The 72,089-nt window shown below is 33.7% G+C and overlaps 3 protein-coding genes across 11 annotated transcripts; all 3 read right to left on the reverse strand.

Annotated features, from left to right (window-relative positions):
• Positions 1-11,102: 11,102 nt before the first annotated feature.
• Positions 11,103-21,926, reverse strand: LOC129315037 (mitogen-activated protein kinase homolog D5). Of its 4 annotated transcripts, none has more exons than XM_054958542.1 (6): positions 21,587-21,920; positions 21,379-21,508; positions 19,787-19,924; positions 18,365-18,697; positions 17,509-17,689; positions 11,103-11,538 (listed from the first exon to the last, which is right to left on the reverse strand). In XM_054958542.1, exons 1-6 carry the CDS (start codon positions 21,817-21,819, stop codon positions 11,363-11,365), a joined length of 1,191 nt encoding a protein of 396 aa, XP_054814517.1. In that variant the 5' UTR covers positions 21,820-21,920; the 3' UTR covers positions 11,103-11,362. The 4 variants fall into 4 exon arrangements, with proteins under 4 accessions (XP_054814517.1, XP_054814518.1, XP_054814521.1 ...); XM_054958543.1 differs by having other exon boundaries at positions 11,529-11,668; positions 21,587-21,926; XM_054958546.1 differs by lacking the exon at positions 11,103-11,538 and adding an exon at positions 11,627-11,755 and having other exon boundaries at positions 21,587-21,925.
• A 14,678-nt stretch (positions 21,927-36,604) lies between these two features.
• Positions 36,605-37,484, reverse strand: LOC129316082 (uncharacterized). The gene is made up of 2 exons (XM_054960340.1): positions 37,117-37,484; positions 36,605-37,032 (listed from the first exon to the last, which is right to left on the reverse strand). The coding sequence occupies exons 1-2, from the start codon at positions 37,326-37,328 to the stop codon at positions 36,810-36,812; spliced, it is 435 nt and encodes a 144-aa protein (XP_054816315.1). The 5' UTR covers positions 37,329-37,484; the 3' UTR covers positions 36,605-36,809.
• A 309-nt stretch (positions 37,485-37,793) lies between these two features.
• Positions 37,794-59,092, reverse strand: LOC129316081 (ion channel CASTOR). 6 transcript variants are annotated; one of them, XM_054960334.1, is made up of 12 exons: positions 58,671-59,091; positions 58,468-58,542; positions 57,461-58,072; positions 57,087-57,269; positions 55,904-55,963; positions 55,626-55,829; positions 55,207-55,455; positions 48,268-48,366; positions 47,376-47,570; positions 46,387-46,479; positions 38,537-38,800; positions 37,794-38,093 (listed from the first exon to the last, which is right to left on the reverse strand). In XM_054960334.1, the coding sequence occupies exons 1-12, from the start codon at positions 59,079-59,081 to the stop codon at positions 37,875-37,877; spliced, it is 2,664 nt and encodes an 887-aa protein (XP_054816309.1). In that variant the 5' UTR covers positions 59,082-59,091; the 3' UTR covers positions 37,794-37,874. The 6 variants fall into 6 exon arrangements, with proteins under 6 accessions (XP_054816309.1, XP_054816310.1, XP_054816314.1 ...); XM_054960335.1 differs by having other exon boundaries at positions 58,800-59,090; XM_054960339.1 differs by having other exon boundaries at positions 57,461-58,218; positions 58,800-58,817.
• Between the last annotated feature and the right edge of the window lie 12,997 nt (positions 59,093-72,089).

Raw genomic sequence — 72,089 nt, forward strand, 5'->3', positions numbered from 1 at the left:
CCACATAGATTTGCCAACTACTTCTCTCCCTAAGCGAACTCCCACCAATGATTATGCTATGCATGTACATCACATATTTATGCATTCTAATTCACAATGTATCTCACATGATATAACATATCTAAATTCATAAACTCAATATACTCCACAAGTCAAACATCACATTTAGCATCAATTTCACAATAACAAGCCATTAATCAAAATCATTGCTCATAAAATGCAAACCTATATGAGGTTCACCATTTTTCTAAAATTATTTCTCACCAATTCATCAATTCATTACCATTTCAAACATGCCAAATTTGCATAAAAAATTAGAAATATAAATCATATCTCAATTCAATTATTTTAATAAATAAACAATTAATATTCAACAATATAAATTAGGTTTCTCTTGGTTACCTTAATCTTTAAGAGGTTAAAGATTTACTACTCTAAATACTAACTTTCAAAGCTTTTCTCAAGCTTGAATAGTGCCACAATGATTCACACTACAATCATAACCAAGATTACCATCAAAATTCCACTCTTAAGGACTAACCAACATTACTTTCACATTTTCTTTACTCCACCAATCCTATAAATCTTTACCTATCCATACCCAATTAGTTCATTAGGTTCCATTGACTTACATTACTACCATTAAGTCTATAAACCACTATTAATGAGCCTTAACTCTCCCAACAACCTTATTAATGGCAATTTTCACATAAAAAAAAACTCACCTGAACTAACTCTTGACAAAATCATCAATGTCGGGTTTAACTACCTCAAACAACTCCCATTATATTTATTTTAATCAATGGGATCGGACCCATAACTCCCATAAATCAAAAATTACCATTAATGCTTAAACCCTAGCTTAACCTTCATAAATGTAAGGGAGAAAGGAAGAAAAGGGCATATATTACTTACCTTGGGTGTTGGAGAACTTCAATCTATCCTCAAGGCTTCCAATGCTCTTCAAGTTTTCTCCTTCTACTTCTTTGTTTTCTTGCACAAAGCACGAACTAATAAAGTCAAAATTCTAGACGTGCACCGTGACGTATGGCACAAAGAGGCCTATTACATTTAAATTTTCCTTTGTGCACCATGATGGATTGACCACATGTCGTGGCATGTGGCACAGAGGACTTCACCTTACTTTTTCTTTCTCTTTTCTTGCTTAGGTGATTCGCCATCAATTCGAACACATTTTTAGGGCTAAAATTACAATTAATTACGCTAATTAGACTCTTTTGGCCACACATCTCATTAATTCACAAATTATACTCATTAGGTTAACCAATTATACTTATTCTTCCTAGATGTTACATATATCAATTAGATAAATTGAATTTTATTTGGATGATTTGATTCTAAAGTGAGTTAAAATTTTTAATGATAGAAATAAACATAAATTTTTTTGTATATATTTTTAATTAATTAATAAGTAAAAAAAAGAAACTTAAAAATTACAATTAATAAGTAAAAAAATCTTAAATATTCAATTATGAAAAGTTAAAATAAATTCATAAATTACAAAATATAAAAATTGTTGAGAACTTTAATTGCAAGTAGAATTAGACATGGTAGTTAACAATAACCTAATCAAAAATGTCAGCTAGCAAGTTATTCAAAATCTCTCCCAAACTTTCGCAAGCTATTAGAATTAAGGAATGCATAAAATGCCCATAAACTCTTAGTTATCTACTCAAGAAATTGTGGGAGAGCACTCAAAGTTAGTACAGTATTTCATAATGGTTCCCATAGAAATGAAGTCTTTTCCTAACTATATAAAGCATGCATTAACACTTAGTAAAGAAAAGAACATCCAATGCTCATAATTGACTGCCTCTCATTTTACAAGATGATCCATGAAATAATTTAAAACTGAGAATAAGCTTAGTTGCATCAGAAATCAATCTTGATAGAATCATTAAAATAACAACAGTTCATCTATTTCTAACCTCTATCTAAGTTAACAAAGAACTATTGCCCATACTTGAATTATCTCCTTAATCACTTCTGTCACCTCTGTTAAGTCTCTACCGAAGGTGACATTACTTGCTCTCCGAAGTCATTTTGGCCATATTATTGACTAGAGTCATTCACTGTAAAGATTCTCTCTTTTCTATCAACTCTAAGTTACCTACAAGTTCTTGTTGTTGTATGCAAGTTTAGCTTGGGTTTTGAAAATTATAGGTGTTAGAAGAGAAATGATGAAAGAGGGGAGAATGACAGTTCAGAAGAGTAGGGAATTAGATGGCAAAAAAAAAACAAGAGTAGAGAATCAGAGAAAAAGAGAGCTTGACTCGGTAAAAGCCTTGAGTACTAAAATCAGTATGCAAACTTTTTACGCATTTCCTTTTTAAGTTGCACACACAGTTGAGGTTGGGTTTAAGTGTAACATCTTAAAAATTTACCCCCCTAATAATTAAACTAATATATGGGTAATTAATTAGGATTTATGTGGTGTATAGCCAGAAAGGACTAATGAGTGTTTTTAATTAGGATTTCAGGTATAAATTTGGGTTCAAAGTGAAATTAGATCACTCAGGCATCAAAAGTGGAGAAAAATAAGGGAAAAAGCCTCTGTGCCACATGTCATAACGCATGCATGCTATCCCGCGATGCATGATACACTTCCTATGAAATTAAGTCATGAATAAGACTTGAAAAAAGAGGAAAAGAAATAGAAATGAAAAGGAGATGCTTGGGGTCTTCTAGGGCTTCCATTGTGAGAAGATTGGAAACACTTTAAAGCTTCCAAGTCTTAAGAGTAAATCTCCTAACTTCTTCTCCTTCCTTCCTAACCTATTTTCTTAAGTTTTGAGAGTTAGAGTTCGTGATAGAAGTAATTTTAGTCCATATGAGTTATGAGTTTGAACCTATTAACTCAAATGAAGTTAAAGGGAGTTATTTGAGTATTTTAAACTTAAAATTAATGGTTTACACATTTTAGTGGTTATGGGTGCATTAATAGTTAAAAATGCCATTTATTGTGGTTGTTAGATTTAGTTGAGAGGCTATTAATAATAATGTGAGAGTTTAATGAAGCTATTAGAGGCTAAAGAGAGTTAATATAACTAATAGGTAAGTTTAAATGTAAGAAATAAGAGTATTGAGTATTATAGAAATAGAAAATGAGAGTTGAAGGTGTGTATTTGACAATGTTGGTAAGTTTTAATTAATTGTAGATTAATCATCCAGTATCATATTTGGCTAGGAAAGAAAGCTTGGAAACAAATTATTAAGGAGTAAACATTTAACCTCTTAAAGGTTTGACGTAACCGGAGGAATCCTATCTTAGGTAGTTCCTTGTTAATTGTGTTGTAATATGAGAATGAGTTTATTTGTGTGTATAATTGAACTTGTAAATGTGATAGCAATCCATAAACCATATGATGGTCTATTAACCTTGTTTTGACCTAAGATGTAGAGTTGAATCTAAAATGATTTTCAAACTATAAATATGTATTAGGATAAGAAGTATGTTATATGTAATGTAATGATAGTGTGGTTGTATTAGCATGTGAATGATATATGTGTGGCTAAATGAAAATTTAAGCGTGTTGTGAAATGAGAATTGAATTGGAAAATGGTTGTGGGAAATAATATCGATGCTCACTTAGGTAATGAAACATCATAAACCCAATGTGTTGATATTGAGTAAAATTAATTGTGAAATGAGTGGGCATAAAACATTGCATGATTATTTGGCAGGAGTTCACTTAAAGAGAGGAGTATAAAATTTATATAGTATCTATGGCCACCTTCCAGTGCATAAAGGTTAGCATTGTCCTATTGTTTGTTAAGGGACTGTCCTATAGTTTGTTGAAGAACTAAAACCTAGTTGTTTTTACCAGTTTGTCGAGAATAATAGCTTACAGTATATGACACCCCATAGATTTGAGAGTGGGGGAGTCATAGTTTGAGAGTGAGAGCTATGATTTTTAGCTGGGTCATACCTCATAATTAGTAAGCTTGGATAGTCTAGTCACATGGAGGGAGCTCTAATTAATATGATAGCCCACAATTTTAATTGGAAGATATAAGGAGGATATAAAGAGGAATTGATCATACATATATGCATCTGACATGTCACATGATTGTTAAGTTTGTGGAAAGTCATAATAGTTGAGTGTGCCATTATCATATGGTTGTCTGTATTATGATAATGTGCATGACCATGGTTGATTGGACTGTTGTCACATGGTTGTTCGTATTGTGACAATGTGTCTTGTGATGTGAATATGTGAAAAATGAAAAGAGTTAAATTGTGAAATTACAACTTATATTGTATGTAATCTTAAACATTCAACTCCCACTTATGTGTTTTTATCAATGATATACAACTGTATATGGTAGGTGTTCCTTGCTTGTTGAGTGATTATACCCACCTCTCTCTAATATTTTATTGGTTTTAGCTATGGTATGGTAAGGGAAAAAGCTCTAAGGGCTTAGGAATATATAATTCTTATTGTGAAGCCTTTTAACTTTATTTAATTTTGTGTAATAGTTAGAATATTATCAATTAGGGTGCATTTTTATATATACTTGCACTACGCTGATGTTTTGTAACTTGATATGTATTTTAGGGCTTAAGATGTTGTGTATAAATTGTTAAAGTGTTAATAAAGCCAAGATACTAGTACAAGTGTAAGTGTGAAGTCCCCCATTTCGTCCGGACTTTACCAATCCATACACACATTATAATATCAGAGATATAGCCCTTAATTTATATTTAAAATGCAGAATCTTGACTTCTTAAAAATATGTTCAATAAAAAGGGCTAACGAAAGCATAAACACCATTCCCACAACTCAAAGAATCAACAATTATTTTTTGACAAATTTGCTATGGGCCACGCTATGTGATACAGAGCAGCGTGCCTTAGTTTTGTGTCATACGTCGTGGCTTGCACACTATGTGTCGCAGTGCATGTATCAGATTCTACTACCATGACAGATTTCTGATACGAACTTTTATTACACACTATTTTTACACCCGATGTCCGATTGAAGTGATTCAAACACTCATACAAAGCTTATAAGATAATCTATCTAATGATATAAGTTGGACACAATCCAACATTTCGATCTAAAATTAAACACTCAAGTGTTAAAAGCTACTTTTCTTTTAAAATTTGGCACCCTAAGTGTTCAATTCTCATCCTTTATCTTATTATACCATTTTGGGCCTTGAACTAAGTCTAAAAGAATCACATACACCTAATTAGCATGTTATATCACATATATCACATTATATACACAATTTGACCTCTCAATGCTACTCTAGACATTTGTGGTCTTATATGAGGTACAACACATAACCATATAAACAATAACATACTTGTTCCATTTTCAATCATCCAACTTCCATATATGGGGTTAAGCCTCACCATATGGTTAGGAACCATAATTTGATTGACTTATACAAAAATGGGGCTAAACCTTGCCATTTAGTCAAGTTTTACATAAACACTCATTTTTATATATCAAATTCACATTCATTACTGACGGAACAAGTTACACAACATAACATAAACTTGCTTGGATAGCATCTAGGCCTATCCATGTATTCAGCATTGTGATACATTCGGTAAGATGCAACATCATTTACATAAGCAAGCTATTCAATAAGATTACTACATATACACATATTCATACACATATGTATCTTAGTTAGCAACCCAAGCATTTAATAACATTATTATACATTCATTACATAAGGATGGTCATACCATTATCGAAAAGAAGCTAATCCTTCCTTGCTTCCTTTCCCAGCCTTTTCGCATTCTCTTCACTTATATACAAAGGTAACGGAGTGAGACATGCATCCCAGCAACTTGGATAAACTTTAAATATTGATTAGTAAGTAAAATCATAAACAAGAGATAAAGTAACATCATTTTTAATAGAATAGTATAAATAGCGTATACAAAAAATCATACACAACTATCCACTATACTCAGGCATTCTCGATTTCCACTAGTAGAGCAAGCTCAGCACTCAAACTAAGACTTCCAACCTTACATGAAACAAGGCCCACCAAACCATTGTCTTAAACTAGGTATCATCAATATGGGCGGTCTCTTGAGTCCTTACTAGCAGAGCATACTCAATGCTTGGATTGTTAAGACTTCCTATCCTTGCATAGAGTAAGGCCACAATCCCTTACCTTAGTCTAGGATACACTCGTGGATAATTCTCCTAGGTACTTCCTGATGGAGCAAGCTCTATACTTAAGTCCTTCAGGACTTCCTCATCTTACACAGAGTAGGGGTATAACCCCCTACCCTAGTTTAAAGTACACTCACAGATGTAAATGCTTATGCCTCTTCTTATATATTTCAAACATCACTCACACAAATGCATGCATATTTTTTCACAATACTGCTACTCTATCAGTTCATAAAACACAATGTATATAATTCATATAAAATACTTGTAAATCATTTTATAAACTAATAGATAAAATGGTTATTTCAGTTATCTTTTATCCTTACTACCAAGAGTTACCGTTCTTACATTTAACTCTTAAGAGTGCAGATTCTCACGAACAACTTCTTAAATGCTAAATTTACATAAAGAACAACCCTTAATCAATTTCTAGCACTCAACATAGGGTACTAACTTGGCTAAGCCAAATCCTTTAACACATGAAACAGTTCAACTAACACTTTTTGAATTCAGATAATCCATTCTTTATAGTCATTTGCCCCTTAGGCTATCTAAATGACCAAGACATTTTGCTTCCTCATTTGTTTATCAATTTTCCTATTTTCAACCTAATAACTTAGGTTAATTTAAGCCTTTATCCTTAAAGTTTAACCATTAAACTTCTGACCAATCATAAAACCTTAGTTTTTCATTTGAGACCCTTTTTAAAATATTTTCCTTAAATTTTAACTCCTTAAAGCTTCTTGATTCAATTTCTCTACTAACCACACTCAAAGAAATTGAGGTAGAAGTGTAATACAAGGTGGTACAAAACTTACCTGATAAGTCAATGGCTGAAGCAAGCTCTTAAACTCCTGATAAATGATGCCCTAGTAGAGCAACCTTCTTTCTCTTCTCTCCCACACATTTTTCTTCATTTCTCTTTCGATTTCATGAGTTAAGAATGTCATCTTTATTAAAATTTATGTCATGCACTATGGCGCATGGTATCATGATTCAAATCTCACTAGTGCTCGTAAGTTAAGTCCCAAATTTTAGTTTTACCATCCAATCTTGTAGCCATATTAATCAATCAGCATCATACATTAACCCCCAATCCAAAACCATAATCAATCCACTAATTACTAATTTACCCCTAATTAGTAATTAGTTTTCTTGGATTAAAATTTAAAATATTACAATAAGAATGTTGATTTGATCACAATTATGAATATTGATTGAAAAATGCGATGCTAAAACCTCCTCCTTCTATTTTTAGTGTTGGAGGAGTAAAAATGTGATATTATTGAGTTTATGTGCATGTGGTGTGTTATACAAGTAAGCCTAAGTCTTTTGAGTGTGTTCTAGGTGATAGAAATTGCCTTTGACACATCTGAAGGGTTTTGGGCACCATTGAGTTGTAAAAAGTTGTGAAAATGTGTTTGGTTATCCATGTTTTTTGTGTGACATAATTTGAAGGTAAAACTCATTCCCTTAGCTAGTTTATAAAAATAGCTTTTCGCAAACACCTGAATCACCTCATTCAGATGTCGAATGGAGAAATGAGGCATGTTAGAATTTGCCTTAGGTTTCTATCAAATGAAAACAAAATTGCTGTCTGATACGTGCAACACGTCACGGTGCATGGCACAGAGAGAGATAGCTATGGTGTATGTGCACATGCTGCAGCACATTGCCTTGTTTTTCATTCTTTGATATTTTTCAATTGATTTTGAGTCTTTTCATTCCCATAAGGTATCTCATGCTTTTAAATCATTATTTTATTTTAATAAAGGTTTGTTAAATGATATTTAAGTAATACAACCTATGAAAAATTGAGATCCTATTTTTATAAATTTACAAACTTGGCAATCATAATTGGTTTAATCTAAGGATTACCTTGGATTTTGTAGTTAATTGTGATTAAGTAAAAAGATTTTACAACTTGCTATCAGAAATTACACTCGATGGTAGTGATTGTGATCTCTTGTTAGATTTGGTGAACTTAAGAGAGTAAAGGGTGAGTAACGGATGAGCAACCATACATGGGGACAATGGCAATGAAGGGCTTATGACTCATTAGCTCGAGTAGATAGAAGAAAATGAAGAGAGATAGAATTTTAAAAAGCATTAAATGCACCCAACATTCATTTACCTGAAACCACTAATGGAAAAGCTTGGTTATCCAACTTTGTTTAAAATGCTTGTTTAGACATTAAATGTGGTTGAATTTTATTTCTTATCCAAATATGATTAATTAAGCCTTTAACATCCTAACCTAGCTTTGGACCATTTCAACCTATGTTAAAATGTTATCCAAACACTCACGTACAATTCCCTCAGTCAGCCATTTCAACAAGCAGTGCAATGTTCAATTAAAATGTTAAAATAAAGTGGAATACCATAAAAAGGTGGTTTCTTTAGCCATTATTTGATTTGACTAAAGTTGAATAAAAGCAAAAGCAAAAAGCAATAAAGCCACAGAGGCAAAGAGAAGGAGTGAGATAGAGATAGGAAGAGAGGGACTAAGTGATAGTTGTGATGAGGGGTGTTGGAAAGAGATGATGGGAACAGGGCTGACACAGAGAAGAGGTATGGATTTTTTTTTAAATGCCAAGTGACATATAAAGTGTAACAGTCAGCAGAAGATGACATTAAACTCAATGCAAAATTCTCTCTCTCTCTCTCTCTCTAGTTTCAAGACAAAATTGTTAAAATAAAATATGGAGTATTAAGCACTTTTGAAAAAAAAGTTCTAAGGATATTTTTATTTTAATAATTAATCTTCTTTAATATTAAATTATAATATGCTTTTAGATAAAATTTCATATACCAATACATCTTATTAAATATACTTAATAATTTTAGTTTTTTTAAATTTAAAATTCCAAAAATATCTTTAATTTAATATATTAAAAAGGTGATGGATGTAAATTAAATATAGAGAAAAGAGGTAATATTAAAATAAACATATTTGATGAAACCTTAATATTTTTAAAGTATTTTATATTTTAAAATGTCAAATCCCCCTTAAAGGTATCTTATAATTTAGAATATTAAGAATAATTAATAATTTTATAAATTATTAAGAGGAGAATGAGAAATACTCACATAGGCTTCAAAAGACTAATTTATAGCAAGTCTCATGCATTTTAAAATGTCGCACACAATTTGAAGGAGGCTAGGCCATAGAGTGGTCCCATGCAATTTCACAATATCCCCGGAGACTTGAGGGTCTAAATCATTTCATTTTCATTTCCCTCCTTTCCTTCTCCTCATCCCATCCTCACCCTTGATTTGCAAACTGAATGATTAAGATTTAATGTTTGATAAAACTATTATAATAAAAAAAAACAAATAAACAAATAGATCTAAACTGCTAAAATATGATTTGTGCATTTCAAAACTATAAAAAACCATGGACTATAATTAAAATAAATTAATGAATTTTATTAAATCTCAACACTTGAATTTTTAATCCAAAGGTAAGGATGAGATGAAGAAAAGAAAAGGAGATAAATGATGATGAGAGGCTCAAAATCCAAGATTGATGTGATTGTTAATAAAACATGATAATATCAACGGGTAGCCAACCTTATTTAGAGAAATAAGTTTTGTTGTATGATAAAATGGACGATTATATATATAATAATGAATAATGGATATCATTTTCATTTAAAGGTTAAAGTACATTTTACTTTTGTACTTTCTTTCGATGAGTGCTAAACACTTTATACTAATAAGTGTGACATTCTTTCTCTAAACTATTTTTTAAAGGAGCAAAAATCCTCCTCCATTAGTGATATATTAATTTTATTGTTTTTCTATTAAAATATCATTAGGTGTTAGTTTGTCCCAAAATTTAATTTAGAAGCATTGGACATTCTAAAATTACTTTTTTTTTTTAAAGGAGTGTTGGATATCATGTACAAGTAAATGAATCATTTTTCCCTTAAATCATTTTTCAAAAGAGCAAAAATCTATTAATGGTTTAGAAGAAAAAAAATCCCACTTATTAATATAAAATGCCCAACATTCATTGAAGGAAAGTACAAGAGAAAAAAAATATACTTTAACCCTATTGTTTAATATATTAACCGACCATGATAATTGATATCCCTAATTTTTTTTTTTCCCAAGAAAAAGACATCGGAACTTAATCCCTCACAAAGGCAGCCCAAACAAAGGAATAATATATCTGCATCAGCGAGAGATCCCCGGTAGCATTGTAAATAGTTGAATAGATAGATGGAGGGAGTGAACAATGATAATAGGGTTAACATACTTTGATGGAGTCTGTACAGTTTTTTGGGACCTTGTTTTGCATAGTTGAGCTAATGAAATTCCCTTTCAACAAAAAAAGATGGAAAGAAAATTCTAAAAAAAGAACAATGATGGGCATTTTCTATTTCTTTTTTTTTTTTTTAAGAGCGCATTGATGCGTGCCATCCCAGACCAATTTGACATTCCTATTCCCTCTCCCTTTCTACTGCAGACATCCAAAGGCAGCCTCTTGCAACTAGATAGGCCCTTGGTCATTTTGAAGACTGTTTAAATTGCACGGCTCCAAGCTATCTCCAGGTTTTTTTCGTTGCCTGGGTTATTATTTTTAATTCGAACTTCAAACCCTGTTTGTGGATTGCAAGTGTCACTATTCATTGTACCAGGTGGGGCCTTGAGAGTTAATGTTCTAGAATTGGATAAGCCCGCATTTCTGATAAATATTAGCTCCCACTGGCCTTGGGAGGATAAAACAGTTAATCGAAGTGAAAACCTCGGTGATGTGGCGAATCTGGCGATTAAATAAACTTTTGCATGGAAACATCAATAACACAGATAGCCAGCTGAGTAAAACGCAACAGAAGGAAAAAAAAAAAAACTTAGTACAAGTCATCAATGATTCAAGTTTAGCACGGTTATGCTTAAAAGAAAATTTTCGGGGCAATGAGTACACACAAGTTAGAAGTGAAGAAGCAAAATAAGAAGGCTCAAACCAATGTGAATTGGACAACAATATGAAGCAAATAAGCAGATAGAACGCCTTATGACAGTTCCAATCTGTCTCCCAAATCCGCCTGTGATCGAAATAATTCAACTCCAAGGCCATCGGGCATCAGATGATTGAAAAACATATATACACACACACACAAATAAATCACGGAATCTATGGACACAAACATCACAGTATCCAATGTCCAAACCCAATGGCAACATTACTTTCAGTGATGCTGATACTCGGGGTTAAATGCAAGTGCCTCTCGATATATCAACTCCTTCATCTGTTCCTCGGTCAGAGCATGTTGCTCAAAGTCGAAGCTAAAGGGAGTCATGCACACAGGTTCATCACTGATGTCGTGCAAAGATGTCAAGTAGGGATGTGCCAGTGCATCTTCAACTGCAAACCCAAAAATTAGAACAACTTGTTAACCCTTAGGGCAACACCTGCATCTCAGCGTTAGCTCTCAGTGCATGTGTCAAGGGTAAGACCATGAGAGACCACCATGAAGAATATGCTTGTACTGAAACTGCAGAGCTACCCCTTATTCAAGTCAATGACAACAGTATGGGTTGAACATTTTATATTGGCAAGTCAATCCAGAATTCCTGACATTCTGCGTTAATACAGCATAAATTTCAAGTGTACAGGGGCTAACTGGAAAATTTTGGAAATTTCTGGATGACTGTAAATATACATCTGAGTTGCACCTAAGAATCAACAAAGTTTATTTACGATGTCTCTTAATGAAAGTAGAATCATATGTGGTGACTAAAGAAAAATTTAAATAAGCGGTACTAAACTACCAGGATACTCTAAAGTTTATCTTAACAAGAATATACAGCATGCAGTAACAATTGTAAAAATGAACAAGGACAAATAGAAAAAATCCATCTTGTGGATGAAAGAAAGTGACTCCAAATTGAATCTAATCACCAAGAAGATTCAGAGATTAGATGATTACCCTGTATCTAAAGGGGAATTTTGAGATAACAGTTTCATTTGGCAAGAAAAAGATCAGAGATCTTAATGCATTCAATGATTAGAATAAGGATTAAAACAGGATTAAAATAATCATGCAATCCAATAATAAAACACCAAAATATTGCTATAGTTATTATCTCAAAGAAATTATCATCCTAATGTTGACAAGAATATGGACTAGTAAGAACTAAAATAATCAAGCAATCCAATACTAAAACACGAAAATGTTGTTAAAGCGGTTTTCTCAAAGAAATTATCACCCTAACGTTGAGTCCACTTATCAGAGATAAGCAGTGATATTAGGTAGACGTCAGTGCAATGCTGTGTCAATTGGCAAGCAAAAGACATGATTTTCAAAAAGGATCAGGCTGCAGTTTCAGAGGTTGGAAGCTAAGATACTTCACTTTGTTAATTAGATAATATATACGATGTTACAGCCTTACAGGTAAGATTGGGAAAAGATTTAGACACTCAGATATTAGTAAACTTAAAGTGCTTGGATTGCGTGAAAAGTGGATGTCCTTGGGCATTTTCAATGTGAAGTATTGTTTATTTTATATATTGGATGGTGTGATTTTAAATAACTAATACTTACACATAAAGCAAGAGAACATCGGCCCTAGAAAACATATTGAAATGAGGTACTTGTGTGCCAGGGTAGCTACTGGCTGGACAAAGAGCAGGGTAGAAGGAAGTTGTTAAACTCTGTTTTCTTTAATCATGTTCTGGTAATTGTATTGCAGTTTGCGTCAGTTCTTGCACGTCTTTGTCACATTACGTCACATCTGAGGAAGTTATATAGCAAATGTTATCTATAAGATAGTTATGCGTCTCTTGCAGTTCGCTGGTTGTATAATGTAATTCAGTGTCTAACTTGAAAGTTTGTTTTGTACTTGCAGTGATACTCAGTGGCTTTATGAGTTTGGCGAGTTCCAGATTCGGACTCTAATTACTCTTAAAAAGATTTCTACCCTCACCTTAAGCTCTATCACTAACAGTTCCTAACTAAAGAACCCTGGTTCCCACGTTTGGTCCCCAATGAATTTTGGTATCAAAGCCCTGATCCAGACATAGCAACCGCAAGTTCCTCCACTGCACTGTCAGAACCTATAAAACAATGTTATGAAAACCGGAACGGCCCTTGAACCGATCAAGGTACTGGTTCACGGTTCAATGGTCGGACCGTGATTTGAACCGTGGTCCAACCAGTCATAAATAAATTGATATATTTTAAATATTATATATTTAAAATAGAAAGAAATAATCATATATAGTAACAAAAATGAATGTTTAAATTTCAAACAAAATAATATACAATAAAAAATATAGCATCCATCAATATTACATTATTTTCATCCAAAACATGTACAAGTGTTTCATAATTCATAATTTATAACTTTAAAATATATACACATATACATAATCTACATATATTTCATACACTTTTTTATTTCATAATGCTTATTAGGTATAAATATGTATAAATTATAATTTTAAAATATGAATTAAAAATAAAAAATTAAAAAATAATATAGCCGGTTCAACCGGTTCTAGCCTGGTTTTGGCCGGTTTTACCGGTTTGTGGCTGGTTATGCTGGTTCTTGACCAGTTCTTGAAATTTGTGGTTTTTTGTGATGACCGGACCGGACTTGGGACCGGCTCCCGTTTGAACCGGTTAGACCGGCCAGTCCGGTTCGGTTCTGATAACACTGCTATAAACCCACCATCCTCCCAGAATCCATCACCATCTACAAAAAACCTTCTCCAAACAAATTAACCACTTGCAGCCAAACTTAACTCTTTGACAGAGTTTGCTGACCTTAAGGCTCTTCTCATTCTAGGCTGGACAAAGGTAGAGATGTCATACATGGTTCTCAAGAGGATGATAAACCAGATAGTCTAACGGGCCCTAAAACTCTATCAAAATGAGACCATATGAACATGGATCTTCCCAAATGTGAAGGCGGAGATCCCTGTGGATGGATTTTGAAGGAAGAAAAGTACTTTAGGTACTACTAAACACCTGAAATTCTTAAAGTCGAGATTGAGGATGGCCATGTACTTGGAAGGAAATGCTACCCTTGACCTATTTGCTTAGGTTAATGCTAATTGAATAGGTGAAGGTACTTCAAGAACACTATAGGCCTGCTAGTTTCAAAATTGTAACGAGGATTTACGTGTTTAAGGCAAAAAGTTACTTAGTAAGGGTACAGACAAACGTTTGCCAAGAGATATGCACAGGTTTAACATTGGCCAAAGCACTGTCTTCTTGGCATTTTTTCTTTATGGTTTGAACTTTGAAGGATGAGTTGAAGGCTGACTTTCGTATACAAAAGCCTAGCAAAATCTACAAACCAGCTAGTTTAGCATAACGAAGCTCAACTTGCCAAAGGGAGCCAAACACTGTTTTGGGCCCAAGTTGAACTGATAAATCTGCCACTGAAAATGCACGTGAGGTTGAAACTTCAATGACCTAGAGTTTGTCAAACTCAAGATAGCTTAGATCAACACTGAAGACCCAGTCAAGCTCATGATGTAGAGAAACAGGCTTGCAAAGATTAAAGGTTACGTTTCAAGTGCAGTGAACATTCTTACAATTATGGAGAATACCAAGAGGATACTCTCCACATAGAACCACCTATTATGGAACTAAAGTCTAAAACTAAGGTATCCCAAGCCAAGATTTCCGTCTAAAATATTCTTGGAAATACTTTAAACACTGCCATGAAGCTATATGGCACATTGCTCAATTGTCAGCTACTTATCTTGGTGGATATTCATTCCAACCATAACTTCATTGCTGATCACTTGGTGATAGAGCTGAGTTTACTTTCCAACCCACCTTGCAACGAACAAATTAGCAACAAAAATGTAATCCATTGTACCGTTCAGGTCTAGGCTCTCTCCATAACCAAAGACTTCTAAGATTTTTTTACCGGGGTTGTAGAAGCAGTGTTAGGTATCAAGGGGACAACTTTGCTTAATACAGCATAAGCTAATTGGGATAGTTCAAGATTCACTGGGTAAATGGGAGAAGTTACAAATTACAGGGAGTCAAGTTGAGTAAGAAAATGGAAGCAAGTCTTCAGTGCTTGACTAAGTAGGATCATCCTGAGGACATGCTAGGTTTTGCCCAGAGGATCACAGAAGAAATACTCAGGCTATTTTGTTTTTGCTGAACTAGATATCTTGCATCCTTTACATGACCATTCACATGCAACACCTCTTCTTCCCAACTCATCTCCACTCAACATTCGGCCGTACAGGTATGCACATGCTTGAAAAGACGAAATAGAATCTTATGTTGCTGCTCTACTTCAAAAGGTTTCATACGACATTGTCCAAGCCCATTTGCTAGTCTTGTCTTGCTAGTGAAGGAAAACACTTGCTGGTTGTGTATCATCTACAGAGGCCTCGATTAGATAACAGATTTACAGTATCAGACTATCAGATAAATTTCTGATATCAAACATTGATAGGTTAATTCATAAGCTGTATGGTGCTGTGAATTTCTCCAAGATTTGACCTTGGCTAGGGATATCACCAAATTTGAGTGCTTACAAAAGACATACACAAGCCAGCATTTCATACTCACTAGTGCCAATTATGAATTTTTGGTCATGTTGGTTGGATTGACAATGCCATTTGGCCATGCTTATAAGCACTGATTTCAACAAGTTACAAGACATATAAAGCTCATTATCAAGCAACTGTAGCAAGTCTAAGGCAGTGCCACATTATTCTCTCCCCAACAATAGGCTATTCTATAAAAAATGCCTTGTTATTCCAGCCATCGAAGATCTACGCTGCAAACTTCTAGTTGAAGTTCACACATCTTTGCTGGGGGGTCATGGTGGATAACTTAAAACCCTTAAAAGATTAAGCCTTGGGAGTATAGAACTACATCACTTGTCAGAGGAACAAATATCTCACTTTTGCACTAATAGGGTTGCTTTAGCTAGTGCCTACACCTAAACAAATTTGGGAAGATATATCACTTGATCTTATCATTGGGCATCCTAAATCAAGTGGCATCAATAATCCCCAAGGAACAAATATCTCCCTTTCCAGTTCATTGAATTTTGGGAATTCAACCCAAGTACGTTGTGTGGGCAATGAGTATGGTGGTGTTGGCTGCTAATGCTCAGTTACTCAGCAAGATCACAATTATTATTCAATGTTGCCCTAATGGAAATCCTTGTTCCCATTCAACGTGAGGTGGCTTAGCTTTGTTGCTACATTAATCATGAATGCCTTCAATCTCATTATTGTCTACACATACATTCCCCATCTTCGAAGTGTTTGTTTCATTCTTGCCGGGTTTGTTTAATGATGATGGTGGTGTTGTCGAGATGTTATTCAACTTCTCCATACTTGTCCTAAAATCGCATTTTGGATGCCATGTGGCCAAAAAGTAGCTTTTATACTATAATTACTCTAAACAGAAAGTGATTCAATGAATCATAGTTGTAAATTGATATGTTTATAAAATCCTTGAACTATAACACAGTCTTAGGTAGTTATTTTAGACATAGTTGATTACAAGTGTATCTACTCTACTTGAGACATGTATCACTCCCCATTACCAAATTTAAGTGAGTAAACTTTATGAGTATCCATAGGATCTATATGATGGAGACTAAAGTAACATAAGATGCCTAAGTGTTATATTGCACGGCATGGGATGCTCTATAAGGTATCTAATGAGGTTGGTTCTCTCATCTCAATAGTTAGCTTTCAAGGTAAAGTTTCTCATCTGACTTGAGTATCTATTAATTGGTATTAGAGCTAGTGGACAACAATTTCAAATAGGACTTGTCTACTAAGGGATCTTATCGGCTAAGAAGTTGAGTGAAGTGTAGTAGAAAGTACCCATTAGGACATCCACTTTCCAAGAGGGGCCAATTGATGAAAATTATGGTAGTATGGGATGCCCAAGTCCTTCATTGAGTAGTATAAGAAGCTCTACAAAGTATTTAAATGGGCTTGGTTCTCCCATCTTAATATCTAGCTTTTTAGATGAGGGTTCCCCCTCCCAATTAAGTGAGTACCCATTGATATCTTAAAAAGATATTTTTGTACATCCAAGTAGTTGTTAGTGATAGGCAAAGATCAGTGCTGCACCACTTGTTAACAATATTTAATGTGCTGCACCACAGCCTTATATTCTAATTTCTTCTTTGAATTCAATCTTTTTTTTCGATTTTATAGTGAACATTGTACCACATTAATTACACATTCTCATTTCCAAGAATGCTATGCAGCTTTCATCAAATCACCAAAAAAAGGCATTAAAAAAAAAAACACTAATGGCGTTGTCAGAGGAACAGAAACAAGTAGTACATCTCTAATTACCGTAGCCAGACTGCAAGCAATGAAACTCACCAGTAATCCTTTGTCTAGGATCAAATGTTAACATTTTTTCAACAAGATCAATAGCTGCAGGATGGACATGTGGAAACTTTTCTTGGAAAGACTGGCGATGGTAAAGTGGTAGTTGCCTAATGTATCTCTTAGCATTTTCATTCAGAAAGCCCAAATCAGCTTCTGATGGGGTGCCAATCAGCTGCAAGATAAGGTGTAGGTCAGTTATACTGATACATTGATTTCATTAGAAACTGTTTCAAAAGGAAAACTTTATAGATCATAAGGTAGAATACTTTATTAGAAATTATTAAAAAAAAAAAGAAAAGAAAATCCTGATTTTTGCATGAACGCTAAACATTTGGCTGAAGGGTTTGATTGTAATGAAGATTGAACAAAAATATCTAATCAAAGCATGAATATCATCCAGAATGACACTGCGATAGAATTGCAATGGACCTTAGTAATGTGGTGGTTCCACACCAATCAGGCTAGTCATTCCAACCATAAAATCAAATACTTCCTCTAAAACATGATAGAGGGTACTGGTAACTACTACACAATTCTCAAAAAAAGTTAAGTGAAAACCTAATCTCTTAAAAATTTTATATATTTCCAATTATACCCTCATTAAATATCCTATATAAATAACTTAATAATAACAACTGAAATTTCAATGCATCATTTTTTCAAAAAGAGTATTAAATGAAGTAAGGGTATAGGTGAAAAAAAATTATACAAACTACCTAATGCCTGTATTTGAACTAAGTAGGATTCTAAAAGATGCCTTATATCGTTGTATGGAGGGAGGATGTCAGAAATTGTTGAACTTCTTCAAACTTTGTAAAAAATAGCCAGAGACTGCTAAATGAGTTACCTCCATAAGTAGACGTAACTGATGCACATGATCTCGGCCAGGAAACAATGGCTTTCGATCCATCAGTTCCATGAATATACACCCAACAGACCATACATCAATAGCTGCAGTGTAATCAGAAGAGTTTAACAAAAGCTCTGGTGCACGATACCATCTTGTAACAACATATTCAGTCATAAAGTCAGTTTCAGAGGTAACACGAGCCAGTCCAAAATCACAAATTTTTAAGTCACAGTTGGCATTCAGGAGAAGATTGCTAGGCTTTAGGTCCCTATGCAGAACATTTGCCGAATGAATGTACTTCAGCCCACGTAGGATTTGATACAGGAAATACTGCTCCAAAAATACAAGAAGTTTATACCGGTACCAAGGATATCAGTTAATAAATTCTACAAAGGAAAAGTGAATAATGACCACAAAGGAGAATCAAAATTAACTGGAGCAAAAAAAAAAAGTCTATCATGACTGATAAACAAATTGAAATCATTGCTGCCGTAAAACATATTCTCCCACTTATTGAAATGTGCATCCAACTTAACTGAGAAACAGATGTAGAGCCAATGAAACTCAAATTTTATGTCTACAAATAACTCTGACTATGTCAGTAAAAAGCCAAGCTAATTGATAGGAATTTTCATCTAAGCTCTAATAGAGACAATCATTATTCTGCATCAAAAGACAAATTTTACTTGTTGAGCATCAGACATGTAGTTCTAAAATAACCTCCCAAATCCCGAATGACTTTTATGACATGATTGTTTCCTTGCAAGTATATAACTTGTGCCAAAATGTGAAGAATTGATTTGGTTGCTTCAGAGTCCAAAGCTGAGTTCAAATCTTCTTCTAATTCTTACCCTGAAACTTTGAAAGCCCTCCAATGCCAAGGATCTTGAGAAAAAAGTCTGCAGTTTTCTCATACATTGAATGGTGCTAAGTACATGGGTATTTATAAATAAGGAAGGCAACTCTGGGAGAAAAAATATTTTGAAACCAGGTGCCTAAATTCTAAAAATAATGACATTACTTACAAGGATTTCTAACATTTTCCAACAAATCTTAATAGAGCATCAATGGCATGTGAGAAAACTAGTATTGCAAGCTGGTAATGGGACTTAAGAGAGGATGAAGGGAAGGAAAGGAACAAATGAACAGCAAAAATTCTCCTACACAATCAGAATCTATATTTCCGGTTAAGTGTCAATTGTAGAGTAATTACTACCCTTGCCATTGTCAAGGGAGACTTTACACCCAATATAGAGCATATAACAACAAGTCTTATCCCACGAGATGGGATTGGTTATATAGATTGTACAAATATAGTGTGTTCTATTAGCATATGATAACATGAAAATGGAGTGAGACAATAATAGAAATATGGGCAACCAGGCACAGTTTCAAAAGACAACAAATCCATATATGCACCTGACAATGCTCCTCTGATAATGCTTGATTTGACCGAATAATTTGGTGAAGGTCAGTGTCCATTAGCTCATATGCAATGTAAACATCATTAAAGGCTTCCCTCTGTGGTGGTGGTATTATATCCCTGATTGCAACAACCTGCAAAACAAATACAATAGTTAAGTAGAAACGTTCCAAATGCATGACTATAACAGTATTTGACCAAAACGACAACTAAACAGGAAGCTACCGGATCACCAGTAAATGAAATGCGTTAGATTTATATGTTGGTATTCGCAAGAACCAAAAGTCAACTCTGAAATCAATAATGTGTGTGTGAGTGCTCACCAAAGATGCCAAACAATGCATCAAGATTCAAAAGATAACATGTTCATCATTGATTTTCATTTCAATATTTTGTTAATAAAAAGACAGATTTTCCAGCCAAACTTTTGAACCATATAAGAAAGACCTGAACAACTTATTCCACAAGAGAGAAAACACTTGGCAATTTAGAAATAAATAAGCTCCAGCTTCTGTATAACATGTACATCATAAAAATATTAGGAGATGAAGCATTCTTAGGTCTCCATATTTTTTTATTATGATTTGAGTCGATTCTAGGGAATAATGAGTACTGCTGTCCAGATAAAAATCTGAATTTAGCAGGAACTTTAGAGTTTAGATTACCTAATAGGAGATAAAATAAGGAAATGAAAGTTCTGTTTAATTAAAGAAGAAATTTAATCAAGAAGGAAAGAAATCATGTAGTGAAGGTGAAGCAGCCCAATCCTTCAGCATATCTTAGAAAGTAACTCCCTAAGAAAAGATGTAACCCAACCACCAAGGAGAGGCCATGAAAGAGTTATTTTTATCCCATGAAGCATCTGAAGGCTTCAGACAATACACACCAGAAACATATAAATTCCAAACTCTCCTATCCTTGGTCCAGGAAGCTCTATTAGTATCAAGAGAAAAAAGAGTTTCTAATTCATTTAACATAAAATAAATCTCTACAAGTAAGATCCTCCAAAGAGTGAAAATTCCCAGAACACATATTCTCCTTTATTGTGCAAAAATGTTGACCGGGGACATTATCCAGAGAGGAAAGATGATAGATTCAAAACGACCAAAAGAAAGGGTTATTGTAACACGATTAATGCTAAAAATCCTTGCACTACTCATAAACTGTAAATAATCTGACTCGTTCCTAAGCCTCCGTGTGTAAAATGCATGAACCCACATCTAGTTGGTTACTAAAATGTTTCAAAAGATCCACGTTTCCCACATATATATATATTTTTTTCCATAAATCCGGAGATAGTGACAAATACCCGGGCCATCATTGTCACCATCAATACAGAATTATATGTCAATCAACATGACACAAAAGTGCTTTTTTAGCTAAGGTTAAACATATTTGAAGGAGAAAAGGCTGATTGAAGCGGTCAAGCATTGACAAATGATATATCTGGATCTACGGGAGCAAATCGACAATCATTTTAACATCATTCAAACTACTCATCCAGAAGAGATGTCAATGAAGAATAAATGCGACATAACCGCAAGAAGAGGAGGATTTTAAGAAACAAAAACAATTATTACTCACTGACGTTTTCATGATCCATGTGTCGGAGCAGCTTGATTTCGCGGAGGGTCCTCTTGGCATCAATTTTGTTGTCAAATGCATTGGCAATTTTCTTGATGGCTACATGCTCGTTGGTCTCGGAATTGAGAGCCGAACTATAATCAAATTATCAATCAAAGGAGTGGGGAAAGAAGAGAAAAGGAAATGAAGATAGAGAAGGGGTGGGAGAGTACCAGACGATACCGTAAGCGCCTTTACCGATGGGCATGATGGGGGGCTTGTATTTAGCTGTGACTTCGAATATATTGCCGAAGATATTGTATTGGATGAACCTGCCACCATGACTAAGAGTAGCAGGGATATTCTCAATCCCCACAGCCGTTGGCTGCTGCTGTTGCCGGGGATCAGGCTGCGTTGCCTCCGACATGACTGTGTCACCAGGCTGAGCGCCACCTCCTCCTTCCATTTTGTTTTTTCCTACAGCACCAAACAGTGGAATGTAATGAGCCCTAAATCCTAATCTATCATCCTTGATTTGTTTGTTCTGTGATCTGTCCTTTGCCTCCCTGCCTTTGGTCAAACAGATCTAACTTTCTCCCTAACTCCTGCTAAAACGAAACTGTCAAACATCAACCTTCCTTTTTAGTTTCCTTATCTTTATTTTTAGGCCAAAAACTTGTTATAACTATCTGATCTAAATGTTAAAAACATATTTTTTAATCCTTATATTTTATTCATATTTTATTATAAAATTTTATATTTTTAATATTTTGAGTGTCTATATTTTTATTTTTTAATATTTTAAATCCTTAAATAAATAAAGTATAGGAAACTTGAATGGATATAAAACACCGAAAAATAAAAGTATAAAAACTTAAAATACAAAAAAAAAGTATAGAGACTTATAACAAAATACAAGCAAAGTAAAGAGACTAAAGCTATATTTTCTTATTATTTAATCTACAACGAATTCTTTTTATTAATATTATTAACATATTAAAATTCACATAATTTAATTTAATTGGATAAAAATATATTAAGTATATAAGAGTAACTATATAGGTATTCCCTTTTTTTTATTTTTTTGCCATCACTAAAAAAAAGTACAAGAATTTATAGCAAAATGTGAGCAAAGTGTAGAAATTTAAAATTTTATTTTTCCTCAAATAATTTATAAAAGATATACATGTCTTAATTTAATTGAAATATACTCTAGAAAAATAATCTATATAAGATTTAAGTATATAAATTTTTCCTAAAAAAATCTTATTACAGATATCGTTACCATAACAGGAACAACCCTCCGAGTGACTTTTGAATGACTTTTTTTTTTAAAGAGCATTTTTCTCTTTAACTAAGTATCCTGAAATTTTTTTCTGGTTAAATTTTTCCCTTTAACAATTGCAAATAATGTTGCTCCTACTATTAATAAGTATTAACTTTAGCAATTAGTTGACTAAAAAAATTGAAAAAAAGACTCAAAAATTTATAAATAAGTACATCATAAGAAAATTAATAATGATTAAATATCCTAAATTATAAATTAATACCACAAGATAAATGTTATTTCTTGTCATGTAAAAGACCAAAAATACTATTTTGACCAACCTTTTTGACAAGTTACTAGATGATTATAAATTATCATTGTTAGGAAAAACACCTGCAGTTAGTTAAAGAGTTAAAGTCCACTTTTGTCCTTAAACTATACCCTCAAGAGCACCTAATGTCCCATATAATTAAGCTCGAGAATGTGAAATTGTTGGAGAATTTGACTTACCACACCAAACTCGAGAGGATTGTGAATGTGAAGGAGAAATAGTTGAGAAACAAGATGATCCACTTGATAAAAGTTATTTGGAAAGGGATTACTCCAAGTGACACTATTTGGAAGATGGAAGAGAAGATAAAGCAATAGTACCTTCACTTATTTCAATAATGTATGTGACTTATAGTTGTTTAAATCTTGGGGATAAAATTCTTAAAGAACAAGAGAGTTGTAACATGTTGGATTTTTTAATCCTTGGTTTATGAAGATTAAGTAAGATTAATTAAGTAAAATTTAGTATTAAATAGTTTAAAGATGGTTTGGAATGGCTAATGAACATATTAAATTTATTTACAGTCCATGGATCAAACCTTATGGTGTTTTTAGGCCAATTGGGCCTAAATAGGGGAATTAAATTCGGGTTGGCCAAGTTGTGTCATTAACCGTGGTGAGAGGCATAATTCGTCGTAACAAACGAGCAAAATTTTAAGTCAAATTTGTGAATGAGAAAGACAGACCTAAAAGAAAACAAAGAAAAGAGAGGGCAATAGGAGAGGGGAAAGCTCTATAAAGACAACAATTTTGAAGCACTAGGAGGGGGTTTTGAGCTTGATTCTACTTAAGTTTGTCTTTCTCTTCCCTTTTCCTTCCCTTTACACTTTTTAAAATTGAGATTTTTGGTTAAAGCATGATAAATTTGAACCTTAAATCAATGAGTCTAAACCGTTAGTCTAAATAGGTTTAATAAGAGTTATTTTACTTATTTAAACCTAGTTTAAAGGATTTTACAAGGTTATAAGTTTTGGGCTAGGGTTTTGGACAAATCCTAGTCACTTTGAGAAAAAATTTGGATTGTTGGGTATTATAATTGTTGATATTTAAGTTAATAAGAACTAAATGAAATTAATAGGAGGTAATAAACTCATTTGATGAGAGATTTAGGTTGAATTTGAAAATTTGGGTTGTTAAATGTTGAATTTAGAAGTTGAAAGTGTTGTTGTTTTTATTATTAGTGATTGGTGATTGTTATAAATTGTAGACTAACCTTGCGAAACACTGAGGAGCTTGAGTTCAGTTTAAAAGCAAGTCAATTCTTGGGGATTAACCTTTGAGCCTTTAAAGGTTTAAAGTAACCAGAGGATTCTTGCACATTATTGCTTGTTAAATTATATTAGGTGTTTGTAAAATTAAAAATACACCTTCATGTGTGTGTATCTAAATGTATACATGTTGTTTTGATTTTAAATTATGGAAGTAATATTTTAAACCCTCTAAGCTGATAAAAATTGATGAATATAAGCAAGATGATGATGATATTAGTTGTGCTATATGGTTTTGTAACATCTGAGAAAATTTAACCCTAAATTATCTAAGTAATTAAGGAAAATTAAGTAGGATTTATGCAATGTGTGGTTACAGAGAGCTAACAGATGTTTTGTATTGTGATTTCAGCCTTAGGATTGAATTTAGACTGAAGTCAGGCTATTTGGTCTTTAAAAGTAGAGAAAAAAAATAAGAAAAGCCTCTGTGCAACATGCCGTGCTGCACTAGGCCAGAAGACACAAAATAGCCTTCTCTGTACCACATACTATGATGTATGGGGACAGGTGCCGCAACGCATGATATGTTTTATATAGAATTAAGACATGAAGTTGATGTGAAAAATAGAGGGAAGAAAAGAGAAAATGGAGAAGGAGGAAGAGACTTAGAACTTTAATAGGGCTTCAATTTCAAGAATGTTAGAGGCATTTTGAAGCTACCAAACCTCAAAAGCAAGCCTCCTAACCTCTTCTACTTCCTTCCCCGCTTATTTTCTTGAAGTTTTTAGTTAGGTTTTGATAGTAAGAGGCTATTTTTGGTCCATCTAGGTTATGGGTTGGAACCCATTAACTCAAATAGAATTAATGGGGTTTGAATTGAGTATTTAAACCTAGAAACTATGGATTTAGACTTTAATAGTGGTTGGGAGTCATTAATATCTAAAAATGGGTAATAAATTAGATTTATGAGGGTTGTCAGACATTAATGATCATATATGAGTTTGATAATTATTAGTTGGGAGTGATAGAAGCTATTAAACCTAATTAATAAGCTTAAATGTGAGAAATAAAGGTATTGAGTATTTAGAAATGAAAATGTGAGAGTTAGAAATGTGTTTTCAGAAATGGTAATTGAGTTTGAACTTGATTAATTGTAGATTAATCATTCAGGCACTATATTTAGCTTAGAAAGCCAGCTTAGCATCATATATTGAGGGGTAAACCATTGACCTCTTAAAAGTTTGAGGTAACTAAAAGGAAACCTATCTTGGGTAGTTGTTTGTTAGTTGTGTTATAATCTGAAATAGGTTTATTTGCATGTATAATTGTGATTGTGAATGTGAAAACATGTCATGAACTATGGGATAGCATATTAAGCTTGTCTGACTTGAAATATGGAGTTGAATTCAAAGAGATTTTCAAACTATAAATGTGTTAAAATGATACATGTATGTTATGCGATGTGTTAATAGTATGATGCAATAGCATATGAATTTTACATGTGTGGCTAATGAGAATTAGAGATGTGTTATGAAATTGATAATTGAAGTGAAGAGAATTTGTGAAAATAATGATGATGCTTACTTGGGTAACGTAATACTATGAGATCCAATATGTTGTTATTGAGTAAATAAAATTGTGAAATGAGTGAGCATCATATATTGTATGATCATTTGGCGAAAGTTCACTTAGGGAGAGGACTAGATAAAATACATATAGTATTTATAGCTACCTTCTAACGCATAAAGGCTAAGCCTTGTTTCACTATTTGTCAATGAATTGTCTCATAATTTGTCAAGAGACTAGAATCTAGCTATCTCTACCTATTTTTTAAGGAGATTAGCTTAGGATATATGACACTCTAGAGATTAAAGAATAGGGGAAGCCGTGGTTCAAGACTAAGTATTGTAATCTTTGGCTAAGTCACACCTCACAATTGATTAGCTTGGGTATTTCAATCATATGGATGGAGCCTTAATTAATATTATAGCCCATGGTTTCAGTCGAAGGAAATAAGGGAATTATAAAAAGGAATCAATCATGCATATGTGTATATCCAACATATCACATGGTTGTTAATTTTGTAGCAAGTCGTGATAATGAATATATAATTGCCACATGGTTGTGCAGAATGTGGTGATATTCATCGAGTTGTGAATTAGGTCATTGTTACTTGTTTGTAAGTACTATGTCAATGTACCTAGTGATTGGAACTGTGAAATATGAAAATGAACTTAATAAGTGAAAGTTTAACTTACGATATGTTTAAACACATAATTTTGAGTATTCAATTTTTTGTCTTTATTTTTAAATTAATTGATATGGAACTACACAGGGTAGGTATACTTTGGTTGCTGAGTGGCTAGACTCACCCCTCTCTTTCAATATTTTACAAGCTTTAGCTTTGTTGTAGAAAAGGGAAAGACTCTAAAGGTTGAGGATTTCATGGAATTCCTAGTGTAAAATCTCCTCATCTTATTTATTTTATGTAATACATTGAATATTGCCAATTAAGATGCATTTTGTTTGCATTTGCACTATATTATTGTTAATGAATTTAAGATGTATTTTAGGCCTCAGAATGTTATAACTAAGATGTTAAAGTATTGATAGGGTCAAAATACTAGTGCAAATATAAAGATGTTGATTTGATCATAATTGTGAATGTTGATTGTAAAATGTAATACTAAAACCTCCCTCTATTATTTTTGATATTATAGGGGTTGAGGAGTAAAAATTTAGAATGATTAGAACTATATGCATGTGCTATGTTGTATAGGTAGTCTTAAGTCCTTTGAGTGTGTTTTAGGTGTTAGGAATCGCTATTAACACATGTGTGGGATGTTAGACACCCTGGAATTGTGAAAAGTGAGAAAAGTTGTGAAAATATATTTGGGTGTCTAACTTTCTTGTGTGACTTAATTTGAAAGTAAACGCCATGTCATTAGTTAGTTTATGAAAAGAGCTTTCAGTAGACATCTAGATCACCTCATTTGGACGTCGGATGGAGAAATGGGGCACATTGAAAGTTATCTTAGCTTGCTATCAAATGACAGTAGAATTGTTGTTTGATATGTGCAACATGCTGCGGTGTATAGCACAAAGAGGGATAGCCATGGTGCATGTGCACATGCTGTAACACATCCCCCTATTTTTCATGTCTTGAAGTTTTTCAACCATTTTTAAGCTTTTTCACTTCTACGAGGTATCCTATGATTTCAAAATATTATTTTACCCTGATTTGAGGTTTATTAAGTGATGTTTTAGTGAAATTGATTTATAAAAACATGGGATCCCATTTCTATAAAATTCAAACTTAGTAATCCAAAAAGAAGCTTAACTTATGATTACTTTAATTTATGTAATTAATTATGTTTATTAAGGGAGATATTTTAGGTTTAGCATGTGGTTGACCTACATGATCATATTAAAGGTGGGAGTTTGCCTTAGTGGAGTATATTTATGTCCATATGGATCATACCGATACTGCAAGGCCTTAATGCTTAATCTATTGCTTTATCCTTAAAGTCTAGCTAGCGAAATTGGTAACTGGATCATATGATACCTATGTGTTCGAGATGGGGGAATCCATGGTTTAATAATGGGTGTAAAGCCTTAGTTGGGTCACCCATCATGATTAAAGAGCTTGGACTATCCCAATCACATAAGTTTAGCTCCTAATTATCGTGCAGCCATGGATTCGGTCAGTAGAGATGGAGATTTGGAGATATGGATGATCATACATTGCATTGATTTATGTGAAATCTATATTAATTTTTTTATAATTTTCTACGTTTCATGCTTGTGATTATTTGACTTACATAATCATGTTATAGATGATCTTGATTACTGAATAGTTGTACTCATCTCATTATTCAATATTTTACAAGTACTCGCTTTAGTCAAGATAGGGGGAAGGCTCTTAAGGTTTAGGGATTAGCTATTTCCACTTTAATGCCTCATTTTCTTTTGCTTATGTGTAATTTATAATGATAATGCCAATTAAGATGTTTATTTTTGAGTACTTGCACCATTTCATATATTAAGTTATTTATTGGTTGTATTTTATGCCCTAGAGTAAAATGAATGTGTTGATAAGGCTTAATCAGGGCTAAAATACTAGTGCATGTATGTTTAAGGTAATTGGAAGGTTGTAAACAATTATTTTAGTTATTTGAATTGGTAATTATCTCTCCCTTACTTTTTGATGAAATTAAGGTTGATGAGTGAAATTGAGTTATGGTTTGTATTTTTGTGTTGTAGCGTGTCGCACAGATTGTCTTAAGTCTTTTAAGTTTGATCTAGGTGGTTGCATGAGCTTATGGCATTTTGCTTGGGGTTTGGACATCCTTTTGTTGTGTAAATTCTTTAAAAGTGGTTAAAGTGTGTTTGGATGTCCAACTCCTTTGTTTAAATGATCTTGGATATAAAATTAGTGCCATCAAATAGCTCTTTGTATGTGCTTTTCGTGAACATATAGATCACCTCATATGAAAGTTGGATAGAGATTTGGGGTACTCTAAAAGTTGACCCTCGGATTTATCTTTTGTTGTCATATCTGTGTAGCTCACCACAGTGAATGGAACTTTAACTGTGGAAAACTACATAGGGGAGACTTGCCACAGTGTAAGTATGCTTTGGTCATGACGAATGGTCTTAACATGGTGCGTCGTGGTGAGTGCGTAGTTAGCCGCAATAAACAACTTAAAATTTTTGTAAAATGCATTTTTGCCCTTTTTTCAAATTATTTTTCCAAATGAATGATGTCTCATGCTTCTGTGCACTATACAACTATGATTTTGTCTTTTTAAATAGATTGTTTATAAATGGTAAACACTTAGAAAATGAGTTTAATTATTAAATAATTTGATTAACTGGTTAAACTAGGTTAGAAAATGGAGATTTTACAATTGTTCCCCTTGATGTTAACTATGGTTAAGTTTGACTTTCAAATAATTTTTTTACTAAGGGAATACACACTTGGGCAGCCACGTGCCGCATATATCTTCTGCCTCATTGCCATATGGAAGTATGACTTTTCAACTCATCCTTCTGGCCTTTGACCTCATCATACTTTTATTCTTCTCAAAATCTATTCCCGAGCGCCTTAACAACTCAATAGAATTATGGGTGCGGGCATCGCAAGCCACATCAAAATCTCAAATAGATGTACAATTCCTAAATGTACAATTCTCAAACAAAAAAAAATACACAATTCAAAACTAATTTGCTTTGTTGGCATTTGAAAAGCAAAGGGAACCATTAATAGTGAAAGGCATCTACTTCCTTACTATTGGTGACATACCCACCTTTGACTACATCAACTACACGCCACTTTTTATTGTCTTGTAAAGCTCCTCCTTTTACGCCTTCCATGTTACTAAGGTCTCCCTTATTGGCGGCAGTCTTTCTATCTTACTTGTAACATCCTAAAAATTATTCCCTTAATTAAGTTAACAAAGGGTAAATATGTAAATTTAAGTATAAATGGGTTGAGGATAGTTAGAAACAGCTATTGAGTTTGGCTTTAGCCTTTGAATTAGGTTTGAAAGTGAATTGGGTCACTCGAACTCAAATTGAAGAAAAATAAATAAATTTTGGCCTAGTGCATTGTGCTACAGCCTAAAAATTCACGCTGCAGCATAATTTCCAAAATCAATCTTTTTAAAAATGAGAAAACAGATAAAAACACCATAAAATAAAGGGAGGGCAATGAAGAGAGTGGTTGCTTTGCTAGGGCATCAACTTTTGAGTATTTTAGAGGTGATTGGAGCTTTATTTCACCTAGGTATGCCTCCCTTATCTCTTCTTCTCTCTACAGGTTTTGGAAGTGAGATTTGAGGTTAGGAGATGATAATTTTCGAACTTAAAGCTATGGGTCTGAATCCATTAGTCTAAAAGGGACTAATGGGAGCTATTTGAGTTATCTAAGATTAGATATAGTGGTTTCATGTATCTATGAAAGTGGGCTCTCAATTATGGACAAAATTATACCCTAAAGTGCCATAAAATGGTACTGATTGAGATAAGTAGTTGTCATTGATATTGATTAAAGATTTTGTTAGCATTAGTTGGAGTTAATAAGAGTTAATATACCTAATATGATGATTAAACTCAATAATTAAGAGCATTGGGTTATTAAAATGTTGAAATTTGAGTTGAAAATGAGTAATTTGTGACACTGATGATGATTTTGGATTGTTAGATGATACATTAATGGTTATTTAAGTTGTTGAGAGCTAAATGAAGTTAATAGAAGTTAAAAAACTCATTGGATGTGAGGTTGATTTTGAAGTTAAGAATTTTGGTTATTAAAGTATGAAATTAGATGTTGGAAGTAACGATTTTGATGATTATTAGTAATGGGTGTTAATGTTAAATTGTAGACTAACCTCAAAAGGCACTAGTGAGCTTGAACTTAGCTTGAAAAGTAAGTTGTGATTGAGAGCTTTGACTCTCAAAGGTTTGAGGTAATTGGAGGAAAATATCGTTTGTATAATTATTTTTTAATTATTTATTAGTTGAACTAATTCATTTGAAAGTTTATTTGGGTGGTCGAGAACCCATTAATGCAATGTTGGCAACGTGATGAATTATGTGTGTAAGATTGTATAAGATTGTATTGAATTGTTGAGAATATTACATATGTATGTTCATGTAATTATCGATGAATAAAAAAGCATGTAATTGTGAAACCGATGAACATATAATATTTGAGATGTGGAGTATCATAAATATGATTGTGATATGCGGATTATAGTGGAGAAAGAGAATTATGTAAGCATGATATGATGTGATTACTGTTCCTTGAATGGAATATATCTTGTTATTTATGCATGGCATGATCATTACGGTGGGAGTTTGTCTATAGGGAGGAGTATATTGGCAAACCCATATGGTAATAATAGCTTACCATTGGAATCAAAAGTTTGTCTTGACATCGATCATTAAAACTGAGAGATGGCCATTGCCCCATGTTTGATTCAAGATAGTCCTATTTGTTCTTTAAGGGATTCAAACCTAACTAGTCTCCACCAGTTTATCAAGATACTATATTAGGGGTACGACACCCCATGGTTATCAATATTGGGAGAAATTGCGTAACACAAGTGAATGACTTAACCCTAGCCCGATAGCAACTCACAAGTGGAAGGCTAGGTTAGTCTGGGTTTTGGACATAGCCTCTGAATAGCCACCGGTTTCATGTTGAAGATATTAGGAGGTATAAGATTGGTATTAATCATGCATTCTACTTTCGGCCATATGGTTGTTATTGTTATGGTTTGACGTGTTTTCATTAGGAGCACATAATTGTTATTATTATGACATCAAGATATGTATTTTTAAAATAAATATGTCAATACACATTAATATCCGATCACATGGTTGTTAGTTTGCGGATGAGGCTATAATTGTAAAATATGTATGTGATGATTGTGAAATTATTTAATTGCCATTTGTATCTATAATTAATTGATATGTAACTGTATGAGCTTGTTAGGTGGGCAATAAAATTGAATGAACTATCCTAAATGATCAGCTAAGAATGAGGCTGTTACCTTATTATAGTAATCTAAGGGTAAATCATGAACTTGTACCCAAACTGGAAAGGAAGGAAAACAAAAGGAAGATAGAGGCTTAGGTGGGCAATAAAAAAGGAGATAAGGCAGCCTCGCATAAGCCATGGACCATTGCAAATCATAAACCTCAAATCCCCTTTTAATTGAAAATAGAAGAGAAAGTTATTTCCAAACCGTTGAATCACAAATATTTGTCCTTTAGCTTCCAATGACGATAAGCAAAATATTCCAGCTTAAATAGATGCAATTTATGATTGTCTAGAAGACATTCCAATCAGACTCGACACAACCATAAGGCATTGATGCATACGCAACCATGGTAACCAAAAAACCAAAATCACATAAGGAGAAAAAATATACACACTAAGAGAGGCGAGCACAATGATCAGGTGTAATGATTTCGAGAGACAAATAGATTGAGGTGATGCATCAATTATCAGACAGATAAACTCAAAAATTATTCAATATGAATTTAGATGTAAAATTAATTTAAATGAGAAAAGGTAAAAAAAAAATCTTTTATATGAGGGTATAATAGTAAATTATTTATTACCTCTCTTTCCCTCAATTGTTGAACTAAAGAAAAGGACTGTTAAAAACTCCTCTACTCCCTTTTACTCCAAGCAAAATTAAGCAAGATAATATAAAATACTTTCCTCCTCTTCCTTTGCCCAGAAATAGCACAAAACTTATCAAGGCATTTATTAATGGCTTTGACCTATTTTCTTGAAACCTCCCCAAACATAATCAAATCATCTGTATAGAAAAGATGGAAGACTTGGTGGCCCATGCTTGAAGAGTTTAACAAGTTTCCATTTTTCCCTCTCTAATGTCTTCTTCAAATAAGGGTGAGTTTTTGTAGTTAGCTCTATCAATAATTGTGAGATGATGAGACAGAAAATCATATCCCAAGAAGGATTAGAAAGTTGACAAGATCATCGTGAATTGAAAAGATTATACAAGTCTACGGAGAGAGAAATAGTAAGTACAATTGACTAAAAGAGTTGCATTTCTTTTTGGAGAGGCGCTGGGGATATTTACATTCTCCCTCCATTTTTACATATAAAATATTTTTAATTGAATTACATAAATCAATAGAAATTGATTATCCACTTAAAAGCATAACAATATTTTAATTTTGTCCCTAATTATTTTAAATAAAAAATAAATCTCTTTTTTAAAATAAATTTATAAATACTTGTCTTTTTCACCTTCCAATATAGTAAGAGTATAATAGTTCATTTATTAAAAAAATATGTTGATAATCTTTTATATTTAAGAACCAAAAGAGATTCTAAAATTTTTTTTATATATAAGAACAGAGGGAGTATTAATTAGGATATTTCTCCTTGTAGTTGTTCTTATTATTAAGTCCGTGACCCTACAAGCTTACCAACACACACACACACACACACACACACACACACTCTCTCTCTCTCTCTCCCCCCCCTCCCTCTTACATTAACCACCTCACTAAATTTCATAAATAAATAAAATATATTAAAATATAGGGAAAATACAATTTTTGGTCTTTAGAGTTTCATTAGGTTTTATTTTTAGTCCCTATAATTTTTTTAGTGTTTTCAATCTCTATAATTTTAAAAAAAATTGCGTGACCTTTGTTTTTCAGGTCTCTATTGTCTCCATTTTTTTAGTAGTTTTGGTCTTTGACTAAAAATATTGAAAAAAATTATAGAAACTAAAAGCAAAATTTAATGAAATTATATGTATTAAAAATTATATTTTTCCTAAAATATTTTAGTCTTCCCAAATAAGATTTTTATATTTATAATAATATATTTTCCAATTTTATCTTTTCAAAATTTAACATTACTTTCTTGCTTTTGTACTTTCAGAAAAACATAAAATATTTTTTTATAAATAATTTAATTTGATTTTTTTATTTTAAAAAGATATTGTCATGAATTTCAATATCACATAACAGAGTTAAATAAAGGATTAAATAATAATTTGAATCCTAAATTTTACATCCTTTTATATTGATATATTTTAATGTTTGAATAATTAAATTTGTGATAATTTAATGCTTGCCGTTAATTTCAAGGGAAAGTTAGTTAATTGTTGCCCAAGAATTTTCTCTCTCCTCGTCTGCTCTCTCTCTCTCTCTCTCTCTCTGTCTCTCTCTCGCTGCTTCGACCATAATGGCGAGGAGGGTTGTTTTCCGTGAGAACATGCCAGCACCAGCAATGCTACTGCCATGAGGGTGAGCATCAGAGCTAGCTCGCCAAACAGGTACGGAATCAAAGATTTCAAGCCTCGGAAACAGCTGCCTAAGTAGAGACGGCGACGGCAAAGAGTTGAAGTTGGTCGGAGTTGACGGGGAAGGCCTCATTATGCTTAGTGTGGTCTTTAAGCGTGAAGGGCAGAGGGAGGTCGTAAGCTTGGCAACAATGGGGATCGATCTTGAAGCTGGCGGGAAGAGCAAGAAGACTAAGAGAACGGCACCCAAGTATGTGCCTATTCTGTTTCTCCTCTCATTTCAATAATCTCGCCTAACCAATCACTAACCCGCTCTGTTTCTTTTCTTTTTTGCTTCATTCGACAGTTCACTCATCTTCCATTCCTTTTTTATCTGTCATTGCCATGAAAGAGTTTGCGCAAACAAATAATCCTTTTTTTTTTTACTAATGAAGAAAGAGAGAAAGAAGAAGAGCCCTTAGAGCGAACAAGGAGAATAAATTGAGTGAAAGGCAGACGAACAATGTCACGTGGGGCTCACATTGCGGAGAGCTTTATTCCCAATTTATGGCCATTCACGGCTCTCCCAACATGCATCGTTTTCATGCAACACCAATGCAAACACAAGTCCAAATTTATTCTCTAGTTCATAAAGGGGAAGGAAGATAAGATTGCAGTTTCGGTGAGGACCGTGGCTGATGATGTGCAAGTTTATGAAGTTCCTTCTTTGAAAGTTGTTGCACTCCATTTTATTTTCAGATCAGCAGGGGAGGAGGGAGAGAGATGGAGACAGCGAGGAGAGTGGGTACAGGAAGAGAGTGAAAATTCCTGACCCCACAATTAACCGACGTTTATTTAAAATTAAACTTTTATTCTTTTAATTTTATATAAAGGTTTATTTCAATCTTTAATTTTATAAAATATTTTTTTAATTTTTTAATTCTAATATCATCAATTTTAAATAATTATTTTTATATCAATCATCATTATTTTTAAAAAAATTAAATTTAATATATCAACATTGAAATATATCTTGTCAATATTTAAAAATTTAATATAAAAGTTTATCAGGATAAAATTAATAATATTAAGGTTAAATGATTAAAAAAATATTTTATAAAATTAAGAAATTAAAATAAAATATTATATAAAATTCAAGAAATAAATGCATAGTTTAGCTTTGAAATTAATATCATAACTTAAATTACCCTAAATTTAATTGTTTAGGATTTAAAAATATACTAAATATAAGTTTAGGGTTGAAATCTCCATTAGGCATATAGTTTAAGACCTAAATTGTCATTTAACCCTTAAATAAATTGTATTAAGAATAAAAGAGTATGATTCTATAAAGGAATACCCACTGCACATCCAAAAATTGCTTGTATGATGATTTTATTTCTGCTGACCTTATTATTAGTTTGTAAATATTATGTTATATTTATGAAATTTGAGTTTAATAATTTGTCTTGTTATATTAATTGATAAATAATTAAAATTTATTTTTCGAAACATCTTTTTGGTGGGCTCTTAAAAAGGCTTTTTAAAATGTTTTATTTTTACATTAAAAAAATACATTTCACCCCGCTAATAATCCTATTATGTACCTATTCGTAATTTTAGTTTTCAAAAGTTTACTTGATTTATCTAAAAATGGAAATTAAGAAAATGGAATGAGTATGAACAGAATTATACTCAAACACACACATGTCGAGCTCGTGGCTACCCTCATTTCCTAAATAATTTAATGGTGTGTTAAGATTAATCAAGATTTGAATTTGAATCATATCCCTAGTTTGAATACACAAAAAATTATGTATTGATTTGGTTTAAATTTAAATTCATTTCAAATTATAATTCCTTAATAATTTTAAATTCCTTCTATATTCTAATTATTTAAAATTTTAATTATTTCAAATGTTTTATTCTCTTTATATTTTACTATTGATACATTTATAACTCTTATATATTTTTAATCTCCCTTCAATTAAAAAATAAAAATAAACTCGTTATTTTCAATTGTTCATTTTCATTTTGAATTTTAATTTCGCTTTCTTCTTCAATTAAAATTTTTTAAACTATTCAAATAAAAGATTTTAAATACATTAATTTCAAATGTAAGATTTAAAATGCAAGATTTTAAATTTAAAATTAAAATCCAAATCGATCGATCCTAACACTACCTAAATATATTATACTATTTATCTACTAACAAAGTCGGTGATAAAACGCTGTAATTGAAATTTTATGTCCAGGATTCAGATATTGCTGTCATAACATTGGAGATGAATTATAATTACAATACTTATGTTCTTTTAATGAAAGATGTATTCAAAAAAGAAAAAATCCTCCTTGTGTCTAATATGGCAACTTCATTATTTTCTTTCAAAATTTTTAATTTATTATAATTCAAAATTCATCATACTTTTGTATGATGTAACCATAAACTGTGCAATATATGGGATTTAGTCTAGTTATGTTATATTTGACACGATAGTAATGCTGGTAAAAACAAAAAAAAAAGAAAAGATTATGATAGTGACGATGATAAGTTTAAAAACAACGCACCCCACACTGCGTATCGGTTCTTTTTGAGACGGAGGAGGAGGAGAACTACAATAAAGGGGACGTTAATTCAAATGAGGGTCGGTGGAAATGATAGACCGGTTATGATACCAATGCCGAACGTAGTAATATGTAACAAAAATTTATAAAGAAGTTGCACTATTCAGGTAAATAGAACAACTATTTTTTTAGGTTGGCGAAACACGTCTGGTTAATATGAAAGCATGATTGGCTCGTTGGTTGGTTCAAGAAACTCACAATTGGGAAACTGGGGTTTAGGAAACTAGTGCATTAACTATTGAGGCGGTTACTTGACGAGGTTGCCCTTCTCTCTTAGCTTGGCCACGTTTTGTTTCATGGCCTCTTTCCTCTTCTTGCTGGCCACAACTTTAGCTTGAACCCCGCTAACATTTGGATCCTTTTTCTCTTCTGATGGAGGTGGCTGCTGCCTTCTCGCAGCGGCACGTGCATTTTGGCTAAGCTCGCTCGAACTCAAACCCAGCAACGCTGTGCCGCTTATTATCAATGTCCTGGATTAGACTAAGTCAATTGAAAGAATGAGAACATAAATTGTAATATCATAGTAATGAATGGCTGCATGGCCGTATAAGAACCTGCGAGGCAGAGAGGCAGGGTGATGCTGGGGAGAGGCTCGATGATTTTGACAGTAATGACCTGCAGCGGCCCATATGGCTTGAATCGGAAACAATGAGGAACAGTCGAAGCTCGTGCTCTTGCAGTCCCCTCTCCCTGATCTTTCCCTTCTCGGTATAGCTGTAGTGGCGGAGGCAGCAGCTCCCGCTGCCATAGTCAGAGAGTGCGCCATCACTTTGACCTCTGTTGCTCTGGAAATCAAGCAGCACACGCCATTGAATCATTTATATCATCGTTGATATTAACTCCACAAAATGTCTTCCGATTGTGGCTGTGGATGCTGTTTCGAGTTTCTTCCTCATAGTCATTGGTTGGTACCGGATAAGGTTGCATCGCTCAGTGGACCCTCCTTCGAGTTTTAATCATGCACCACTCCAGCTTCCACATCATCGGTTTTATGCCTTTCACTCTTAATTTACACCCACACCCCCAGAATCAAGTTCCATGGCGAGAGCTTTTTTTTTTTTGGTTTTGTTTTGGGCGAGGGGTAATTTTCTAAACATAATAACGCTTCGATTTGCGAGACCGACAATATTTCTATATCCATATATATATATATATATATATATAAAATAAACATCCGAGGTTAATTATCTTAGCATGAAAAAACACAGCAAAAAAAAAAAAACAAAGAAAAGAAAAAGAAAACGCGAGTTCTAATGGCATTAAAGAAAAAAAAGGTTCACGGTCACTACACGATGCATAAAATACAAATGCCTTATTCCTTTTCAGCAATCACAACAAAAACATCCTTCAATGACCACCTGCGTCTGTCGTTTTTAGCTGGGGGATTAATAACCGCTCTCTCAGCATTTGCCAAACGGTAACCAATCACTATGTCCCTTCTCTGCCGGGCTCGCAACATTATCTCGTAAAAACTCAACTCCTCGCCTTCAAACACGTACACATCAGCTTGCGTTATATGCATCTCATTTCCCTGATAAAAATGAAGAAAAACTCATCACTGACTAGATTTGCCATGTTTCCGGAGACAAGGAGATTGGAGAAAACAGAAGGCTGCAGATGGTCAATTCCAATCCTGAAACCAGATTTGCCGCCCCACTTGAAATGAATGATAAATTTGAAGGCAGTTCTCCATTGGTACCAATTACAATAGCACTAAATAAAGAGTTTTATGTTACACAGGTCTCATGACAAGAATGAACAACAGTAGTAACCAACCGGAAATCCTCAATAACACACATTTAAATCCTCTAAAGTTACTGCAAGATCCTACAGAAGAGAGTAAAAAATAAAATATTTCAAATGATGTTTTATTTAATTTTATAAAAAATTTCTCACAGGAGCCTGCACTCACTTCACAACTTAGCAATAGGGAAATTGGGCGGGCTTTTCAAAATACAGGATGTAAAATAGTACCTCTTCTGCAAAGAGCTCCTCCAAGACGTCATTTATCTGTCGATCCTCTGCCACCATAGCCAAAGCCATGCTGACAAGTTCATTTGATAAAACATAATCACTAATCTTTGACACGGATAAAAGATTCTTTGTCCTCGGATCCAAAATTTCACTGATTATAACAGATCTATCTGAAGCCTGCTTCATTTGCCCAATCCAGGAGCCTTTTGAGAAGCTTCCTCCATGAGTTGGACCCACCATAGCTTCATAAGGAAGACGCCTAGCCTGAAAACACAAACAATAAAGCTTCAAAAACAACACAAAGCAAAGAGGCAATATAGTTGTGTTGAAATCCCTAATGATCAGGAAAATCTTGCCATAATTAGGACCATTGCTGATTTAGAATTTAAGATGGGTCATCTAAGCAGAGATTTTAGTATTTTGTTTGCTCATTTTTAGAATCTGCTTTCAATATATATCCCTCACTCCCTTTGTAATTTGTATAGCAAAGTTAAGTAATATACGGACGTCATTTTCTTTAAATGATATCAGAGCAGGGCTCCAAGTAGAGTCTCACGCAAAGATTCATGAAAGATGTCTTTGACTTTGACAGCTGATTGTCTGCAACCAAAGAATTGAGTTTAAATCCAACCAAAACCCTTACCATCCTAGGTTTGAGTTCAGATAGCTCTTCCTATCAACATGCAGCTGAAAAGCTGAATGGAAAAAAATTACATTGGATGGTATCATGTAATCCATGTAGGCAACGTCACATAAAGGGACAAGGCTCCTTCTTCTTGTTAGGCTCATACAATCAAGCTTGCCATTGAAGGAAGAGGTAAAAATACTAAAGACCCTCAAAAAGGCAATTATGCTGCATATGATGAATGACCAAAAACTCTAGCAAACTCTTGGCTAGCAAATTCAATGGTTCCACCAATTCATCAAACTTTCATGTTTCTTAATACAGCTTGTGCGGTGTGGGAAGCAATGAAAGAAGCTTAGTCTCATGGAGAGAATGCTTTATAGGTTTTAGAGATTAAAACAAAGTTGTGGCAGATGGAGCAAGGCAACAGGGATGTCTGATTATTACATGAGTATTAGAAGAACTCAATGCTCACTACGAAGAGGAATGGAAGTGAATGACTGATTGTGTTCTGTTCAAGAGAATGAACGAGAAAGACTGAGTATTTGATATTCTGGCGGGTCTGAACAAAGAACTCAACACGTTCAGAGTCACATCCTCACTTGAAGCCCACTACCATCTCTCCAAGAAGCGTTCATTGAGTTGAGAGGGAAGAGGCTCACCAAAAAACTCAAGTTAAAGGATGAGATAAGATCTTCTCCATAGTGTTTTGCCTTGTTGACCAAAAACAATTGGCCTGACCTGAGCCCAAGACGACAACAAAAACAATGTTTATTTTTTCTACCATTGCAAGAGAACAGGGCATACTAAAGAGATATTGTGGGAATATCTGAATTTATTGTAAATATTCTAGCCTAATTACTAGGGATATTCTAGCTTGATTATTAGAGATTATTATTGATTATTATGAGTTACTAGTATTTATTATTTTGTCTCTCAGCTTTGTGCATATATACTGATTGTAACACATACTTTTGTATCAAGAGAAATATTATTCTCTCCCAAAATTCCACATGGTATCAGAGCAACGACAACAAAATTTCAGAAATAATTTTTTAAGATTGGATCGCTCGTTGCTTTCAATACAATACATTGGGGTTTTCATGCAAGTGCTGCTGGAGGCCTCATTGACCTTCACTACCAGCCCCATGAGGAAGAAGAGGCTTCGATCGGCAAACCCCAAGAATGCCACAACCAACGGTGGCGCGAGTCACAAGTGCCTCCATAGTATTCAATGCTAGAGAAGCTTCAATAGTGCGTGGGAGAGTGTACATGGTCCAATAGGGTTCGACGACTTCCTCTAGCATTGACTTGTAGATTCTGGCTCTGGGCAACTTCCATCTATGGACTTGTGGCTTTCCCTTCACTGTTTTGCACTATTGCTCTACTTTAATAGGTCTATGGTGTCTGATTTGTCTTGAGCATGGGAGTATATTTATGTTTGACATTATACGAGTAATAATACTCCTATGTCTCATACCAAATGTTGCCATAACTACACCTATTGCATCAATGGTCAAAAAGGGTTCCTCCCTTCAAGCTTTAACAACATCATGCAATAAAACAGTGTGAATTATTGACTCCAGAGCCCCTGACCACATGACTAATTGTCAGGAATTGTTTACCACCTACACCCCTGTATTGGGAATATTAAAGTCAAGATTGCATATGGCTCATTAAAACCTGTAGCAGGAAAAGAGAGGATTCAAATTTCAGATTCTATAATGTTAGAATCTATACTTCATGTGTCTAAGCTTGATTGTAATTTACTTTCGGTTAGCCAAATGACCTAGCAGTCAAATTGTTGTGCTAAATTTCTCCAACCCCATTGTGTGTTTCAGGCCTATCATCTAAAGCAACAATCAAAAGTGCTAAGGAGTACGAGGGGCTCTACTATTTTAAAGTCTCCACTCGAAGGGGTAACTCATTGGTTGTTGGTAACTTTGCATCTACCTATAAAGCTAATGATTTTATGCTATGGCATAAGAGGATGGGTCATCCTAATTTTCATTACCTTCAACAATTGTTCCCAACTCTATGTCCCAACTTGAATATTAATGACATTCATTGTGAAGTGTGTTATCTTGCCAAACACCATAGAACATCTTTTCCCAAAGCCAAATATACACCCATTTCACAACCATTCATAGTGACTTGTGAGGACCATCTCGTTCACCTAATCGTACTAAAGCAACATAGTTCATTTCCTTTATTGATAACCACAGTCGTGTCTGTTGGGTTTATCTTTTACGAAACAAGTTTGAGGTTGCATCCATGTTCATGAATTTCTTCAACATGATCAAAACCCAGTTTAATACCACCATCCAAATCTTACACACCAACAATGACATTGAGTACTTGAACCAACCTTTGAGTACCTACCTCTAAGTGCACGATATTGTGCATACCAATTCTTGTGCCCATACGCCCCAACAAAATGGGGTTGCAAAAAGAAAAAATTGACATAACCTTGACATTGCTAGAGCAATCATGTTTACTTGTAATGTACTTAAGTTTTATTGGGGGGATGCCATTTTTCCTGCGACCTACCTTATCAACTCTTTGCCTAGTCGGGTCTTATCTTTTGAAACTCCTCTCTACATACTACAAAGTATTTTCTCCACATCCCATATTGAAACCAATCTTCTACTTCATGTGTTTGGTTGGACAGCCTTTGTCCATAACCACCAAAGCACCAAACTTAAACCTCAAGCCACCAAATGCATATTCCTTGGCTATTCGTCCATTTAGAAAGGATACAAATGGTTTGTCCCTGTCACAAAACACACATTTGTCAGCCTTGATGTCACCTTTTATGAAGTTACTCCATTCTATCCCAATTCTTCAATTCAGGGGGAGTGCACAAGTGAATTTCAAACTTAGGAACAAGAACCTAAGAAGTAGTGCTTCTTGAGCCATGGTTTTCACTAATTGAACCATCACTACCACCAACTCCTGAGCCATTACCTTCATCTACCATTCCAACAATATCCCCTCTTATGCCACAACTTGAGGAACACAGGCAAACAGGAGATGCAAAAAGAACACAAAAGGGAGAACTATCCGTTTACACTTGGCAAAAAGGATCGAAAGATAGTGAGCAACTTGTACCTAAAACACTTGAGAGAGTCAGAACCAAAGATAGCTATTGAAGCAAAAGCTCATGGAGACTTAGGTGATATAGAACAAGGGCTTCGTTTGACAAGTTTTCCAGAGTCCTCAAGTCTGAAGGTTACAAGCAAGCCCTGTTAGATCATACAATGTTTGTTAAGGTCAAAGGAAGCAAGAAATGTATTCTTATCATCTATGTTGATGACATAATACTCAATGGAGATCACCTTGAGGGGATAGAGAGAATGAAGGCTGTACTTGGCAAGGACTTTGAGGTCAAGGATCTTTGGAAGTTAAAATACTTCCTTGGGATGGAAGTTGCTAGGTCAAGAAGAGGAATCTATATTTCTCAAAGAAAATAAATACTTGATCTCTTAAGTGAGACAGGTATGTTGGGCTACAAACCTATTGAAACTCTTACTGAGGTCAAGAAATCAAAGAAGAAGCCTAAGGTAAACAACAAAGATGAAGAAGAGGAGGAGGAAGCTCAAGAAAACCGCTGGCAAAGAGAGATATCAGAAGCTCGCTGGAAAATTGATATATCTCTCTCATACGAGACCAAATATAGCTTTTGTTGTCAATGTAGCCAGTCAATATATGAGCTGTCCAATGAACAGTCATATGAAAGCAGTCTACAAGATTTTGAGATATTTGAAAGGTACACCTAGTAGAGGCTTGTTTTTCAAAAAGCATGAGCAAAGATCTATCGAAGTTTATGCTGACGTAAGTTAGGGTGGACCTATAAAAATCAAAGATCAACCTCTGGTTATCATTCAATTGTGTAGGAGAATTTAGTTACATGGAAAAGCCAAAAGCAATGAGTTGTTTCAAGAAGTAGTGCTAACTCTAAATTGAGAGCTTTGACTCAAGGAAAAGTGGAAGAGTTATGGCTGAAACGAGTCTTAAAGGAAATACAAGTTGAAGCAAGCTTACCATTGAAGCTCCACTATGATAATAAGGCTGCTATATACATAGCCTTAAATCCAATACAACATGATAGATCTAAACATGTTGAGACAGATCGACACTTCATTAAAGAAAAAGTAGGAGAAATTCTATGTTTAACATGTTTGCCCACAAAGTTGCAAGTAGCTAATGTTTTAACTAAAGGGTTACTTAAACCTGAATTTGAGAATTGCATAAGCAAGTTGGACATGATTAGTATCTGTGATCCAACTTGAGGGGAAGTGCGGAAATATATGAATTTATTGTAAATATTCTAGCCGGATTATTAGGGATATTGTAGCCTAATTATAGAGATTATTATCGATTATTAAGAGTTATTAGTATTTATTATTTTGTCTCTCAGCTTTGTGTATATACACTGATTGTAACACATACTTTTGTATAAAGAGAAATATAATTCTCTCCTAAAATTCCACAAATATGTTGGGACTTGCTTGGAAAGATAACTAACCAGGAGCCAGGAAAGAATACTATGGTTTGTGGATACCAAGCTACTGTCTAGCATCCTCCTAAAAAATCTCAAGATGGTAATAGGGTTAATAATTTTTCCAATAATGATCAGCTAGTAAAACTTTTAGAATGTTGTTCACTTTATAGTCAGCTGGTCAATCATAAAAAAAAAAAAAAAAAACTCCTATTGCATCTTTGGCCCATAAGGCTAATTTTCTTCATGCTCTTTAAACTTGAATTGATACCCCATAGATCATTGATTCTGGGATATCAAATATTTACCTCTTATACTCCTAGGGATGGTAGTTGAAAATTAAATTGCAAACTCTGATTCTGTAATGTTAAAATTTGTCCTTCATGTTCCTAAGCTTGCTTGTAATTTTTTTGTTGGTAAGTTATTAAAAATTCCTATTCTGCCAAATTTCTATTCATTCATTGTGTTTTTTTTTTTTTCCACTTTAGGATCTATCATGAGTAATGATAAATGTCAGTGCTAAAATGCATGAGGGACTCTGCTACCTTGAAACTTTGAAGTACTTGAATGGAGAGTATAAGTGGCGGAGGAGGTGAGAGCTTTTATTTAGAAGGGGTTAAAAAAAAAACTGAGGTTGTGAATCTACCAAAAGGCAAAAGCCAAGCTGATTACAAATGGGTATTTACAGTCAGATATGAAGCTTGTGGAATAGTTGAAAGATAAAAAGCTTGAATAGTTGCAAAAGGGTTCAAACAAACACATTGCTTTATAGAGACCTTTGCACCACTGACAAAATTGAACCTTATTTATGTGTGAACTTTAGCTTCCCATCTTAAGTGGCAAGTTTAGCAACTAGATATTAATAATGCATTTTCAAATAGTGGCCTAAATGTATCTACTCTTTCTCCCAGCTCCAGTAACGATGGGGGTGTCAATAAAGTTTGTAAACTCATGAAGTCTTTACATGGTCTCAAGCAATGTCCTAGAACATGGTTTGAGAGATTTACACAAGTTTTAGAAAAAGAATACAAGCAGTGTCACTCAAATCACACATTGTTCTTGAATCACATGAAGGAAAAAGGAAAATTGTCATTGTTCATGTGGATGATATTACACTCAATTCATAGGAGATGACATCACAGAGATGGGAAGAAGTAATAGACTTGTCTCAACTTATGTACTTTCCAGGAATGGAGATTGCTAAATCTAAAGGGGGAATCAGTGTATCTCAATGAAAATAGACGCTACATGACTACATCTCATCACTAAAACAGGGTGCAAACCTAATATTGGGTACAGCACATTTGTATGGGGAAGCCTGATAGCATGGAGGAGCAAGAAGCAAAATGTCATGGCAAGAAGTAGAGCAGAGGTACAACTTAGGGTTGTGGCTCAATGAATATTTGAAGGACTGTGGCTCAAGATGTTGCTGGAAGAACCACCAGTCAGCATAGAGCTCCCCATTATTGTGACAATAAAGCTACAATCAATACATCACTCATTAAAGAAAAGGTAGAAGAAGGAATTATTTGTACAACATACACTCCTACCAAATAACAAGATGCAGGCATTCTGATGAAGGGCTTGCCACATCATACCTTTGGAAGACTCAGCAACTTGGACACGAAAGGGGCATCAAAATCCCTAATGACTAGGAATTTATTGTAAATAGTCTCCTTTGCCATGATTGGGGACCATCACTAATCTAGAATTTATGAGAGGAATAGTGTCAATTATTTACAAAGATTTTAGTAATTTGTTTGCTGATTTTGTGCATCTGTTTTCTGTACATATCCCTTCGTCCCTTTGTATAATTTGCATGCAAAATTGAGAAATACTACCTCTGTCCTAAATCATAAAACACTTTTGAAAGAGATTTAGTGTCCCAAAATATAAGACATTTTGACAAAAATAAGGTTTCATTAATTATGCTTTTTCAATATAACCCTTCCCATTATATTATCTCCCTTTAACATTCTTTCACAAATAGAGTATTAAATAAAGTGCATTTTTAGAAGTTTATATTTTTGTTTTGAAAAAATAAGATTGTAAAGTGTATTTAATCAACTTGGTGTGTGTAATTTTGTATCAGTGTCTTATAAATAGAAGGGAATATAGACATCATGTTTCCACAAGTTGAACATCCCTGAAAAGTACTAAAAATTACTATTCAGCAAGCTGCCAAGGAAACCATTATCAATTAATAAGGCTTAAAAAAATGAAGAGACAAGTCCATCAGTGATTGCTCGTAAAAACTAATAGGAAGCTTGATGGGTACCTAAGTCGGAATGGAGAACCCTACTCCAAAAGCTAGCTGTTGAAGTGGGAGAGCCACTTATATACCTTATTAAGCATCCCATACTACTCAATGTGAGACTTGAGATCCATACTACCAAGTCTCCATCAAAGCCACAAAAGGTCATTCAGTTAGATTAACTGACTGAACTAGCCCAGCATTATTACAGCCGACAGCATTAGCATGCAAGTTAAAAGGGCATGCTAATAGAAGTTACATAGAATTATTAAAAGAATTATACCAAAATATAGTCATTTTGCTAAGCATATATTCATCTCAGATGTCTACGTATTATTTCTTTACCATAATGACCCGCTGTAATAAATGGGATACAGGAAAAGGAAAAGTATTTTTCGGATGACAAAAGAACGCAACTTCATGGAAGTGCCCATGTGAGATAATCAAGGTTAAATTCAGAAGAAACTCACCTGTATGTCACGAATCAGAAGTAGGGTGGCCAGAGATCTAGAATCTGCTTGAATTGCAGAATCCTCCACTGATTCATCAGCTAAAATCAATATCTGCAAAGATCAGAAGCAAGATCAAATATATTCTTGATGATAAATAACATATTATAGTTGCATTTGCAAGTGTATTAAGGACATCCCATAACAATCTATTAATCTACTTTTTTGCAGTTGTCAAAAGGATACTATACTCCAACAAGACTAAGGTAGTGCTCGAAAGTTTGTCTTTCCAGAATAGATGGAATGAAGTGAGATGACTAAAAGGTTCTAGCCATCTTTTAATGGAATTTTTTAAAAGGGAATGAAATGGTCAAGGACAGCCAACCAAACCATCCTTAAACATCCTAAATCCTTAAAAATTAAAACGTTATGCATAAATTTTATATAAAGTAGATCATCTGTATCATAATTATTATTTTTTGAAAATGTTCGAACAAGTTATTACGTTGGACAAGAAGTTAAAGCAAAATGAATTTATTCATAAGATTTCATATAAATTAATTCATAAAATTTCAGGGGAATTTATCCATAAGATTTCACACTGGAAAAAAAGTTATGATCCATTCCATTAATTTTATAATAATTCCCAAATGATAGTCAAACAAGACCATTCCTTCTGCCCATAAAACTTCCAAACAACGGAACCTTCTGTTTTATTCCACTATTTCTCTTCATTCTATTTCATTAATGACTATTCCTTTCCATTCCATCATGAATTCCTAAACACAACCTAAGAAGTAACAAAAAACACCGACCATTGTTTTAGCCTCAACATATATCAGATTAAGTACATTGTGGAACCAATAGGTGGTCACATCCCATGCATAAGCATCACAATTCCTCTTTATTGAGATTATTGTTATTTGACCTGGTTGTATGAATGAAGAATTTCCTCCACAGATATGCAACAATAAAACTTGCAGAGGACAGAACAAATAAGTGCCACTTACAGAATCAAATGATTCCAAGGGAAGGCTTTCCAAGTGTCGCCGTATAACAGCATTCCCTTCACGATTAACCAATGATATATTTACCAATCGAATTATGTCAAGGCCACCATCAGTTAGCTTCTTTTCCCTCTCCTTTTCTGGAACATCATTAAACATCCAGAGTTCTGAATTAGGTGCTAGAGATGCCTCCAAAACCTAGAGATACAATGAGAAGTAGGATTGGTCAACACATATATTAACACCCATAAAGAGAACGGAGCAATAGTTGTAGCGTATACACTTTAATTTCATATATCTCATGGTCTATGATAATATAAGTGTATTCTTTATTCAAATGAAATGGAAAGCCCAGGTGCATTCAAATTATTACACTTCGTGGCATTTGGTTTGCAGAACCTTTTAGGATTCATGGAAATGATATTCCTACTTCGGTATGGATTTCAGAAAAATATTCAGGGTAAGAATGTTCAGTTCCCATGAGAGAATTTTTTAAAATGTTAGAAAAGAATGACTGCCCTTATCCAAATACACTCTTAATAATAAATAAACTATAAATAAAACAAAAATGGACAAAAATTAACATAGAAAATATACTATTTAATACGTAAAATGTATAAATAAGTTAGAACAAACAATAATATTAACATTAATAATTATCATTAATTATTTAAAAGCAATATAAATATGTTAAACACTAATGTGGGGGTTTTTCAAGTTTACCAGTGATTATTAAAAAAAGGCGACAAAATATTTTAAGACCAGCCATGATGAGTCAAACACGAAAATGTTATATCCTTGGGAATGTGATTCAATGTGCTGTGGTGTGGGAGTGTTTTGATTATGAAACCAAACACCCCCTGGAACCATAGCAGCAGATTTCTCATAACATTACCATGATCATGTCCTCCATATCCCGTCGCCAACCACAGAAAAGGATTCTTTCTGGAGATTTTGGATAAACAAAGTCCTTGGGTAAGTTTCCCCTCCAAACCTGCAATCAAGAAGGAAACATAAGTCAAAACAAGAAAACCATAAGCAACGTCCCTCACCCATTCACTGTAATTATTTTGGGCTCCTATTGCTGTTTAAGCGATAAAACATTAGCAATGATGAATATTTTCGGACCCACATGAACAAATTCATTTTTCAATCAGTTTTATCGTACTTAAAAGTCTACAGAAACCATCATACAATAAAAATAATTTATCAAAGATTATTTACCATTAATAAAATTAAGAAACAAACATAGAGAAAAATTTTATGCTTTTTCCTTTCATCCTCCCCTAGCACAAACTACAAAGTTACCCAAAACACAACTACAACCCTCCTATTGGCCAATATCAGACCTAAAAAACCCCTATGGATATAGGGAACTGACACAACTACTTGAGGAACCCCCAACAACTACCTTACTAATATCATAATATTTGATTTAATATTGATAAGATACAAGATAGATAGATAGAAAGAAAGAAGGAAGAAAACTCTTTATTAAAAAATGAAATTGGAATTCTAAATTCGTAAAAGTATAAAAATAAAGAAAAATCTCTATTAAGATATATGCAAAAATCTTAGACTCATACAACTAATGAGTCTCCAAATCTACTCTGCTTATCCCTATTAGCTACTATCACATTTATAATATAAAAATAGGCATTAAATAACAATAAAATCATAAAATAACTAGCTAAATCCTAACTAACTTTGACTCAATAATAAACAAATGACTAATCCTACTTGATGTATTTATAAATATCTCTTTATTATTTGTAATAGAAAATAATGGGTTAAAAGGCAAAAATATCCATGAATTTTTCCTCCACAAGCACCCAACATCCTTAAGTGAAAGGTGGTGCAAAATTACCTATAATGTTAATTAAATGAGTGCAAGAGTGTCCCAAACCATTAAAGAAGCCAAATGTTCATTATATTCCTTTACAGTCATCGCTACGCGTTGCCAAATTAGTCATTGACTTTTCTTTCCCCTCCATGAGTACACCAGATAATGCCTTCTCTCTCAGAAAATTCCTCCCTTGAATCTCAAGCCATCAAAATGGTGACTGAGATTGATCCTTACTTTGAAGATTTCCAAATCCTTCTATTTTTGCCAAATGATGGCTTCTTTACTTTGAATCAAACCCCTTTTCAGTATACTCTCTTTCATCATAGGCTTTTGAAGTTCAAGTGTGCCATAGGCTTCTTACAAAGATGCAATCTAGTAGGTTTGAACTTGTGAGCCCAATTAACCATCGGATTCAGTTTTTGTCATCCATGAATACCAAAAGGAAGCATAGAGTACGAGCGGAATCAAAATGGTTGGAGCAAGAAGCAAGGTTCTTATACTTCACCGTCCAATTCTAGAGTTCTATCAATCGATGTGATTGTTGTTCTTTAGTACATATCTATGTGATTTTGTCGATGAGGGTGATGATACCCCAACTATCTAGTTGCCACATGTCGACATCAAGTGCTATCGATCCTCATGCTTGAACTGATCTTCGTCCAGGTTTGACCATCTCCCCTTTATTGTTATCTCTAGGGTAGATCATGCTTGGCCCCAAAACCTAGTTGCTTTGGATCTTATCATCTTTCACACTCAGGTTTCACCCATTCACAATCCTTTCAAATTTTTCCATCTTCCAAATAACTCATCTCTACTTCACTGTGTCTCTACTTCAATCGCTCATCTATTCTTGCCCTGTTTGCCGGCTTGAGGTGCCGACGCTAATGTCTACCAACTTTGATGAGCCTAGTGACCAAGAAGGAAGGATGTGAAGGTGCTTGAGATGGGATCAAATTCAACTGGCTTCTTTTTGACCTTTCCACGGGAGGCGTCGATGAATTTGTCTAAAAAGAGTGAGTCGACAAGCAAGGACAACTTATGCACTCCACATCAGCAAAATTAGTCAACCATTTGCTTACATGTCAATTAAACGGTCAACATCTGAACTATTTAATGATTTGGGCACTACTGCACCCACTTACTTAACGTTATGGGGCACTCTTGCACCATTCTTCACTTAAGAATGCTGGGTGCCCCTGGAGGAAAAGTTCATAGGCATTTTTGCCCTTTAACCCAAAATAAGTTAACAACTCCAAAAAACTTGATCTACTATTTCATCCAATTTCACCCACAATCCCATGATATATAGTACTCTTATCAAAATTTTGATGTTTCCTTGTTTCGTTTGGTTGGAGAGGTAGGAGATTTAAGGACTTTAATATTTCCTAGTTTGGTTTAAAAGGGAGGACAGGGGAAATAATAATAAATTGACTATTATACCCCTATCAAATTTCTTTTATTCTCTTTTCAAAAAAAATGATTATACTACAATTCATCATTCCTTTGTTTTAGAAATGTTAACAGCTTTCACCTTATTTATTAACAAATCTCATATTATTTATCATAAATCTTTATTAAATATTTTTAAATATTATTTGATTTATTTTATATCATTATGTCATTGTAAAGGCTAGTATCAGCTAAGGAAGTGAAGATAGGGTGGGAAAAAAATATTGGAGAGAAGCATGGCAAGAGATGGGTGATTTTTGGCATATCACAAGGGTAATTTTAGAATCAATCATCATATATTTGTTTTTAGGAAGTTATGAGTACAGAGTTAAATAACGTTGCAATTTCATTGACTAAAGAGCATACAATATATACAACATATGCTCTTAATTAGATCACACACATATGCCTACAAATCTGGGTAATAGAATAAAATCAAATCGCAACAATCATGGGGAAAGAAATTAGGAAATAAAATCAATCTAATTTTGCTCATTTACAATCAGGATTTTCACACTAATATTGCTATCGAGACTTCCACACTTCCCCTCAAGTTGAACTACCATATCCAACTTTGAACAAATTTTCCAACTGCTTCTTTGTATAGGCACTTGGTAAAGATATCTGCTATTTGATTCCAAGTGGGCACATGTATAAGTGAAACAATACCCCCTTCAATCTTCTCTCTGATAAAGTGCCTATCCATTTCTACATGTTTGGTCTCATCATGCTGAACAAGGTTGTGTGAGAGGTTTATAACAGCTTTGCTATCAATGTACAGCTTCATTGGGAATTTTAATATAATCTTCAACTCCTCTAATACTCTCTTCACCCAAATTACTTCACATATACCATATGCTACAGCTTTAAATTAAGTTTTAGCACTACTTCTTGCTACCATATCTTGCTTTTTAGTCCTCCATGTTTACTAGATTACCCCACACATGTAATATCCTGACAAAGATTTGCTATCACCATCAATACCAACCCAGCCCGCATCAATAAATATTTACATTTTTCTTCTATCTTCTGGTAAAGCATACCTTTGCTAGGTGTGCCCATTCAAGTATCGTCTAATCTTATAGACTGCTTTAAGATATTTCCCCTTTGGAGTATGAGTGTTGACTTGCTACACTTACTCAGAAGGCAACGTCTAGGCTAGGATGGGAAAGGACAATGAGCTTCCCAACTAGTCTTTGGTACCGCCCTTTATCAACATCTTTACCTTCATTTTCTTCCACTTCTTCTGCACCATCATCATGTCTTTCCTCATTCTTGTCATCTCTCTTCTTCTTTTTCTTCTTTTTTGTTGTTACTTCAATAGGGGTTGTGTTAGGCTTGCACTCCAACATTCATGTTTCCTTTAGTAAGTATAGGATGTATTTTCTTTAGGATATATAAATCCCGTTCATGGACCATGACATCTCCTTGCCTAAGAAGTATTTCATTTCTCCCATATCCTTCACTTGAAATGCTTACAAACCTATGTATATATATCACCAAATATTATAAGAAAACCTATGCTTACAGACAACCTTGAACTAGGTAATAGTAACAACTGAGATTGGCCTATTAGTATGGTCCACTGTGTAAATACCTATTCCCTCTTTCTCCTCATTTTTTCCTCTCCTTCCTAAAGCAACTATGATTGGACCTATGCGCTTGATTAACAACATAAATGTGACTTCGGCCTTCCCTTTATTACTTATCAAAGAAGCCTCATTCCTTTCTTTCTCGATTCTTCATTATGTGCCTTAGATGTCCTGATGTCCTACTATCTTTCCCACTTCTAGACCAAACTTGAGGAACCATTAAATGCAATTTGCAAACGACCTACTCTTCTTAAATGGTGGTCCATCCTCACCAACTCGCAAGACACATGCTCAAGGGAAGAAGACAATGTTCTCAACTCCAATTCCAACCTCATGTTCCCCTCACGCACCCTAGCAAGCTTAGGTATTGAAGTTTAAGAACCGCGATATCTGTAAACTTTCCATACCACATTCCCTAGTTCAAGCCCTTTCATTTGGGTGCAAGACTCCTATTAATAGCTAATAACAAAAGTACTACCATAATGTTACGATTTTATAGTGTTGACATTAGTTAGTTAAGGTGATTTAGACGTTAGGTTAGCTATTGGGTTCCTATGAGTCCTTATATAAAATCCCTGACATCTAAATGTAAAGGCATGACAGATTAATAAACTTAAGTCTCAGTATCTCTTTTCTCTCTAATATCTCTTAATCTCTTCTCTTTCAACCCTTATGTTCCTCTCTCTACCTACCTTCTTCTATATTCATCTACTCTAAAATTACAAATATCTATCAGTGGTATTAGAGCCAATCATCCTCGGCCATGGCACACCATTCATTCCAAGAATATGAGGATGACCACTAGATGTGGCTTCATCAGTAGGGGAATGTGAATGAATTCTTTGATAGCCACACCAGCAAATTAAAATTACAAGAAAAATATTTGGTTTCTATGTATGTGGCTGGACTTAATCCAGAACTTGTAGAACCAGTGTGTCTCTTCAAACCAAGAACGATGCAAGAAGCTAGAAGTCTGGCAAGAATGCAAGATATCATGCTAATACGTCAGATAGAAAATAAGGCACAAGCACTTCAAGATAACTATAGGTCACAAGAGTTTAAAATTGAGCAAGAAACCTCTGTTTATAAAAAAGATAAAGGGGTCTTATTCATTCATGTCGCAAGAAATATGTGACAAGGTTCAACAATCCTTAGTGCATGATGCTAACATCGCGAAAGGGCTCTAGTACATTCTTGACGTCAAGCAAGGTAATTTCAAGGAGACTTGAGGTAGGCCGAAGTCATCTGTTTCAAACAGAGGGGTCATCGTTGTCACTCCGCCTTTACATCTTGAAGCTGATATGAGTCGAGCTGTTCAGGAAGTTTTGAAACAGCGGTTCAATCAAGTTACAGAGTTTTTCTCATCCTGGGTCCCTTATGATCATAGGCTTTTAACCTTATCTACTCTTGGTTTTCCAAAGTCACTGCAGCTGTCTTCTTGGTTTCATTTATCATGACCTCTGCATACTTCCTTAGCATTGTCTGTCTTCATTTCTTCATCATTATCTCTATTTCATTTGCATACCTAGAAGTCTTTGCGAAGTGAGGCTGTGTTCGAGCTTGAAGAAAAAGAGAAAAGTTTACAAGAATGAGAAATACAGAAGTTTTCAAGAAAGAAAAAAAGTTTCTCCTTTTTTCTGCTCAGAGAATCACATGGGTACATGTTTTAGGTGTTGAAAAGTCAAACACTTACCTAGCTCACGTGGGTTGGTTAATATGGTGGTGGTATGATATTCTCAAGTCTAGAAAAAAAAAGAGAGAGAGGAAGGAATAGTCAAAATCTGTACTGGGTTAAACCTAAAAGGCCCAATACCTACTGTCTAGTGGATTCACATGCCTATGGACCTATCTCCTATGCTTTCACTTTAAACAAGGCCAAAAACACCTTTAGTCAATTTACTTGTCTTCTTCAAGATTAAAAATGAGTTTTTTAGGGATTTTTAAATTTTTGTACTTGACCCTTGAGGGCAAGGGTCTTCTGGGGAGGGAGTATTGTTATGTAATACAACAACAACAAGCCTTTATCCCACTAGGTGGGGTCGGCTACATAGATTGCAAGACGCCATTGTGCTCAAGTATTGTTATGTAATAAATAAATAAATAATATTAGTTAAAACGTTAACAGGTTGTTATGATAGTTACTTAAAGGTGTCAAGTATGGGCTATAAAAAGGCACCAAAAAGACCGTTGTAATCAGTTCAGGAAATAATAGACTTGAGTTCCCTGTTTCTATCTTCCTCTCTAGTCTGTTTCTCTCTGTTTCCTCTATTTCCTCTCTTTCCTTCCCTTTTCTCTAATTGTTATGCATCACATAACTACCAAGGGAACTACCACAACTACCTTGGGAGCTACCATAATGGTGAGAAGCCACCATTAACTTATAGTAGGTGCGGGATTAAAAGAAAGTTGAAGGATGGAGGTCAACTAATGAGTAATGGGCTGGAAGATGTGAGGTGGTGAGCAAGAGAAAATGACATGTGACATCAAGGGAGGAAGCATTAACAGACAATAAAGTGACTAAACTCATGCTTTACCGCTTTCCAGAAGTTATGCATCATTTAATACATTATCAATTAATTGTTATTTCGTTTTTAGCATTATAAATAGGAGCCTGTAGATCTAGTAAAGGGTAGGTTAGAATTTAATTGGAGATCCTCCTTGGCTATTGGGATTAGAGACAGCGAGATTCTTGGTCCTCAAGTTCTAGTAGATTTTATTTTTCAAAATATGTATATATATATATATATATATATTCTATTAATATCATAACGTCCCCTATCTGTGGCTATCTAATGAGCATATCAGCCGATGTCAAGAAAGATATTTGTCCATGCATTTACCACCAAAAAAAAAAAAATCATAGAACAAATAATAGATTGGAAAAAATTAAACACCAACTATTCATCCGAGACCCTAATGTTTTCAGGTCAAAGGAGAATGAAAGCACCATAGGCAATGAGGCTGGGGCATAGGTATCATCATCCTCAGCTATGACCAGAACTTCATCTCCTTCTTGTAGAATGTAGGAGTCATCTGGATTCAAAATAATTCTACCTCCACGTGATGCAACCTTGATTCCACAAGGAATTGCATCAGGAAAGCTGATCAATACATCCTCAAATAGCATGCCATCCAATTGTGGCCATCTTTTAATGTAGAATTCACAATTTTCAAATCCAAGTATGTCTTCCCAAATCTGCCAAATCAAACCCACCGAATATTTAAATAAATTACATTATACATATGAAATGTCTATTGTCAACCATATAGATTAATTAACAATTGATAATAAAGTCCAGAAAAGTTGCACTTAATTAACATCATGAATAGTGCATTAAAATTGCAGAATATAAAACACATTTCAACCTGTGCAAGCCCAGGCTGCCGAGCACATTGAATCATCAATCGACCAATAACATCATGAGCAACAACAGTTTCAACAAGATCACCACCAACAAGTTTAACAAGGACCTCATTATCAAGATCACTTAATTCAACAACTATGTGTCCTCTTAATCCTTCTTTGACTCCAGTTAGACTTAAGACTGTTCTGAGTGCACGGGCATCACTCTGTATCCAAACAAAAGTAAGTTAATGGTTATTCACCCCTACCAAATCTGGAGCAGATTATCACTGAATTAGACCTGATCAGCATTCCCATCTTCAGCAAGGACAATTATTGCACGTGCCTTTGAAACAGAAACCTGAAAATCACATTGGTTGAGTACATAAATTAACAAACATTTTGGAGAAAATAAAATGATCGTTGGAAACAGAGACCCAAGAAAATGCAAGTAGCAGTAATTGAAAAAGCTCCAGCCTTGACACTAAATTCACGCAAAGCATCGTTCTCAAATCTAGTTGGAGAATCTTATAGTAACATCATGCATAATGTAAAATCAAATCCAACCCTGTGCTAGCCAAAACCACTGCCACCAGACCCCAAACAGAGAAAAATAAAGAAGCAATCACCAACTTAAGAGAATGTCTTAAACATAATAAAACATAAATAATGGTCAACAAAGTTATTCTATTCTATCAATTTTCCTTTTTTCCCCTTCATGTGTAATTAATGTAGCAGGGTTCTAACAGACTTGTATTAAAACAACAAAGCAAATTGGAATGTTAATTTGAACTTTATGTTCAGGGATTTTGTTCATAGTTTTGATAGGTTAACTACGTTTTCTCAGAATATGACTGACCAAAGCTGCGTCTATAACCATCCTCCACCTTGGCTTACAAAGATGGAGGAGGGTGAAAGAAGCTTGCATTTTGATGTACCCTCTATGTAATTTCTGTTGAATTAACTTTGTATCTTTATTCCAAAAAAAAAAAAATACAAAGCAAATCTATTTATTTAAAACTTATCAAAATAACCCAAACAGCCTCTCTTGAAGGTAGAGACCTCAAGGAAAATAAAAATTCCCCTTTTTTGGTCAGGGGACAGGAGGGGCAGAGGACCCAGATCAACATATGCACTATACATGTTACTATTGAGAAATGACACCAATTTTTTTTTTTTTGTACAAGAAATGACACCACTTTGATGCATAGGTGAATATCATCATAAGGCTGTATTGAACAGTTATGTCCAGAGATAAGGCAAACGTTATTTTGTTGTTTAATTTTCCTACTTGAGAGGGATTTGAGTGGCTGGTTTGTAGCTAACATACCCTATTAATTCCATTATATGTATCCGATCTATATTTATATAAAAGGGCATAAAAAGATAAAAACCTTTTTCTGGCATTCCTTCATCGTTTTCCTTTGATTCCTAAACCTGGCTTGTCATAATATCAAACAAAAGGATAAAGTCAGATATACTACCTTTTTAAGATCAGCCAATATTAGGGGGCTGCCACTTCTGCATATGACCGATGTTCCTTTAAAATCAAATTCCATTTTTGCAATGTCAAGCTCCATTTCTTCCTTGTCTCGCTCAGCCATCACTACAACAGTTCCTCCACCCAGACTCTCATTGGCTATAGAAAGTTGATTTAGTAATGAACCCTGCAAATCCAGTTAGGGTATAATGGCGAGATACAGGAACATTTCAAAAAGTCAAAGCCCACTAACTAGGTAGATTAATTTGGCACATTTATGGCTAATTAAAATAGTTTTAGCGAATAATTAATTAGTTTGGCAAAACCAGCGGCAATCTAACTAATGATGTCTAACAGATGCTAGAATCAGAATTTTACCAATTTATCACTCCAGCCAAGAATCAAAGTGTGATTTTGCTCAACCACCTCACTTTTTCCTTTTCTTAGTGAGTCAAACTTCTCAGAAATCGTGTCAGAAACAAGCCCAAGCATCATTGCAAATATAAGCATCCCGCCAAAGCTAATAGAAACTGCAACTAACCTCGGACCAATACCTTCAGAGCTGGCGTGGTTGCCAGAATCAGCAACATAGGTCCAAGATAGCCAAAGGCAATGTGCTAAATCCTCAGTTGTTACACCAAAAAGGGCCAATCCTCCAAGAAAAATAAGTAACAGTGTTGCAACTAACAACACTAGTGGCTTAGCATATGGATGGACTGATAAAAACACATCAACACGATATGCTACTCGCTTGTTTAGAGATACTTCTTCTGATGTATTATCAGAAAACCTTGATTTTGATACATAATCTATGTACTTGAAAATAACAAGTGGGATATATAGAAGTGTGAGTAAGAAGAACAGGGCAACATTTCTTTTGAAGTTTCCACTAGGACAAGGAACGCCATCCTGAGCTGGTGAATCCATAATATCTGGCGCGTCCAACTTGTTGCACGCATTAAATCTATGATTAAGGTTGAGAATCTCAGTCTGCGAAGAAAATATTTTGTTTAGCTCAGTCCTTGAAAACACCAAGCAAAGAAAAATGCCACCGGCAAGTTTAAGGTAAGCTTAAATCATCAAATGGAATCCTCAAAACCATAGTCTTCTACCATCCGATTCGTCATGGAATGCACCTGAAATTTTGTTGATATCAAGATATGACCCCTAAATTGTAATTAAGTACCGATTAATTTCCGCACATGAAGCATGTATGTTAGATTCATGATTGAAAGAAATGAAGGTGTAAGCAGCAGAAAGAAAGAGTACGATACTTAGTGGAGTGCTAAAAATCTTGCCTTGACGCATATAGTGGCTAAGTTGTGCAAAAACTCAATTATTCTTAGCATTGCAAAAGCTTACCAACAAATCAATCAGCAAGTTACCTGCAACTGATTGACTTGGCTCTGTAGATCAATGTTTCTGAACAGCAATAGCAAGGAGAAAACAATGGCCACCATCTGCGCCCATATCCACGTTTTAGTAAAAAAAAAAAGAAAGAAAGAAAGGAAAATAAAAATGAGAGTGGCATAATTTGCAAGTCATCAACTCAGAGAGAGAAATTGACAGAAGGACAGAGAGTCGCCACCAAAATGGCTATCTGCCAACGACTTGAAAAGCCGATAAGTTTCGTCTCATCAGATTCTTTATCAGTGGGGAGGGCCTTCGAAAGGCCGTCCAAAGTCTCAGGTTTCTCATTGCTGAGAGGAAACTCAACTCTGCGACGAATTTCTGAATTATTGAATTCATTGCGTATGGTGGGGGTCGGGGGTAACGACGGATTAAGTGGCCAAGGGCGAGAGAGTCTATGCTTTGAGAAGAATCGACGGGGGTTTCGTGCAGAGACTGAAGAGTGAGAAGCGGAGCGGATGAACGACGGTGAGGGAAAGAACCAATCTCTACTGGTGGAAGACCACTCCTGGGACATTACGGGAATTACAAGCGGAATTTTGGGTTGCTCTGACAATCTGGTGAGGTTTTCGGTGCCCCTATGAAACATTAATGGCCCCCTTCTGCTGCCTCACTTGTCAGTTAATTGTTAATTAGTTAATATAATTCCACCCCTCATCCACTGATATCATTAATTATTAATGAAAATTTTATTATTAATTTACGAGTTAACCCGATGCCGGCCTGTATTTTATTATAAGTTTTTCTTCGTTAAATTAATTGTCAGCCGTGGAATCGTACAATTGTCAATTTGCATAGGTGGGCCGGTAGAAATTCTTATTTAATTAAAGTTGGCAAGTTTATTTTGACCAATTTTATAAATTTATAATTTAAAATTTTAATATTCATGACCACAAATTCATTTATTCACAAATTACCTCCACTTGGATGGGAAGAAAAATTGAGAAGAAAAAAAATGAAGAGAAAACATTAAAAAAAATGCTATTACTCTTCCTGTTTGGATCAAGATATTAAAAATTAGACCAGTCATTGAACGATTAAGATACTGGGTCACAGGTTAGTGGTTTAAGCAGGAGTTAAGTTGGTCATGATTAAAATAATATAATTTAAATAAAAAATATTAATAACAAAAACATTCAATCAAATCCAAAATTAAACTTTAATACAATAATAATTATAGAAACCACTCATTCTAAAGTAAAAAATGCAGAGGAGGAAGAGCAATTACAAAACGAACGAGCAGGCGATGAGGAGATACACTGGGAGAAAGAGAGAGAGAGGAGAGCAACATCACAACGAGTCATACTTCACAATGAGTTTTGCTTTATAATAGGAGAGAGGAGTGCCAAAAGTGACACGAGTTTTGCATCACAATATCATAGTGAGTTTTGCACTTCTACTACACAGCGAGAGGGATAGAGTTGAGCAAGGATCCCAGGAGAGCAACGACAATAAAGCAGGCAACGATGATGGCCAACAATCGATGGGTGGGGTTTGACTTGAGCTTGAGCTAAGGATGGGTTTGCTGTAGTTATTTTTTGTGTGCATGTGTGTGTGTATGTCAAAAGAAGAAGTCACACATTACCCATATGAAGAAAGCTCCTTGTGTATATATACTAAGGAATGAAATGGGCTAGTAAAATAGGCTTGAAGAAAAAGTAGGCTCACGCGCATGAAACAGGCTAACTTAATAGTAATCGCAGTTGAAAACAGCAAATTCACCCCCTATGCGAAAGTTAAAGAAATAGTAGGTTCCTTTTATTAGATTATTTTAGCAAAAAATAAATAAATATTTATTTATTTATTTAAATTAGCTTACCAAAGAAACTTATTTTTTATCTGTTTGAAGTTTGAATTCAAACCCTAACTATTTCTGGGCCTTGAGCCATTTCTTAAACAGATTTTACTAATCAATTTTCATTAGCGTCCTGTCCCCCAACATCTCTAAAAATAATATGCGTGTTGTCACACCCAGTAAAATGCGACGCGAACGATGCGTAAGCAGAGGTCCCGGCCTTCGCGGTGGGAACCTCACGGAACGAAGAGTCGCCACCAAGATTTTAAGGTAAATCTTGGGAAACTGATTAATGGAAGGATAAGGGTGGTCTGTGAAATCAAAGAATAGGTTCGGGAGTCGATTGAGTGTGGGGAAGGTGTTAGGCATCCCACAACACCCGTTCGACAGAACAGTTACCTGAAGTTTGCTGTGCTATATTAATATGGTTTTTTAATTATTTTAATTATCCCTTTTATATTCATGTATTTGGTAAAAATGATAAGAATTAGGTGAGAAATATTTATTTATTTATGAGGGAGGACGAACTTGACTCAGAATCTGACTCTAAGGCCTACGTATCCTGTGATGGGGATCAAAGTCCACGTAGTTCGGGCTCAAAAGTTTGTTGGTAAAAATATTTTTTGAAGAGAAATTAATTGAAAATAATTCACTATTTTGCAAATGAAACAATTTCTGAAATTTTGATATGTGTGTTTTAAATTGCAAAAAGTAATTTAATTTTAATTATTTTCTCAATTTTTGAATTTTGAGTTAAAGAAAAGAAAATGGTTTAAAATTATTTTTTTATATTTTGATAGGGAATTTAATTGCAGTACCTGCAGAACCTTATTGATTCATACAGTAATGCAATTACTCTAAATATCTGCGGAGATTCCGAAATCCCACACAATAGAAGAGTTTGGCAATTTAATTTATTTATTTATTCTTATGTATATTTTAAGTGTTAAAAATATATTTTAAGTGTGTATATACATGTTTTAAAGAATTTTAATCATCATACCTGCATAGCCTTATTGGCTTATACGGTAATATGATTATCCTAAATATCTACAGAGATTCTAAAATCTCACACGATAAAGGGATTAAATTTAAATACATTTTTAATGTGATTATATTAATATAATTTATACATATTTTAAAAAACTTAATCGTTATATCTGCAGAGTCTTATTGACTCATGCGATAACATGATTATCTTATAAGTCTATAGAGATTCAAAAATCTCACATGACTAAAAGATATAATTGGTAAATATGATTACCATTTAAATATATTAATTTGGTTAATTAATTTTCTGAATTGTGTATTATATGATTGTTTACAAAAATCATTTATTTATTATAAAGATTAAAAATCACTATATCTGCGAGGACTTATTATCCCACACGATAATGTGATTAATTTAAGTCCTTATGAAAATTCTTAAAATCTCATATGAAACTTAAATAAATTACTTAGATTAAAATAAATTTAATTAAAACTATTGATTATATGTATAAATTGGATCTCTATTCCTGCGAAATCTTATTAATTTACACGAAATGAGACCACTTTAAATGTCTGTGGAAATTCTTAAAATCTCACACGACAAGTAAATGATTAGAGATAAATTTTCTCTTATTCATTTCATTTTTTTTAATTGGGTAAGAATCGAATTCTATCTTCTCTGCCTTTTATAAAATAGGCTTGTCATAACAAATAAAATCGTACATGGAATCATGATGGAGAGTGCTATACGATATGAGTGTAGCAATATTATTGACAAGTAAAGGACCTTAGGATAAATGAAGATAAAAAATTATGCCCATACATATTAATATGCCCTTTCATGTTAAAAACACATTTAAAGACCTTGCTTAATAGTTACACTAATTCTTCATTTGAAATGAGGTTATGCCTAAAATCAAATTAAGCTTAATTATGATAGCAAGTAAAAATTATTATTTGCAATCTCTTTATCCTTTTTTTTCTCTTCAATCTCTCTTTTGTTTTAAAAATGATAATTATGTTGATTTTCATTTGAAAATTGAAAAATGTGGGACAAATATTTAAACATGAAATTTATTTATATAAAAAAAATCTAAATCAAACATGTGTATTTCAAATTCAGAACCAAGAAAACAAGGCAAATTATGTGCATAATATCCTGTTCATTCAACAATACTAGCAGTGATTATTGAGAGAAAGAAAAATAACTATACCGGATGACATTTCTCCTCCTTCAAACTTCAACTTGATCAGGCTTGGGTTGCTTCTTTTGCTTCTGGCCGGATCACGCTCCACCTCAAAGAAAAACCTTTTTCCTCATCTCTTTCTTTCTATCTTCTTCTCCCCGCTCTGATCAGTCTCCTCTGTCTCTCCTTGTCTCTCATGATGCTCTCCTCTTCCTCTCTTCTCAGTTTTTCAGCAAACACGTTCAAGAAGGAAAAGCTTTCTCTCTCGGTTTACTTAGCCTCTGTTTTTCTAGAAAAAGGCTCTCACTCTTTTTTATCTTCCTTGCTGCGTCTGTTCTTCGTCTAGTTTCCTTTTATCGGTCTCTGTTTTTATTCATTCAGTCTTGCTCTTCTCTCACACTAAAACGTTCCTGTTTTCTTCACTCCGCTCATTCTCGGCCTCCTTCCTCCAGTTTTCCTCTCTCTTCATCTCTATCTCTTCCTCTCTCGGCCTCTCTTTCAGCTTCTAATCTCTGTCTCTGTTTTGCTGCGTTTTTTCATCGTCCCTTCTTGCTCTGTTTTTCAGCTCCTTCGGTCTCTTTCTCCTCTGTCCAAGTTCTCTCTTCCCTGTCACCGTGTTCTCTTCCTCTCCAGACTCCTCTTTCTTCATCTTTGTCTGAGCTTTCTCCCCTTCTCGTCTTAGCTCTCTGTTTCACGTCCTTCGGTCATTTCTTCATTGTCACTGCCTTCAGTTTTTTTTCTTTCTTGCTATATTTTTCCAGCCCCCTTCCATCTTCTTTCTCCTCTGTCCGGTATGAAAATCCTTTTATACTCTCAGTCTTTCCCTCTCGGCTTCCTCTTTCTCTCCTTTTTTGCTGCTCTTTCTCTGCTCTGTTTCTCTCACGTCTTTCCCATGCATGCGTGACTGCATGTTGCTTTTTTTTTCTGCTATTGTCTTTGTGTGTGCTCGCTGCTCTGTCTCCCTTTGTGTTTGCGTGCACTTTTTCTGTTTTCTTTTCGTGTGCTGTAACGTGCATGTCCAGTTTTGCGTCTCTGGCTTTGTTTTTTCTTTCTGCTAGCAGAGAAGTGTATGTATATGTATTCTAGTTGCTTGCTGCGTTTTTTTTCTGTGAAGCTCTTTTCTGCAACCTATGTTTTCGTGTTTCTGCTTCTTCTGTATTTTGCTCGTGTGTGCCTTTCTTTTTCTGTGTGTGTTTCGTGTGTTGGTGCTGTGTTTTTTCCTTCTGCTCTCACGTGTACGTGCATGTTTCTATTTCTTTTTCATTCTGCATGTATGACCGGTCATCTTGGTTCTGCTATTCTACCATGTCTGTGTGCCCTTTTGACCGAGTGAGTGAAAAACTGATGGGTTAAGGTTTAAACCCATCGGTTATTATTTGTTTTATTTATACATATATATATATATATTTAAAAAATGATTTAATTAATTTTTTTAATCATGTTTATTATTTTTAAAATTAGAAAACAAATCTAAGTTTGAATTAAGCAGATATAACTTTTTTTTTTGGAATGTAACAAAATTTAAAGGAAGAAATTCAAAAAGAGTTGATTCTTAAAAGTTATCTCTTAATATTTTGAATGGAGAAGATAATTTTGGAGAGATTTTCAAAGATTTAAATAAAATTTTGGTTTTGTTAAAATATAATCCTAAAAAAGATTAAATTTTATTTTTTCATTTGTATATTTTTTTTGGTTACTTATTAAAAAAATGCCCGGGCAAAATACGGTGTTCACACGTGTAATTGAGGTTTAATAGTGGTTTATTTCGGTGGTTGAATGCCCAATGTTTATGTCCAAGACCTTGGCTTATATATAGGCATGCATACAAATGGAACATTTCACTTGCTTCTTCAACTTTCAAGCCTTTCTTTCTTCTTCCATGCATACTGTGTCATCTGAGTAATTTTCTTATTGGTCTCTTTTGTTCTGTTGCCTTGCTTTCTTGCAGGACGAGGTTGTTTAATCCTGGAGAGCTGCCAGTTCACCATACTAGTGTGTCAGAATAGTTCTTAAGGATAGTGTCCTTCGCACGACTCAAGTAGCTTTTACTTTCCTACCTGCCACTAATAATCTTAAGAACTAATATGGCGTCTAATGCTGAGAGCATTGTCCCCAAGGATGTGCCTAGTGGTTCTGGTAGAGATCAATTCATCCCCGTGGCTGTTACTGTTCCCCTACCAAGGCCATTACCAAACATTTCAAAGATATAAGTGTTTAATGGCAAGAACTTCAAATGCTGACAGGAACAAGTCTTCACCATCCTTGATCTACATGGTATGGCTATTGCTCTTGCTCAACCTGAGCCTACTGCTAATGCTGACCAAACTCATAGAGTTGTATGGACTCATGCAAATAAGGTATGCCGACACATTATCATTAGCACTTTATCTAATGATTCGTTTGATGTCCTATACATCTATAAGGAAGCCTGTAAGATATAGGAGTCCCTAATGACAAAATAAATTGCTGAGGATGTTGGCAAGCAAAAATTCATTATGGGAAACTACTATAAATGGGAGATGACCGAGAATAAAGATGTGAAGGAGTAGATAAATGAGTATTATAAGTTGCTGAAGGAGCTTCGTGCTGAGAATATCAACACACCAAATGAGTTTGTTGCTGGAATTCTTACTGGGAAATTGCCAGAATCATGGAATGACTATAAGCAATAGTTGAAACACAAATAAAAGTAGCTATCCTTAATTGACTTGATCAGTTGCATCATAATCGAAGATACCAATTGAAAGGCAGTGCATGCAGCTAAAAGCAGAGAAATGATGTCCAAAACCAATCTGGTGAAGACAAAGCCTCACAACAATAGGTATGACCTTAAAACTAAAGATAACAAAAAGAATAAGAAATCTGATTACAAACCCAGTGCTTCTAACCTCTCTTTTAAGAAAAAAGGAGACTGCTTTGTTTGTGGTAAACCAGGACACTATGCAGCAAAATATAGGAAGAGAGCAAATCGTGATAAACCTCCAAAGCTAAATGTGAATTTGGTTTTAAAAGATGATGATGATAATGATGACGTCATTGCTGTGGTAGCGTCTCAAGCTCTCTTAATTTTTGATGTGAAGAAATGGGTGGTAGACTCTGGGTCTATCAGGCACATATGCACTAATCAGGAGATGTTTACCTCTTATGATCCTGTAAAGGAAGGGAAAGACCATATTCACCTTGTTGATTCCCAAACTGCTAAAGTTCAAGAAAAAGGGAAAGTAGTCTAAAAGCTCAAATCAGGAAAACCTTTGGCTTTGAATGATGTTCTGCATGTACCTTACATTAAGAGAAAATTTAGTTTCAGTTGCCCTGTTAGGAAAAGCTGGAGTTAAAATATGATTTGAATTTGACAAGATTATAATAATAAAGAATAATATATTTATGAGAAAAGGGTATTGTAATAAGAGACTATTTGTTTTGAATGTTAATGAAATGAATAATATTGCATCTTTTGAGTATGTGCCTGTTTATATGATTGATTCTTTTGATTTGTGGTATGCTAGACTAGGTCATACTAGTAAAGGTTATATAAATAGGATGCGACAACTTGGACTTTATTCTGAAATTAAAAATAATGATTTTGGAAAACGTGAAGTATGTGCAGAAACCAAACAAAGTAAAAAAAAATTCATTTTTCTAGTTAAAGAGAATTTAAGTTATTGTCTTTAATTCATATTAATTTAGGTGATTTGAAACAAACCATGACTAGAGGTGATAAAAAATATTATATCACTTTTATTAATAATTTTTCAAGATATACTAAGGTATACTTATTAAGAAATAAATATAAGGCTTTTGAAAAAAAATTATATAAAGTAGAAGTTGAAAATTAGTTAAATAAAAAGATTAAGGGAGTCAGATTTGATAGAAATGGAGAATATGTTTTATTAAATGATTTTTGTGAAAAAGAAGGTATTATTCATAAAAAAACACCTCCTTGTTCTCCCGAATCTAACGTTGTTGCATAAAGGAAAAATAAAAAATTAAAAGAAATGATGAATGATTTGCTTGTAAGTTCTTCTGTTCTTGATAACTTATAGGGTAAAGGTATTTTTTCTGCATGTTTTTTACAAAATAGGATACATCATAAGAAAACACCTTATGAATTGTGGAAAGAATTTACCCTAAATTTAAAATATTTGAGAGTGTAGGGGTGTCTTGTAAAAGTTTTATTGCCTGATCCTAAAAAGAGAAAAATTGATTCTAAAGTGTAGCTTATCGTTTTTGATTTTGAAAAGTGAGGTTTTAGACCAAAACACAATTGTCGAGATGAAAGATACTAAATTTTTTGAACATATTTTTTTCCTTAAAAATTGAGCATGTTTTCAAACTAGTTAAAAATGCTGAGTTTGAACAAAATTCAAATGAAGATTTAGTTTTAAAAAAAGTAAAAGGTAAAGAAAAGAAATGAGTTTTGGAGAAAATTTTTATACTTATTTTGTGCAAGATGAACCATTGAATTTTTATGAATCTATTTCTTCTCCTGATGCTAAGTCATGGAAAAAAGCCAATGATATTAAAATTGATTCCCTAAAAAAAAACTTGAGTTTTAGTAGATTTACCTCAAGGAGCAAAGGCTATTGGATGTAAATAAATTTTTAAGAAAAAATATTTTCTAGATGGCTTAATCGGTAAATATAAAGCTACACTTGTGGCCAAAGGTTTTACACAAAAGGAAAATATTGATTATTTTTACACCTTTTCTTTTATAACTAGAATTTTTTTTATAAGAATTATTAATGCTTTGGTTTCAATTTACAAGCTTTTATTCACTAAATAGATGTTAAAACAACATTTTTGAATGGTGATTTAGAATAAGAGATTTATATGGTGTAGCCTAAGGGATGCATGATTCCTAGGTAAGAAAATAAAATTTGTAAACTTATCATATCTTTATATGGCTTAAAACAAACACATAAGCAATGACATGAAAAACTTGATCAATTTTTGACAAATGATGGATTTTCTACTGTTGAAATAGAAAGATGCGTTCATATAAAGCATGCAAATAATGATTGTATGATTATATGCTTATATGTGGATGACATGTTAATCTTTGGCTTCAGTATGTATGTTGTTAATGATGCTAAAAATTTTCTTTCTTCAAATTTTGATATGAAAGGTATAGGTGAAGTCAAGGTGATCCTAGGTGTGAAAATCATAAGAAATGATAATCAGATTTTACTTTTCAAAGAACATTATATTGAGAAAATTCTTAAAAATTTTAGACAGCTTGCAAATGCTCATTTAAATACTCCTTATGATTTGAGTGTGCAATTAAAAAAGCACAAGGGTGACCCAATTGCTCAATTTAAGTATGCACAGATTATTTGAAGTCTGTTGCATTTGATGAATTTTAGCAGGCTTGTATAGCTTATACTATAGGTAGATTGAATAAATATACCCACTATTCATGCAGTTAACACTAAGAGGCTCTGGTAAAAGTTTTGAGATATCTAAGAGGTATCATAAATTATGATATATTGTATAGCGGATTTCCCACTATATTGAAAGAATACAGTGATGCTAACTGGATCTCAAATTCAGAAGAGACAAAATCTATTGGTGGTTATATATTCACTCTTGGTAGTGGTGTAATAACTTAAAAGTTTGCAAAACAGACAATCAATACAAAATCCTCAAATTCAGAACTGAGGCTGAGTGGTTGAAAAACTTCTTAGTGAGTATTCTAATAGGTGAAAAGCCCACACCATCAGTGTCTTTACGTTGTGATAGCTAGTTTGTAATGGCAATGGTTAAAAATAAGACCTTTAATGATAAAAGTAGACATATTCAATTAAGACATAATATTGCATGGCAGCTGCTCAAAGATGGAGTCATCTCAATTGATTATGTAAGATCAAAGTTAAATTTAGTGAATTTGTTAACCAAGCCGTTGGAGAAAAAATTTATTATTGAAATGTTGAGGGGAATGGGACTTAAGCCTATTTGAAATTAACAGTGATGGCAACCCAACCTTTGTGATTGGAGATCCCATTAAGAAGGTTCAATGGGTAAGAACAAGTTATTTGTTAGTTCTGCTAGCATTAAATTTTTTGTTCCTTCTTATATCTTGAAAAAGTGTTAAAATGCATTGAATGGAGGTTAAGCGAAAGCTCTTAATGTTTTCATAGTCCTAGTGGATGGTGTATTCATTACAGATATATTTGATGAAAACACCTATATAAATATGGAGTGGGGCCACTCCTATGAGATCATGGAAAAATCTCTAGAGCAAAAACCATGCACATGGTCGATAATGTTCAAAATCGTTGTTAATAGCAAAGACTGTGGGGGTATAATCTAATTAATAAGATTTTTAGTACACACTCAAGATTTGTTGGTTTAATAACAAAGTTACACTAATTTTTTCATGTATTAAGGTTTATTGGTCTAAGTTTGACTCAAGTCAAAAGATACCAAATTCAAAGTAATTATCTTTTATGTAAATAACTCAGATGATAGTGATCCTTTTGACATATGTGGGCAATTGTTGTAGTTATTGTGTGTGTGTGTGTCAAAAGAAGAAGTCTCACATTGCCCACATAAGGAAAGCTCGCGCGCGCACACACACACAAAAGGAATGAAATGGGCTAGTAAAATGGGCTTGAAGGAAAAGTGAGCTTGTGCGTATGAAACAGGCTAACTCAAGGCAATCATAATTGAAAACAACCGATTCACCCCCTGCGTGTGAGTTAAAGAGGTACTGGGTTCCTTTTACCAGATTATTTTTACAAAAAATAAATAATTATTTATTTAAATTAACTTACCAAAAAAACTTATTTTTTTGGCTATTTAAAGTTTTAATTCGAACCCTAATAGTTTTTGGGCTTTAAGCCATTTCTTAAATAAATTTTGCTAATCAATTTTCATTAGCGTCTTATCCTCTAATGGCTCCAAAAATAATATGTGTGTAATTGAGGTTTAATGGTGGTTTATTCTGGTGATTGAATGCTCAACGTTCATGTCCAAGACCTTGGCCTATATATAGGCATGCATATAGACAGAACATTTTGCCTTCCTCTTCAACTTTTGAAGCTTTTCTTTCTCCTCTATGCATGCTATGTCATCTGTGCAATTTTTCTTATTAGTCTCTTCTGTTCTGTTGCCTTACTTGCTTGTAGGACAAGTTTGTTTAATCTTAAAGAGCTGCCGATCTACCATATCAGTATGTGAAAATAGTTCTTAAGGATAATGTTTTTTGACACAACTCAAGCAGCTTTCACTTCCCTACCTGCTGCCAACAGAGTGTTCAAACTTTGAAGGCTAATCAAGTGGGGTTCAACTTTCAGTCTTAGAATTCATAAACAAAATGTCAAAAACCATCAAAGGCTTTTTGCCTTTTCGCTTTTTCAATTTTTTATTTTTATTTTTTTCTGAAGGGAAGATAAGTGATACAATTAACCCAACTAACTCCTCTAGTTGTTCGGTTTACACCAAGTTGACTCGACCTGTTCGATCTAGTTTTCCATACAATGGTTTGGATGGACAAAAGAAAATAAAAAGAAAGGAAAATGAATAGATATCATAATCACTATAATTCCCCTTATATATCATGTTTCATATCTTTGTAAAAATAAAATGATAGAAAAAATTATATTAAAAAATGTATTTTCATATTATTATATTTTAAAGGTTAAATTACACACAACTCCTATAAACTTTGAACTATATATAAATAACCCCCTTAAATTTTAAAACTTAATAATAAACCTCCTTGAGTATCCAAGTTTATGTAAATAACCCCTACCTATTAATTATATGCCCTTTAAACTTTATTTTTGTGTGCATTTAAACCCCTAAACTTTAATTAATATACAAATAACCCCCTAAATTTTAAGTTATGTGTGGATAATTAATATATAAAATTAATCATATTAGATATTTGCATAAATATAAAAGTTGAGGGAGATTCATTGTAAAGTTTTAAAAGTTAAGGAGGTTATGTGTATATGATTCAAAGCTTATGGGAGTGATGTATAATTTAACCTATTTAAAATCAAATAATTTAGTAAAAATATATTATTTTTATATTTTAAAAATTAAAAGTAAGAAATTTTTTAAAATTAAATATAATGAGGTAAAAATATATATTATCATAGAACTTATATAGGCAAAATGAAAATATAATATAGATAAAAAGCTTGCGGTTAGCATGAGAGAGTGTCCTCTAATCTTTACAATAAGGCATTTCTAAATCCATCTAGATAGTGAGAAGCTCGTGTCAATGTCGAGCTTTCTTGAGCCTTTTGTTGTTCTTGCGATCCTACAGCCCCCATATTTAGCAAACAACCGCTAAACGGCTGTGTTTATTTAGCAATTATTCATTAAATATATTAAACTATACGATGGTTATTTTAAAATAACTATTATATGATTTAGTTTTTTTTAGATAGGGGGTTGAATTTTGAGCAGCCGCCTCTAAAACAAAATATAGAGACATCCAGCAAAAAAATAATTCAATTTCAACCAAAATTTATATGCAATTGAATTCAATTATTTAAACCTAGATATAATAACTTCTAAAATCTATTTAAAGTACTTTAAACTTCTAACAAATGCTTGAATACTAAAGTAATTATAAGGAAAAATTTTCCAAAAATATAATCTATTACAACTTTAAAAGACCAAAGTTACCAAAAATTTAAAATTGGCCAAAGTAAGCTTATTTTACCTAAGTGTAAACAAAATTGAGGATATATTGATTGTGATAATTTATCTTGCACCCATTGCTAAAATAAAAAAATTGATAGCATAACAACATAAAAATAAATATTTTTAAGTATAATAATGCCCTATTTTCCAAAAGTAATATCACATCATCATATGACAAAACCTTTTTTAGAGAATAAATTCAAAGAAAGTAACCCATTATTTAAAAAAATAGGGAAATAGAAAAAAAATCAATATCATTCATCAACCAATAACTATTTCTCAAAGAAAAATTCCACATTAGAAAAAGTAAATAAAAAACTCCATAATCTAGAGTAAGGTTTCAATTTGTTCTATTAGACATATTAATACCAACAGAGCATGTATATTGAGTAAAACATACAAATTTAACATACAGACGAAGAAAATTCAATAAAAGCAATATTCATATTATTAAATATATCATTTTTATATATAAGAAACAAATGGAGAAACATAGAAGCATAATGATGGAAGAACCTATCACATATGTATAGCAAGCATTGAAAGAAAACAACTAAAACTCAATAAAAATGATAATATAGAGAGATTAGGGAGAGAATCACCAACTTCACACAAGACCATTGAAGATGGAGAGAAGAGAAGCAAGAAACAAGACCTACGAGCTCCCAATGACAAAAACACAATGAAAAACATGAGATCGACGATGACTGAGGCAAATGACGGCCACCTAATGCTCAACGACAGTGGAGAACAACAATAGACTATTAGAAAAGCATTTTCACAATGAAGTAGAGTGTTTTCATTGAGAAATAGAAAGGTTTCATGATAGAGGAAAGATTTTGAAGCCTTTTAAAGACGTAATGTTTGAAAAAAAGGCAATTCGAAAAGTCATTTAAACAAGACTATTTAGTGATTTTTTTTCAAAATAACCTCTCAATAGTCTTTAAACTATATAGTTTGAATAATT

The sequence above is a fragment of the Prosopis cineraria genome, unplaced genomic scaffold (assembly GCF_029017545.1).
Source record: "Prosopis cineraria cultivar Desert tree isolate PC_DT_omini unplaced genomic scaffold, ASM2901754v1 PC7, whole genome shotgun sequence".
In the NCBI taxonomy this organism is placed as follows: Eukaryota; Viridiplantae; Streptophyta; class Magnoliopsida; order Fabales; family Fabaceae; genus Prosopis; species Prosopis cineraria.

Coding starts and splice junctions, on each gene's coding strand:
- LOC129315037 (XM_054958542.1), bottom strand. CDS start 21,819: ATGGAAGGAGGAGGTGGCGCTCAGCCTGGTGACACAGTCATGTCGGAG. Junction 21,509..21,586: donor GGCGCTTACGGTATCGTCTG/GTACTCTCCCAC, acceptor ATTTGATTATAG/TTCGGCTCTCAATTCCGAGA. Junction 11,539..17,508: donor TCCTAGACAAAGGATTACTG/GTGAGTTTCATT, acceptor TTGGGTTTGCAG/TTGAAGATGCACTGGCACAT.
- LOC129316082 (XM_054960340.1), bottom strand. CDS start 37,328: ATGGCGCACTCTCTGACTATGGCAGCGGGAGCTGCTGCCTCCGCCACT. Junction 37,033..37,116: donor CCTGCCTCTCTGCCTCGCAG/GTTCTTATACGG, acceptor AGTCTAATCCAG/GACATTGATAATAAGCGGCA.
- LOC129316081 (XM_054960334.1), bottom strand. CDS start 59,081: ATGTTTCATAGGGGCACCGAAAACCTCACCAGATTGTCAGAGCAACCC. Junction 55,830..55,903: donor AAGATGGGAATGCTGATCAG/GTCTAATTCAGT, acceptor GTTTGGATACAG/AGTGATGCCCGTGCACTCAG. Junction 47,571..48,267: donor ATATGGAGGACATGATCATG/GTAATGTTATGA, acceptor TTGTATCTCTAG/GTTTTGGAGGCATCTCTAGC.